The sequence below is a fragment of the Gymnodraco acuticeps genome, unplaced genomic scaffold (genome assembly GCF_902827175.1).
Source record: "Gymnodraco acuticeps unplaced genomic scaffold, fGymAcu1.1, whole genome shotgun sequence".
Classification (NCBI taxonomy): domain Eukaryota; kingdom Metazoa; phylum Chordata; class Actinopteri; order Perciformes; family Bathydraconidae; genus Gymnodraco; species Gymnodraco acuticeps.
Genome location: NW_022992062.1, coordinates 307331 through 376745, shown reverse-complemented (window position 1 = coordinate 376745; position 69415 = coordinate 307331). Strand labels below are relative to the sequence as shown.

At 46.9% G+C, this 69415-nt stretch overlaps 4 protein-coding genes, 2 long non-coding RNA genes and 7 other non-coding genes across 14 annotated transcripts; 4 read left to right on the top strand and 9 right to left on the bottom strand.

Annotated features, from left to right (window-relative positions):
- Positions 1 to 7805: 7805 nt before the first annotated feature.
- On the bottom strand, positions 7806 to 7878 carry trnat-cgu. The gene has a single exon. It is a non-coding gene; the product is annotated as a tRNA-Thr (tRNA).
- Positions 7879 to 8415: 537 nt separating this feature from the next.
- On the bottom strand, positions 8416 to 8488 carry trnat-cgu. The gene has a single exon. It is a non-coding gene; the product is annotated as a tRNA-Thr (tRNA).
- Positions 8489 to 8745: 257 nt separating this feature from the next.
- trnat-cgu lies at positions 8746 to 8818 on the bottom strand. The gene has a single exon. It is a non-coding gene; the product is annotated as a tRNA-Thr (tRNA).
- Positions 8819 to 9201: 383 nt separating this feature from the next.
- Positions 9202 to 9275, top strand: trnat-ugu. The gene has a single exon. It is a non-coding gene; the product is annotated as a tRNA-Thr (tRNA).
- Positions 9276 to 9440: 165 nt separating this feature from the next.
- trnat-cgu lies at positions 9441 to 9513 on the bottom strand. The gene has a single exon. It is a non-coding gene; the product is annotated as a tRNA-Thr (tRNA).
- A 3018-nt stretch (positions 9514 to 12531) lies between these two features.
- Positions 12532 to 14163, top strand: LOC117537081. The gene is made up of 5 exons (XM_034202255.1): positions 12532 to 12879; positions 12955 to 13145; positions 13239 to 13407; positions 13518 to 13627; positions 13721 to 14163. The coding sequence occupies exons 1-4, from the start codon at positions 12532 to 12534 to the stop codon at positions 13611 to 13613; spliced, it is 804 nt and encodes a 267-aa protein (XP_034058146.1). The 3' UTR covers positions 13614 to 13627; positions 13721 to 14163.
- A 1213-nt stretch (positions 14164 to 15376) lies between these two features.
- LOC117537080 lies at positions 15377 to 16497 on the top strand. Its single transcript, XM_034202254.1, has 3 exons — positions 15377 to 15592; positions 15686 to 15931; positions 16117 to 16497. The coding sequence occupies exons 1-3, from the start codon at positions 15377 to 15379 to the stop codon at positions 16432 to 16434; spliced, it is 780 nt and encodes a 259-aa protein (XP_034058145.1). The 3' UTR covers positions 16435 to 16497.
- An 8846-nt stretch (positions 16498 to 25343) lies between these two features.
- LOC117537089 lies at positions 25344 to 28228 on the bottom strand. The gene is made up of 2 exons (XR_004567673.1): positions 27957 to 28228; positions 25344 to 26343 (listed from the first exon to the last, which is right to left on the bottom strand). It is a non-coding gene; the product is annotated as an uncharacterized LOC117537089 (long non-coding RNA).
- On the bottom strand, positions 25345 to 25450 carry LOC117537091. The gene has a single exon (XR_004567675.1). It is a non-coding gene; the product is annotated as a U6 spliceosomal RNA (small nuclear RNA).
- A 25087-nt stretch (positions 28229 to 53315) lies between the features above and the next one.
- Positions 53316 to 53421, top strand: LOC117537090. The gene has a single exon (XR_004567674.1). It is a non-coding gene; the product is annotated as a U6 spliceosomal RNA (small nuclear RNA).
- Positions 53422 to 55931: 2510 nt separating this feature from the next.
- LOC117537084 lies at positions 55932 to 57559 on the bottom strand. The gene is made up of 4 exons (XR_004567670.1): positions 56973 to 57559; positions 56522 to 56889; positions 56220 to 56343; positions 55932 to 56112 (listed from the first exon to the last, which is right to left on the bottom strand). It is a non-coding gene; the product is annotated as an uncharacterized LOC117537084 (long non-coding RNA).
- Positions 57560 to 62374: 4815 nt separating this feature from the next.
- LOC117537082 lies at positions 62375 to 65105 on the bottom strand. 2 transcript variants are annotated; one of them, XM_034202256.1, is made up of 7 exons: positions 65019 to 65105; positions 64889 to 64906; positions 64182 to 64458; positions 63634 to 64083; positions 63221 to 63545; positions 62883 to 63128; positions 62375 to 62697 (listed from the first exon to the last, which is right to left on the bottom strand). In XM_034202256.1, exons 4-7 carry the CDS (start codon positions 63876 to 63878, stop codon positions 62380 to 62382), a joined length of 1134 nt encoding a protein of 377 aa, XP_034058147.1. In that variant the 5' UTR covers positions 63879 to 64083; positions 64182 to 64458; positions 64889 to 64906; positions 65019 to 65105; the 3' UTR covers positions 62375 to 62379. The 2 variants fall into 2 exon arrangements, with proteins under 2 accessions (XP_034058147.1, XP_034058148.1); XM_034202257.1 differs by lacking the exon at positions 65019 to 65105 and having other exon boundaries at positions 64182 to 64444.
- Positions 64178 to 67518, bottom strand: LOC117537079. Its single transcript, XM_034202253.1, has 7 exons — positions 67343 to 67518; positions 65947 to 66294; positions 65682 to 65871; positions 65415 to 65588; positions 65199 to 65327; positions 65019 to 65105; positions 64178 to 64458 (listed from the first exon to the last, which is right to left on the bottom strand). The coding sequence occupies exons 2-7, from the start codon at positions 66292 to 66294 to the stop codon at positions 64178 to 64180; spliced, it is 1209 nt and encodes a 402-aa protein (XP_034058144.1). The 5' UTR covers positions 67343 to 67518.
- Between the last annotated feature and the right edge of the window lie 1897 nt (positions 67519 to 69415).

Sequence of the window (69415 nt, the reverse complement as noted above, 5' to 3'; positions counted from 1 at the left end):
TTTGTACAGATCCTGGAGATAGAAGGACTTCAGACCAACCAGGGAGTTATCTGATCAGCTTGGTGTTCAATGTAACTCTTTACCATGGCTCAGACTTTGTTACTTGCAGTTACAGTTTCTCATTTTAGATTGTGCACATTTTGCATTTGTTTTTACATGTTCTTTGTTCATGCTCTTTATCATTTTTCTGAGTTGGAAAGTTAGATTGCATCATAGTTTACTTTATACATATTTGTATTCTTCAGTGGTGAAGTATATTGCAAAGCAGCTCAGCCATGTGAGAAGACTTTTGGCACTTTTTCGTTTTTCGTTTTCTGAGTTGGAAAGTTAGATTGCATTCAAAATGTACAGAAATACTTAATTTTGTTAAAGCTTTTTATAAAAAATGCTTCTGACCAGAGCTTTGTTTCCTTGTCATTAATGTTGAACACCACCAGAGGGGCTCTCACCTGAAAGGTCTCTGCTTCATGTGTCTTCAGCAGAAGATCTAGACTTTGATTGCTATATTTTCAGTTAATATTGACCTTACTGAGCTTTAGCCATATCCGCTGCCTATCATAAAAAATGTTAAGTACAGTGAACCTTTCTAAAATATACAGTAGTAAAGAGACAAACCCACCAGCATTATAGTAGCCAAATTCTTGTTTGTGGGCTGTATATATAAAATTGACTTGAAAAAGTTGCTGATTTTAGAGTACTGGCACCTTTTTCATTCCAATTCAAGCACTGCTTATTACTATACGCTAACGTTTATGAAGTTATCATTTATATGCACCATTCGTGATGAGGTTTGAGGTAGACATGAAGATTGCCTCCGCGTCTTTGGAAGCGTTGTTGTGTGCAATCTGGCTTTTAATGTGATTGTTTTTGTATTGCTTGATTTTAATTTGACTTTAACTATATTTATTTGTTGTTCTTTTCTCTTCACTCTCTATGTAAAGCGACTTTGAGCACCTAAAAGCGCTAACAAAATTAATCTATTATTATTATGTATAAATGAGACTGCTTGAGAATTTGTTTTTGTTTTGTTTCTTTGTACCTTGAACGTTTTTTTCTCTTTCTCTTTGTTATAATAATAATAATAATAATAATTATTATTATTATTATTGTTGTTTGTTTTGTTTCTGACATGTTCAATACATTGATTTATAATAATCCCCAGGGACCTTCTGCTTCTCACTGAGTCTCGGTTATAAGTCCCTCCTCCTCGTTTAACTCTGACCCACCCATTGGTTGTCTCAGTTAGATTGTGTCTCCTCTGATTGGATGACGTCTCATTCAGCGGGGAGTGTCTTCACTGTAAATTCATCACAGGCATCATAACTGACCGGCTTTTGAAAAGGTAAGGAGATACCCTCTGCTATCACTCTTATCAAGACAGTCCGTTATAATGTAATATAACCAGGGGTGCACATAACTGTTTTGCCCTGGTACTCAAAGGAGCACTTGGAGATGTTGCTTGGTGCGCATCCTTAAAATGAAATAAACCGGACCTTTTGAGGGATACTTGACTTTATGAACGGGGGGGAGGTGCGCTAGTGAGCACGCTCATGAACTGTTCGCCCGTGCCTCGCAGCAGGGTTACTGTGCGGAGCGCACAAAGCAGACTCTTCACGCGATAGAGAGGGGTAAAGCGAGGGATCGCAGATGCCGTCGTGCTCGCGGACGGATTAAAAAAATCAAACCTAAACGGCTCGCGAATTATACTTTGGCGGCCGTTAATATACCTGGGCGGCCCGCCCAAGTAAGGACTAATGATCCGGTGCTCCTTTTTTGGCGGGAGGTGCACATGCGCACCAGTTATGTGCAGCCCTGAATATAACAGATGAATGCCAATGTGTTGTCTTGTAACGTTCGCGCATATTAGCATTGGTAACAAGTTGCAGCTAAGCCAGAAGCACATCGGAGTTTTCCGGCCGTTTAAATCCGTAAATACTTGTCATTTGATGCTTATTACTATGTGCTAACGTTTACGAAGTTAACATTTATATTCGTGATTAAAAGTTGCCACTCCGCCATTTACAGTCTTGCAGTCAGGCACGTGCGCAGACATCTGGAGGCTATTGCTCTGAACTAGAAAAATACCTTTCAAAAGTTGTTTTTAATGTAAAAGGTTCATGAAATAAAATTACAACACGTCATTGCAAGTGACACTCAGGTGACTTTTAGTTTAGCGGTCGATATCTCATTAAAATATCTAATGTTAATAACTATTAAAGAAAACATGGGGACAATTGTGTTTGAATGTAGTTTGCCCATTGTACCTGCTGTGCAGGCATACTGATAACATAGGGCTTTAACTACTTACCTTCAATAAACTCACTAATGAATGAAACCAGTTCAATACGCATTATTATATTATAATGCAATAAGTATCATTCATTTAAAGTCAGACCTCTGAGGTTAATGTTGAGCTGATGGAAAAGTGTTGGCTAGCATTATCTTTCAAATCAGAACCAGCTTTTACTCGTGTTATTTTTCTTATTTCTATTCTGTTATTTACTTGTTATTCTTATCATCCCTGTTTATTTCATCCTGTGTACTATCTGTGTTTCTCTCTCGTGCTTTAACACCTGAATTCAAAGGTCCATCTTCTCCAAAGAGAGGCTTTGTGCTGACTAACTGCTGAACTTCACATGTACTTGTGAAGTACTTGACTGCTAGCTTCTGACGTGTTTTTGATGTGATTTCAGGAAGATGGATTACAGACTGGCCTTCCGTTTTCAGGCTGGTTCGTCAGAGCTCACCTCCTCATCATCATCAGCCACCACCCCCCCCCTCCACTACATCTCCCCCCAAACAGTGGAGGAAGAGAAAGCCAGCGGTCCTGTGTATGTATCATGTCAGTGGAGTGTTACTGTCAGTCAGGTGATGTGTGATGAGTGAACATTTTCTAATTGTGTCTGCAGCTTCCTCAGAGGACGAGGACGACCATCTGATGGTGGAGGCTGATTTAGGTCAGTCTGCGCTTCGTGTCATTATTAAGCTTTGTATAATAAAATCTATTTGGTATGTCAAGTGTGTTTTTCTGCTGTGCACAGCATCTGCTCCTCCTGCCCAGCAGCAGAGAGCTCTGCCACCTCCTCCTCCTCCTCCTCCTCCTCCTCCTCCTCCTCCTCCTCCTCCTCCTCCTCCTCCTGCTCCTCCTGCCCAGCAGCAGAGAGCTCTGCCACCTCCTCCTCCTCTACAACTAGTCGCTGCTCCCCCTCAGGTCTGTAATAATGTTGTAAACATCTAGTACCAGTGTGTAGTGTGAAGCTGCAGCTCAGTGACCTGTGTGTTTTGCAGCTGCTCCTGCCGGCAGCCTGGAGGAGCAGCCTCCCTGCAGAGCAGCACGAGTGGGTCAGCAGGGCTCTGTTTGTGGCTGACAGGGCAGGGAGGCCCGTCCTGTCCCCGGAGCTCCAGCTGTGGCACCACCCCCCCGGCCCCCGGCTGGTGTACTCCCAGCGGCCCTCCTCCCCGGATGCTTTCTTCCAGCGGCCCTTCTTCCTCTGGGCTCCTTACAAAATGTGGACGTACCACCTGAAGTGTCCAAACTGCGCACACAAGCTGACAGGTGGCGGTCTGTACAAGACCGTGCGCAGAGTTCTGGACATGGACGGGTGGTACTACATGGGGACGGAGTACCTGGAGTGCAGGTACTGACACATTTACAAGAACACTCTGTGTGTGCTTGATGCTTTGGTTAAATAGACATTATTTATGATGATAACTATCAGTTGTAGCAGATACACCAATAAACCTTTCTGTCCCAGCTCCTGCACAAAGAAGTGTGCCAGCTGGTCGGAGAGCATCAGGAGCCAGCTGGACCTGGACCACCAGCTGCTCTTCCCTGCTGTGCTGACCTACAGGTAAACATCACGCTGCAGGACACAGTGGTGTTTGAAGGGCATTGAGATGGTTTGGTGTTCACCTCTGCATGGTCTGTGTTGGTGCTGCAGGCTCTCTTGTGACCGGAAGGTGCTGGCTCAAATGAAGGGGCGCACGCTCGGCAACAGCGCCAGCCGGCTGCACTCCTTCCTGGTGGAGCAGCACACGGCAGAGTGGATGAGGAGGAGCATCCACTACCTAAACACCTGCAGGAGGTTTGAGGTTGTAGGTGTGCAGATGCCTCCTCCTCAGCCTCCACCACAGATGGTGCCTGTCCCCAGCAGCAGCTGGCTTCTGTCCACCTTCGTCCTGGAGTCTTTTACGAGGATAGAGGAGCTGAAGGCGAAGGTGACCTCAACCTTTGGCTCCATTCTTAAAATGGGCTCCACCAAGAAGGTGAGGATTGTAATGTTACTTAGTAATATGTACACTGTAGGTTTCATGGCTGCACCCTGACTGATGGAGGAGACCCTCTTCTCCCTGCAGGTGACCAAGAAGCTGGCGGGAGCAGGCGCTGGTACCGCTCTGTGTATGAGCAGCGTGGGGAACGAGCTGGGGCAGGTCCTGATGTCCGTGCTGACGGCCGTTGAGGGCTACGGCCTGAGAGACATGGCGCGGGGCCTGCAGGAGCGGTACCAGCTGGCAGGGATGGAGCCTCCACAGGTCCTGTATGTGGACAGGGACTGCTGCCGGAGGGACGGAGGCACCTGCGCGAAAGCTGCTCTCTTCCCCGCCTGGCCACACCTGGCTGTCAGGCTGGACACCTGGCACTTTATGCGCCGACTGGCAGCAGGTGTGACCTCGGAGAGCCACCCCCTCTACCCCGAGTTCATGCGGCGTCTCTCCAGCTGCATCTTTGAGTGGGACGCGGAGGACCTGTCCCTCTTGGAGACGGCCCTGCAGGCGGACGGGTCCAGAAGGACGCCGTCCAGCAAGGAGATGGGTCGGCACTGCCGCCGCCGCACGCGTGGGGCGCAGGAGACCGAGCTTCTCCTTGGAGAGGCGGTGGAGGCGTTCAAGCGGGCCACAGACACCATGAACGTCCCCTTGCTGGACCAGCGCCGCATGGAGAAGATCCTGGAGACCCAGAGGCAACACATCCCCTGCATTCAGGTACAGCTCTTACATGAAACCGTTAACATGTTTTATGTCCAGACAGTGAATAATCAGAGCCTCTCCCCTTCAGGATCCTGCTGGTGTCCTCCTGTACACCAGGACGGGACAGCTGACCCGGGGGGGGGTGTCTCTACCCGTCTACCGCTGTGCCCGCGGCTCCACGTCCCTGCACTCCTTCCACCTGCACCTCCACGGGTTCATCCCGGGTGAGGCACCGTGCTGTAAGAGTTCTACACTTTCTCTCCCTGGGTGTAAAACCCTGACGTTTGTGTGTCATGTTGCAGGCTCCTCTGCGAGGGGGACCTTCTTCCAGATGTTCCTGTTGGAGGGGCTCACGAGGTGGAACGAGGACCGGGGAAAGGCGGCAGCGGGGGCCGAGGGGGCCGGCACCAGCTGCTACAGCGGCCAGGAGCAGCAGACTCTCCACCAGCTCACGCAGCACTTCTTCCAGAGCACGCTGGTGGAGAGCTACGTGAAGCCGCTGCAGTACACAGGTGATGCTTCAGACTCAGATGCTTCCGGAAGGTTTCTGTGTGGGGCTTCTCCTCTGCAGAGAACACCATCACAAGCTGAAGAGCAGCTGGGATATTAACAATGTATCTACTCTTCTCTTCCTCAGGTGAGCTCATCGGGATCAGCTACCTCTACAATCAGACGGGAAAGGTTCTGCAGCCCCTCCCTGAGGACCCTGATGAGCTCGATGACAGCGAGGAGGAGGAGGTGACTGTTGAGGAGGAGGAGGAGGAGGAGGAGGAGGAGGAGGTGACTGTTGAGGAGGAGGAGGAGGAGGAGGAGGAGGAGGATTTATTTAATCCCCCTTCTCCTGAGCTTGACGAGGGATCTGCTCCTCCTCCTCCTCCTCCTCCTCCTCCTCCTCCTCCTCCTCCTCCTCCTCCTCCTCCTCCTCCTCCTCCTCCTCCTCCTCCAATGAAGGAAGTGGAGCCCCAAGTAGAGGAGGCCATTGCTGGACCATCCTGGGCTTTTCCTGCCACCTCCTCATCTTCCTCTGCCCCCTCCTCCTCATACACTCCCAAGTCCACGACCTACAACCGTCTCAGACTGCAGAAGGAGCAGGCGGAGGCAGCTCGGAGGGGGGAGACTCTGAGACTCAGAGCCCCGTCTCAGAACAAGTGCTCCTCCTGTGGTCTGAGAAAGATAAAGGAGACGGGGCACAGACTCCTGGTGAAGGCCAGCGGGGAGAGAGTGAGCTACTGCCCTGCTCCTGCTGGAGGGAGGAGCCCCGAGGAGTGGCTGGACTCCCTCCAATAAGAAACACTGGACACAATAACATGTATATAAATATATTTTTCAAATAAAGAGTTCAAACTTAAATATCTGTGTTGATTGACTTCCTGTGGTTTCCAACTCTCGTCCTCTGCTGTTGTTGCGCTTCAATTGAAGTTCAGCAGGTTTCAAACAGGAATGTCCTTTTGCCTTTTTAGAAAACTTTATTTTAAATAGTTTGAACAATACTTATAAAAACACTATATTGAAAATACACATAGTACATAAATGAGTGATTAGTAACATGAATAAGAAAGAACCCAGTATGTGAGAGTCCAGAGACTGAAGCTTTCCCACAGGGTGAGAGTCAGGGCATCCTGGCAGGAGGAGATGTCCTGGATACTTCCTCAAAGCAGGTGTCAGAGTCGTTCGTTACAGCATCCTGTGGAGCCATGATGTCCTTTATAAACCTGATGGCTCATCTCGGGGTCAGGAGGGCGGGGTAATCCACAGGTCTTTGATCTGATTGGATGAAAGCTTTTACACCTTTGAGCAAGAGGTGGAGAAACTCCTTTTTCTCACAGTCTGGCTAAAGCTATGGGTGAGTACATCTGTCCTCCTCTGATCCTCTCCTGTGTCTCTGTGGTGTTGATTTGTGCAGCTCCAATAACTTCACTGTTTTACTGTTGTCCTCTTGCAGAGATGACAAAAACAATGAACCAAACGGACTTGGAGAGGGCCATCGCTAAATGGAAGGCCTCCCTGTCTCCTACAGGACTCCCAGGGGGGGGGGGTCTGGGTGGTACACTGGCTTTATTGATCTAAAGGGCTCTGATCTGATTGACACTACAAAGGGACCCAGAGAGGGGGGGGGACTAATGCCACTTTCTCTTTAATTGTCTTTTATCTTTATTTATTTAAATCTATTTTAAAATAAAACTCTGAACTGAACTTTGTGTGGAAACTTTATTTAGAATTCATTACACAACGTCTGATATTTGACTGCAGCACGTGTCAATAAAACACAACATGGTGCATCAATAAGCACAGTAGAGATGATGAGATGATACATATATATATATATATAAAATATAACATGCATCATAATACAGCTCTGTAAACCTTTCTTTAATCAAATCAGTTTTGACAAGTTCCTAACATCTCTTTACCTTCATATCAAGTATGCAGCCGGTGGGTGTCAAAGAGTATTTGGGGGGGGGGTCTGGGAGGTACACTGGCTTTATTGATCTAAAGGGCTCTGATCTGATTGGATGACAGCTTTTATTATTAATAATAATAATATGTATTCATCTCACGCCTAGACTACTGCAACTCCCTCCTGGCTGGTCTACCTGCATGTGCCATCCGACCTCTGCAGCTCATCCAGAATGCAGCGGCTCGTCTGGTCTTCAACCTTCCTAAATGTTCCCACGCCGCTATGTATGTTAAGTTTATTGTACAAAGAAGTGATGCAAAAAAATGTTTAGCATTCTACATATCATAGAAACAACTGTGGAAATCTTAAAAAAATTCCTGAGGTTAAGTTTTTCTTGAATAAGAGCAATCTCTATCAACAAAATCAGACAAACAACATGAGGCACTGCTGGGATTTGAACCCAGGATCTCCTGTTTACGAGACAGGCGCTTTAACCACTAGGCGACAGTGCCCTTGAACTCCTGTCAGTTTTCTCTCATATCAAAGCTGCATTAATTCTGTGATGTGAAAAAGAAGATAACACAACATCATGGGTTCAAATCCCAGCAGTGCCTCAATGGATTTGCAGGATTTCAACTGTTCAAGTGATCCTAGGATTTCAGGATGAATTCTTCATGAGATATGTTTTCCAGAATGAAATGTGGCATTTTTTTCTCATCTTAAAACAAAGCTGTCTTCATATCAAAGCTATTAGTTTCGTGCCTCAAGTGGTCATTGGAATAACTTTGTTTTTCTAATGACTGTGTGGTTAAAAGTTTACTTTTGAATTGAGAAATAAGAAAGCGCCTGTCTTGTAAACAGGAGATCCTGGGTTCGAATCCCAGCAGTGCCTCATACTGGGCACCAGGCTGTGCATTATAAAGAACCAGTGTGTTGGGTTTGAGGATTTCCTGGCATATAGAAAACAATTTCTGAAAACATTTACAAAATATTTCTTTAGTGATTATGTTTCAGCAGAAAATACACTTTGAGGGTTAGACACTGTTATGAGGCACTGCTGGGATTTGAACCCAGGATCTCCTGTTTACGAGACAGGCGCTTTGACCACTAGGCGACAGTGCCCTTTCTGTCCTCACCCTTATTAAACCAAATCTGCATTTATTGCCATCAACTCAAAAGGAGGATAATACTAAATCATGGGTTCAAGTCCCAGTACTGCTTCAGCGGATTTGCAGGATGTCAAGCATTTCCAATGAATTCAGGATGAATGTGGCATTTCCCCAAAAAGACATTTAGCCTGTTCCACGTATTTCCCAAACAAAAACACATCTTGATCTTTAACGAGAAGAATGGAGATCCACATCATCCCTGATCAATGAAGGCATTGCTGGGATTTGAACCCAGGATCTCCTGTTTACGAGACAGGCGCTTTAACCACTAGGCGACAGTGCCCTTGAACTCCTGTCAGTTTTCTCTCATATCAAAGCTGCATTAATTCTGTGATGTGAAAAAGAAGATAACACAACATCATGGGTTCAAATCCCAGCAGTGCCTCAATGGATTTGCAGGATTTCAACTGTTCAGGTGATCCTAGGATTTCAGGATGAATTCTTTATGTGACATTTCTCCAGAAAGAAGATACAGCATTGTTTTCTCATCTAAAAACAGAGCTACTTTCATATCCAGCCATTGAGGTTCATGCCTCGACTGGTTATTGGAGGATTCTTTTTTTGTAACTTCAAAATTGGCTTTATTTTTCAGACCTGAAGGTTGCTGCGTGGTTAATAGTTTCCTTTTGAATTGAGAAATAACACATCTCCAGACTGGCAGAAAGAGGCGCTGTGGCTTAGTTGGTCAAAGCGCCTGTCTTGTAAACAGGAGATCCTGGGTTCGAATCCCAGCAGCGCCTCATACTGGGAACAATCTGTACACTTTAATGAACCGGTGTGTTGGGTTTGATGATTTCCTAGCATACAGAAAACAACTTCTGAAGCCTTAGAAAACATTTAAAATATATTCCTTTAGTATTTATGTTTCCGCAGAAAATACAGCTTGAGGGTTAGACACTGTTATGAGGCACTGCTGGGATTTGAACCCAGGATCTCCTGTTTACGAGACAGGCGCTTTAACCACTAGGCGACAGTGCCCTTAGTCCCCTTTTTCATTCACCTGTTAATAGTAAGATAAGATCATCTCACGCCTAGACTACTGCAACTCCCTCCTGGCTGGTCTACCTGCATGTGCCATCCGACCTCTGCAGCTCATCCAGAATGCAGCGGCTCGTCTGGTCTTCAACCTTCCTAAATGTTCCCACACCACTCCGCTCCTCCGCTCCCTTCACTGGCTTCCGGTAACTGCTAGAATCCACTTCAAGACACTGGTACTTGCGTACCATGCTGCGAATGGATCTGGCCCTTCCTACATCCAGGACATGGATAAACCGCACACCCCAGCACGTGCACTCCGCTCTGCATCAGCCAAACAGCTCGCTGCACCCGCACAGCGAGGGGGACCCAAGTTCCCATCACCAAAAACACGTGGGTTTGCTATCCTGGCTCCAGGATGGTGGAATGAGCTCCCCATTGACATCAGGACAGCAGAAAGCTTACACACCTTCTGGCGCAGACTGAAAACTCATCTCTTTCGACTCCAATTCGAGCGTTAGAACTATTAACAAAGCACTTATATACTAATAAAGGACTGGCTTACCTAAAGCCAGTTGAGTAGCACTTGAAATTGTTTGGCTCTATGAAACCTGATGTACTTATATGATTCTGTTTTCTTCTAGTTTGTATCTTGTTGGTCGAATGCACTTATTGTAAGTCGCTTTGGATAAAAGCGTCAGCTAAATGCAATGTATGTAAAGACTCCACAGCAGCACTTCTCTCCTCCTCCCTCCTTCCTTTTCTCCTCAGGAGGAGATGCAGGGTCCTGATGGCCAGCCAGGATACCAGCATGTCCTGAAGCTGGCCAAGGCCCTGCTGGAAGCCAGGAGCCTTCAGGGGCTTTCTGACAAGAGGGTGGACGAACTCATGGCCCTCTGGCAACGCCTGCCCGAGCCGGACAGGCGACGAGTCGTCTACCTTCCCAGACACCGGGAGAGGCAGCTGAAGGGGCGGTTCAAGACAGCGAGGGGGAAGAACACCTCCTGTCCTGGGAAGGAGAGTCTCCAACGGTAAGACTCGCTTCAAATATTCCTGTCCTTCGTACAGCTGGGACAAGGACAGCCCTTCCATTACAACATCCCGGAGGTGCCGGGACCTTCATGGGTGGGTCTGCCTGCATCATCTGGCCACACCCCCCCCCCCCTCCTCCTCCCCCCCCCCTCCTCCTCCTCTTCGGACACTGCTCCCGGCTGTCCCTCTCATGGCTGCTGCCCCTCCTCCTCCTCTTCGATTACTGCTCCCGGCTGGCCCTCTCATGGCTGCCCCTGCTGCTCAGCCTCCTCCTCTCCGTGTGCCGAAGACAACGGCCTACAGGAAGAGGAAGGCGGCGGAGGCTGATGCTGCAAGGGGTGGGCCGTCGCCCTGGAGCAAAAGCCCGTCAGCAGACGGGTCAGTACACCTGCAGCAAGTGTGGCCAGGCCAAGAGGATCGACACTGGCCACACTCGCATTGCAGGTGTGTCTCACTGCGCGGCTGCCGGCGGGAAAACTGTGGAGGAATGGAGGGAGGAGATGAAAAGACTCAAAAGGGACCCAGAGGGGGGGGAATGATGGCTCTTTTTTTCTTTAATTGTCTTTTATCTTTATTTATTTAAATCTATTTTAAAATAAAACTCTGAACTGAACTTTGTGTGGGAAACTTTATTTAGAATTCATTACACAACGTCTGATATTTGACTGCAACACGGGTCAATAAAACACAACATGGTGTATAAATAAGCACAGCAGAGATGATATGTCTCCTATATGTATATATGTATGTGTATATATATGTATATATGTTGCCACTCAATTATGATGCATGTTATATTTGATATATATATCAAATATAACATGCATCATAATACAGCTCTGTAGAACAAACCTTTCTTTAATCAGATCAGTTTTATTTATTCAGATGTTATCTCACTGCACTTTACAGATACTCTTTGTAGTTTATCATCATCATTGACCAAAACCCCCTGTTTTAGAGTCATCAGTGTCAGGCAGTGCTGGCTGAGAGGGGAGCTCTTCCTCATCTCTGCCACAGCTGGGGATCGAACGGCCGACCTTCTGCTCCGCGGAGCAGGGCCCACTTTCCTCTCCTTGCCCCCCTCCTTTCACAGAGAAGAATGGGCAGTATCCTCCACCGGGTGGATTCAATCGTTCGCCAATGGGAGGCGGATAAAGGTCCAAATCAGAGAATCAGACTTTATGCGTCCTATCAGTGAGGCGGATTTTTTTCCAAATTCTCTCCTCCGTCCGCCATTGTTTCGACCTGGCATTCTACTGAGTGACTTCAATCAAGTGACACTGTGAGTAAAATGTGCATTAATTATTAGCAAATACGCGTGTAAACACTGTTACAAAGACACTTCTATGTCCGACATTAGTCATACTGAGTTAGCCGTGGTGTTTGTACGGTACTTTGTGAACCGCTGATGAACTGCTGTGTGTGTTCACCTTGAGCTAGCGGGACGCTACGGAGCCCAGCTATCCGCCCTCTGAAGCTTTTAGAGCCGACAGGGGGAGGACAATGTCCCGCTAACGCTGTGTGTGTGTGTGTGTTTCACATTAGCGGGACGCTACGGAGCTCATGTATCCGCCCTCTGAAGCCTTTAGGGCCGACAGGGGGAGGAGAATGTCCCGCTAACGCTGTGTGTGTGTGTTTCACATTAGCGGGACGCTACGGAGCTCAGGTATCCGCCCTCTGAAGCTCTTAAGGCCGACAGGTTGAGGAGTATGTACCGCTCCTGTGTGTGTGTGTACTAACGGAGCTCCGATGAGAGGGCTCTGATTATAGTTTTAATCCTCTGTCAAACTGCATGTTTTCTGCTATATTTGACGAGAGATAAAATGATTTTCTGCCACAGGAGTTTGACAGAGAATAACTGAAAAAGTACACAGTAAAATAACTTCATAGTAGCCTACTTGTGGTAGAAGTCCAACTAGTACTGACTCCAACAGTAAAGTACTTCATTGTATTTGTGGTAGTGGTCTAACTGAGTCCAACTCTGTGTAGATGGAACATCCAGTATTTCGGAGGGCCCCTAACGGGACTCTCCTCTTAAAGGCCACGGACGAAGCCAGCACCCTCGCCCCCCGGCGAGCAGCCGGCCAAGCCCTGTACAGGGCAAAGAAGCCCGAGGAGGTGGACGCGGAGGCCTGGGCCCACGTCTCCTCCGAGGGTGGCTCCACCGCCAACGCCACCCTCGTCCTGAGCCGGTGGAAGGTCCAGTTCGGCCAGTACCAGGGAAAGATCTTCCACTGGCTCCTGGAGAACGACGTGGGCTACGCCATTAATCTGGTCGCCTCCCACCAGAAGGAGCGAGAGAGGACAGGGTCTCAGTCCCCGCTGATGGCCAACAAGGTGGAGTACTTCAGTCTGATTCACAATACCATTAAAAGAGTGACAACAGTTTTAACCTTATTTGTGAATTTACAGGACGCCTTCACCCACTACTCCTCAGCGTACCCTGACTTTCTGGAGGCAGTCAGGTTCCACCGGGCGTTTGAGGAGGCGCGGGCGAAGTCCCTCCTGCCTGGTCAGGAGGGACAGGCCCTTGTTGGCTTCGGGGACTTTAAATTTGAGACCCTGGACAGCCTGTACGAGTCTGTGGACCCCAAACAAATCCGGTATGTCGTAATATCTATATATATATATATATATACATGTGGATTCTTATTCGGTTGATAATAATCATGTGACAAATTGTCTGATTTTTGTAGATTTGTCAACTACCTCCGGAGGAAGATTCCCACACCCGGCTCGCAGATGGAGAACGCCATCTGCTACCAAGAGCCGAGACAGACAGAGACCTGCTGCTGTTGCTGCTGCTGCATCCACCACCACCAGCACAGTCTCTGTCTCTGGCCAGAGAGCGAGGACTGCATCAAAGTACGTGTGTTATTTTAAAGCTGTCTGAGTTTGACGTACCTGGATGACCTTTCTGAAGACACGTTGGTGTTTTTCATGCTGTGCATTCTAGATGTTGTTCTGTCTCATAGGCCTCTTGGTTCAGCGCTTGCGGCCTTCGTGTCCGGGCGGCGTTCTCTGTCTGCCGTGGAACTGCAGGCAAAGATCAAGAAGCTGGTGGTCCCTAAGCCTGCATTTCCAGGCAAGTCCAGCCTGAATGAAATGCACAGTTTAACCCTATTCGTATTTCTCATGTTCACTGTATATTTTCTTCTCACTCACGTTGCGATTACAGCCTCCCTCAGATCAGCTCTTCCCTCCAAGCCATCGGAGGAGTCTTCCGATGACGAGCTGATCAGGGCGGTAGTTGACATGGAGGAGTGTAAGTAAAAACTCAAGTAGCATTCATGCAACATGTTGTTGATAACTGAAAGTTTGACTTCCTTTTTGACCCTTCTCCCTTTATTTTGCTCTATAAATATGCCCGTACTCAGAAGGATATGACCTGGCAGGTAAGTTTGCTTTAATGAAAAACTATCCGCCTGTTTCAAGTCTCAAATCACCAAGCTTCACGCCGACCAATCGCCTGTCAGATCATCACTAACGAGTGCTTGTAGAGTAAGCTCATCATCCTCTCCCTCGTAAACCTGCGTAACCCCTCCAACCGCTCGCTGCCTGCATCGCTCCCTCAACAAGTCTAATCTGGTGCCGTTGTTTTGTCTCGTCGTCACTTTCTCTCTTTAAACAACCTTCTGTGCTCCACTAGGTTTTAGTTTTCTGTGGCTCAATATTAACGCAACGAACATCTAATTCTTTCATGTTAATGAAACATTTGTGTGTCTTTTTTATACCTCTGGGCTGTGGGAAACAGTATTTCAATCTTTCTGTGTGTACAAACATATTTGAGATTAAGTTGACTTTGATTTCTCTTTAAGCCTCGGATGTACAGGCCCCTCTCCCGCTCCATCCGCCTCCCGCCACCCCCTCCTCCGCACCACAGAAGGGGGCTGGTGTCTCTGCTGTGCTGGGCGAGCCCACGGACGAGGAGCTGCTGGAGGCCACTTAGGAACAGGACCACGCCCTGCGACCTCCAGCAGTAGTCCAGCCTGCACCAGCTCCCTCCTCGCTACCGCAGCCACGGCTTCCCCCGGAGCTGCTCCCGGACAGGAGGAGTTGCCGGGGCCAGCCTTCCTCCCTCCTCTGCCACGTGAGGTAAGACTGTCTGTCAAAGCAAACGCTGCTCATCTGCTGCCCTGGAGCGATGTCCTCAGATATAAGTGCCCTTTACGTTGCTCTGGTTCTCTCTCCAGCTGCTGCCCGTGTCCTGGCGGGCAGCTCTCACTGTGGAGCAGCAGCAGTGGATCGGTCGGGTGCTGTTCACCAGGGACCAGTGGGGGAGGCCGAGCCTCATCCCAGACTTGAATCTGTGGTGGAACCCCCCCCAATCCCGGCCGATCTACCACCAGCCCTCCCGCGTCCCCCGACCCCTTCTTTGCATGTCGGCTGTTTCTCTGGATGCCACACCGGATCTGGCGTCTGCAGCTGACATGCCCCCAGCCTTCATGCACCGGGTCCATGGTGAAGGCTGGGCTGTACAGGACCATCCGGAGGGTCCTGGACATCGACGGCTGGTATCTCATGGCCACCGAGTACCTGGAGTGCCTTCGATGCAAGAAGAAGGTCGGCGGGTGGTCACAGGGCATCATCAGGCAGCTGGCCCCCACCTACAGCCGCCAGTTCCCAGCAGTACTTACGTACAAGTGAGAGGAATTGACAACATACCGTATATATATATATAAATGTGATGAAGGGAGCTGTATATAATGCTTGTTTTGTGTTTCTGCAGGCTGTCCTGTGACCATAGGGTGGTTACCTAGCTGAAGTCCCGCACTCTGGGCAACAGTGCCACTCAGTTGTGTAACACCCTGCGGGAGCAGCATCAGACGCCTGGATGCGGAGAGCGATCCAGTACCTCGGCGTGTGCGAGCAGTTCCTGGCCTTGTGCAGCGTGAGGGGGCAGTTTCCACCACCGCCCACAATGCCCACTCTGCCCTCACCCATCTGGCTGCTGACGGTCTACGGCTACGACATAATGACGCGGCTGGAGTACAAGGCCAGGATCACGTCCACCTTCGGATCCATCCTGAAGATGGATTCCACCAAGAAGGTCAGTATAGTTTGGCACAATTTCATTTTTTTCTTACAGCCGCCGTGTGTTTATGCGGTCACCTTTGAAATATCTCTCTCTCTCTCTGTCCAGGTGACGAAGAAGCTCGCCGGTATCGCTTCCGACACGGCCGCCTGGGTTACCAACGTTGGTAACGAGTACGGGCAGGTCCTCATCAGCGTCCTCACCTGCTCCGAGGGCGCAGAGGGCCTGTCCAGTATGGCGGCCGGACTGATGAGGCGGTACCGACTCGCCGGGGTACCACCCCCCCAGCTGATCTACGTGGATCGGGACTGCTGCAACAGAGACGGCGTGTCAAAGACAGCTGCCTTGTTTCAGGTCTGGCCTGTCAATACTAGTACTGATAATCATAGTAGAATTATAGCAATATTATTTATCTTACACAAAATGACTATTGACCAAAGCCACGCTAGATGTTGTTCAAGATAATTACAACATCATAAAAACAGAAAAAGAAAAATTGTACTTCAATAATCAGACAGACTTTTGTTTCCTTTTCACAGGGGTGGGGACAGCTTGTGGTGAGACTGGACATCTGGCACCTGATGCGACGTTTCGCAGCAGGTGTCACCACAGAGAGCCACGAGCTGTACCCCGCCTTCATGAGGCAGCTGTCTCTGTGCATCTTCGAGGTGGACTCCGGAGATGCCCGCCGTCTCACTGAAGCCAAGCGGTCCCAGCTGGAGGGGAAGCACGGGATGGTCGGCCTGACCGACGCCGAGGTGATCCAGAAGATCACCAGGGAGGAGTGGAGGCTCCACTGCCGTCGTCGGACGCGTGGGGCGGAAGAGACGGCGCTCCTGATCCAGGACCTCCTCTAAACCTTCGGCGGTACGGCAGGACGCGACAACCTGGACATCCCGTTGCTCGACCCTCTCCGCATCCAGGACATATGGAGTACGCAGAGGCCCCACCTCAGCTGCATCCAGGACCCACCTGGCGTGCAGCTGTACACGCAGACCGGCAGGCTGACAAAGGGCGGAGTAATCCTGCCGGTGTATCGCTGCGCGAGGGGCTCCACGTCTTTGGAGTCCTTCCACCGGTTCATCCCAGGTACAGCTTGTGATAAAGTCTATCATGAATTCACATTTCACGCAAATGTCAATTAATTTCTGATCTGATACCGGCTTCCTCAGGAACGCAGGCGAGTGCCAAGCACTTCCAGGCGTTCCTGGTCCATGGACTGGTGAGGTGGAATGAGGACCGCGCAGCGGCAGCTTCGGGAGAGGTGGAGCCTCTGCACTCCTACAGTGGCCACCTCAAGCACGCCCTTAACCAGAAGAGCCAAAGGGTGCTTGGCCGTCAGCTGGTTAAGGACTTCACCAAGCCTGCCGAGTACACAGGTGGGTGATGTGAAAACCTTATTCACTTTATTCAGACATCATAACTGTGAGGAAAAGGAGCATTTTGCAAATCCTTTGCTTCCTGTCTTTTTTCCGCGTGACAGGGGAGCTCATCGGGGTGGAGTTCCTGTACAGGCAGACGGGCAAAGTGCTTGAGGACGTCAGCTTTGACCCCGACATTCCGGACGAGGCTGCTGCCATCCAGTCGCTGGAGGAGGTGGACGAGGGTATCGAGGAAGACGTGGAGGACCCGACCGTCTTCCAGCCAGATATCCCCTCCACCGGCACAGCAGCCCGGTCGGGTGATCCGGCTGACGCACCCAGGTCTGAGCCATCCGGCCCGGCCGCCCCTCACCAACCTGACCCTCCCGAGGCCCCTGAGGCTCCTGCTCAGCAGTCCTCCTCAGACTCTGAGGTAAGTTCACTAACACACTGCTACTACTGATAATGATAACAATAATAATTATATGTATTCAAGACTCCACAGCAGCACTTCTCTCCTCCTCCCTCCTTCCTTTTCTCCTCAGGAGGAGATGCAGGGTCCTGATGGCCAGCCAGGATACCAGCATGTCCTGAAGCTGGCCAAGGCCCTGCTGGAAGCCAGGAGCCTTCAGGGGCTTTCTGACAAGAGGGTGGATGAACTCATGGCCCTCTGGCAACGCCTGCCCGAGCCGGACAGGCGACGGGTCGTCTACCCTGCCAGACACCGGGAGAGGCAGCCGAAGGGGCGGTTCAAGACAGCGAAGGGGAAGAACACCTCCTGACCTGGGAAGGAGAGTCTCCAACGGTAAGACTCGCTTAAAATATTCCTGTTTCCTGCCCTCACTGTCCTCTCCGTGACTCAGCTGTCTTCTCGGGTTTGTCTTACAGGTTCTCTCGGCGCCAGAGAGAGAGCGGGGTGTCTGTGCTGCTGCAGGGAACTGGCGTCGTCCCTGCAGTAGCTGTGGCTGTCCAGCCTCTCCCGCCAGCGAAAGGGCTGTCCTTTGTACAGGTGGGACAAGGACAGCCCTTCCATTACAACATCCCGGAGGTGCCGGGACCTTCAGGGGGGGGTCTGCCTGCCTCATCTGGCCACACCCCCCCTCCTCCTCCTCCCCCCTCCTCCTCCTCCCCCTCCTCCTCCTCCCCCTCCTCCTCCTCTTCGGACACTGCTCCCGGCTGTCCCTCTCATGGCTGCTGCCCCTCCTCCTCCTCTTCGATTACTGCTCCCGGCTGGCCCTCTCATGGCTGCTGCCCCTCCTCCTCCTCTTCGATTACTGCTCCCGGCTGGCCCCTCTCATGGCTTGCCCCTGCTGCTCAGCCTCCTCCTCTCCGTGTGCCGAAGACAACGGCCTACAGGAAGAGGAATGCGGCAGAGGCTGATGCTGCAAGGGGTGGGCCGTCGCCCTGGAGCAAAGCCCGTCAGCAGACGGGTCAGTACACCTGCAGCAAGTGTGGCCAGGCCAAGAGGATCGACACTGGCCACACTCGCATTGCAGGTGTGTCTTACTGCGCGGCTGCCGGCGGCAAAACTGTGGAGGAATGGAGGGAGGAGATGAAAAGACTCAAAAGGGACCCAGAGGGGGGGGAATGATGGCTCTTTTTTCTTTAATTGTCTTTTTTCTTTATTTATTGAAATCTATTTTAAAATAAAACTGAACTGAACTGAACTTTGTGTGGAAACTTTATTTAGAATTCATTACACAACGTCTGATATTTGACTGCAACACGGGTCAATAAAACACAACATGGTGCATAAGCACAGTAGAGATGATGAGATGATACACACACATATATATATATGTATATTAGGGGTGTAACGGTATCCGTATTCGTACCGTACCGTCACGGTTCGGACGTCACGGTTCGGCACACGCAGTCACACGACGAATACGCCTTTTTTTTATGAGTGGGAAAAAAGTCTGTCATTCAGGGCAGTATCCACTACACTATATATAATCCAGGGGGCGGTATTGCGCCTAAAAGCTGTTTGCCAGCCGCCCTTAAACAACAAATGAAGAACAAGAAGAAACAAGAACAAAATACAAGAAGAAGAAAAGTTAGTATGGCGATTTCAGATAACACAGGAGCTAGAACCCACCTGCTTCTTCTAAATCAGCTGTGTGGGAACATTTCGGGTTCCCTGTGGACTACAATAACGAGTGGATCGGACGAGGACGGTGTGTCGGCCGTTGTTCTACAGCGGTGCGGTATGCTAATGGTAACACATGCCAAACATGCTAAATCATATCAGAAGGCATCACCCAGATTTGCCAATCACCGGAGCCCGGCAAAAGACAGCAGCAGTTCAACAGCTGATCCCCGCTGTTTTTATAAACCAATAGAAATGAAAGCCGTGAGACCAAAATAAATAACGGAAGCTTTTGGCATATGTTTTTCAACGACTTTGCGCTCTTGAAACACTTTCTTATTATTTATGATGTCATATTTTCAAGACATTCTTTTAGTTTTACAGCTTGATGAAACCTTTTTGTTTGACATCAGCCATTATAGATAATATGGCCATCTGAGTGTGTGTGGTACTGTGTATGGTTTGTTTTTAACTGTTTAATACAGTTCATTATTAAAAAAAGAGTTCTTTATTTTTAAACTGAAACTTGCACTACTGTTCAATCATAAATAACAACAAACCTGGAATTATGCATTTGGGACTTTTTTTTGCTTTTTCTTGTTGTACCGAACCGTGACCTCCAAACCGAGGTACGAACCGAACCGTGACTTCTGTGAACCGTTACACCCCTAATGTATATACACTGAACAAAAATATAAACGCAACACTTTTGTTTTTGCTCCCATTTTTCATGAGATGAACTCAAAGATCTGAAACATTTTCTATATACACAAAATAACCATTTCTCTCAAATATTGTTAAAAAATCTGCAAAAATCTGTGCTAGTGAGCACTTCTCCTTTGCCGAGATAATCCATCCCACAGGTGTGGCATATCAAGATGCTGATTAGACAGCATGATTATTGCACAGGTGTGCCTTAGGCTGGCCACAATAAAAGGCCACTCTGAAACGTGCAGTTTTGCTTTATTTGGGGGGTCTGGGGGGGTCCGAAAACCAGTCAGTATCTGGTGTGAGGGGTAGGATTAGGGTTAGGGTTAGGGTTAGGGTAATGTTGTGAATTGAGTGGCCCATGGTGGAGGTGGGGTTATGGTATGGGCAGGCGTATGTTATGGATGACGAACACAGATCACTCAATTCACAACATTACCCTAACCCTACCCCTAATCCTACCCCTCACACCAGATACTGACTGGTTTTCGGACCCCCCCAGACCCCCCAAATAAAGGAAAACTGCACGTTTCAGAGTGGCCTTTTATTGTGGCCAGCCTAAGGCACACCTGTGCAATAATCATGCTGTCTAATCAGCATCTTGATATGCCACACCTGTGGGATGGATTATCTCGGCAAAGGAGAAGTGCTCACTATCACAGATTTTTTCAGATTTGTGAACAATATTTGAGAGAAATGGTTATTTTGTGTATATAGAAAATGTTTTAGATCTTTGAGTTCATCTCATGAAAAATGGGAGCAAAAACAAAAGTGTTGCGCTTATATTTTTGTTCAGTGTATATATGTATGTGTATCATCTCATCATCTCCTATATGTATATATATATATATATATATATATATATATATATATATATATATATGTTGCCACTCAATTATGATGCATGTTATATTTGATATATATATCAAATATAACATGCATCATAATACAGCTCTGTAGAACAAACCTTTCTTTAATCAGATCAGTTTTATTTATTCAGATGTTATCTCACAGCACTTTACAGATACTCTTTGTAGTTTATCATCATCATTGACCAAAACCCCCTGTTTTAGAGTCATCAGTGTCAGGCAGTGCTGTCTGAGAGGGGAGCTCTTCCTCATCTCTGCCACAGCTGGGGATCGAACGGCCGACCTTCTGCTCCGCGGAGCAGGGCCCACTTTCCTCTCCTTGCCCCCCTCCTTTCACAGAGAAGAATGGGCAGTATCCTCCACCGGGTGGATTCAATCGTTCGCCAATGGGAGGCGGATAAAGGTCCAAATCAGAGAATCAAACTTTTGGCGTCCAATCAGTGAGGCGGATTTCTTTCCAAATTCTCTCCTCCGTCCGCCATTATTTCGACCTGGCATTCTACTGAGTGACTTCAATCAAGCGACACTGTGAGTAAAATGTGCATTAATTATTAGCAAATACACGTGTAAACACTGTTACAAAGACACTTCTCTGTCCGACATTAGTCATACTGAGTTAGCCGTGGTGTTTGTACGGTACTTTGTGAACCGCTGATGAACTGCTGTGTGTGTTCACCTTTAGCTAGCGGGACGCTACGGAGCCCAGCTATCCGCCCTCTGAAGCTTTTAGAGCCGACAGGGGGAGGACAATGTCCCGCTAAGGCTGTGTGTGTGTGTTTCACATTAGCGGGACGCTACGGAGTTCCGGTATCCGCCCTCTGAAGCTTTTAGGGCCGACAGGGGGAGGAGAATACAACGCTGTGTGTATTTATCGCTAAGCTAACGGCTAAGCTAGCTGGACGCTACGTTTCAGGTATCCGTCCTCTGAGGCATTTATTGCGGACAGGTTGAGGAGGATGTCCCGCTCCTGTGTGTGTGTAACGGAGCTCAGATGAGAGGGCTCTGATTACAGTTTTAATCCTCCGTCAAACTGCATGTTTTCTGCTATATTTGATGAGATAAAATGATTTTCTGCCACAGGAGTTTGACAGAGAATAACTGAAAAAGTACACAGTAAAATAACCCATGGCCACTGTCGATGCAAGAAGAAGGTCGGCCGGTGGTCACAGGGGCATCATCAGGCAGCTGGCCCCCACCTACAGCTGCCAGTTCCCAGCTGTACTTATGTACAAGTGAGAGGAATTGACAACATACCGTATATATGAATGAATGTGATGAGGGAGCTGAATATAATGCTTGTTGTGTGTTTCTGCAGGCTGTCCTGTGACGGGAGCAGCACTCAGACGCCTGGATGCGGAGAGCGATCCAGTACCTCGGTGTGTGCGAGCAGTTCCTGGCCTTGTGCAGCGTGATGATGGGGCAGATTCGGTGTCACAATTTCATTTTTTTTCTTACAGCCGCCGTGTGTTTATGCACTCACATTTTCAATCTCTCTCTCTCCAGCCGTCAGCTGGATAAGGTCCTCATCAGCGTCCTCACCTGCTCAGAGGGCCTGTCCAGTATGGCGGCCGGACTGATGAGGCGGTACCGACTAGCCGAGGTACCACCCCCCAGCTGATCTACATGGATCGGGACTGCTGCAACAGAGACGGCGTGTCAAAGACAGCTGCCTTGTTTCAGGTCTGGCCTGTCAATACTAGTACTGATAATCATAGTAGAATTATAGCAATATTATTTATCTTACACAAAATGACTATTGACCAAAGACACACTAGGTGATAATTACAACATCATATAAACAGTATTTGAGAAAAATTGTACTCCAATAATCAGACAGACTTTTGTTTCCTTATCACAGGAGTGGGTGGACCCCGGAGATGCCCGCCGTCTCATTGAAGCCAAGCGGTCCCAGTCGTTCCTTCGCGGTCCAAGACAGTGAAGGGGATGAACACCTTCTGTCCTGGGAAGGAGAGTCTCCAACGGTAAGACTCGCTTCAAATATTCCTGTACCAAATATTTGCTGCGGCATTACCCTCACTGTCCTCTCCGTGACTCAGCTTATCTTCTCGGGTTGTGCTTACAGGTTCTCTCGTGCCAGAAAGAGAGGCGGGGTGTCCTGTGCTGCTGCAGGGAACTGGCGTCGTCCCTGCAGTAGCTGTGGCTGTCCCAGCCTCTCCCGCCAGCGAAAGGCTGTCCTTTGTACAGGTGGGACAAGGACAGCCCTTCCATTACAACATCCCGAGGTGCCGGGACCTTCAGGGGGGGGTCTGCCTGCCTCATCTGGCCACACTCCTCCTCCTCCCTCCTCACTCCTCCTCCTCTCCCTCCTCCTCCTCCTCTCCTCCTCCGCCTCCTCCTCCTCCTCCTCCTCCTCCTCTCTCCTCCTCCTCCCTCCTCCTCCTCCGCCTCCTCCCTCTCCTCCTCCTCCTCCTCCTCCTCCTCCTCCTCCTCCTCCTCCTCCGACACTGCTCCCGGCTGGCCCTCTCATGGCTGCCCCTGCTGCTCAGCCTCCTCCTCTCCGTGTGCCGAAGATAACGGCCTACAGGAAGAGGAATGCGGCGGAGGCTGATGCTGCAAGGGGTGGGCCGTCGCCCTGGAGCAAAGCCCGTCAGCAGACGGGTCAGTACACCTGCAGCAAGTGTGGCCAGGCCAAGAGGATCGACACTGGCCACACTCGCATTGCAGGTGTGTCTCACTGCGCGGCTGCCGGCGGGAAAACTGTGGAGGAATGGAGGGAGGAGATGAAAAGACTCAAAAGGGACCCAGAGGGGGGGGGAATGATGGCTCTTTTTCTTTAATTGTCTTTTGTCTTTATTTATTTAAATCTATTTTAAAATAAAACTGAACTGAACTTTGTGTGGAAACTTTATTTAGAATTCATTACACAACGTCTGATATTTGACTGCAACACGGGTCAATAAAACACAACATGGTGCATAAGCACAGTAGAGATGATGAGATGATACACACACACATGTATGTGTGTATCATCTCATCATCTCCTCTATATATATATATATATAGATATGTTGCCACTCAATTATGATGCATGTTATATTTGATATATATATCAAATATAACATGCATCATAATACAGCTCTGTAGAACAAACCTTTCTTTAATCAGATCAGTTTTATTTATTCAGATGTTATCTCACAGCACTTTACAGATACTCTTTGTAGTTTATCATCATTGACCAAAACCCCCTGTTTTAGAGTCATCAGTGTCAGGCAGTGCTGTCTGAGAGGGGAGCTCTTCCTCATCTCTGCCACAGCTGGGGATCGAACGGCCGACCTTCTGCTCCGCGGAGCAGGGCCCACTTTCCTCTCCTTGCCCCCCTCCTTTCACAGAGAAGAATGGGCAGTATCCTCTGAGGCGGCGAGGATAATCGGGCCTGCTCAGTCTCACTTAGTCTCACTTAGAGTCCCGCCCCTCACGTTCATTTCTATGGCATTCTCGTTTACATCTTCTGTCCACCCATTGGTCGTCTCACTTAGTTCTAGTACTCTGATTGGATGACGTCTCATTCAGCGGGGATTGTCTTCACTGTAAATGAACAGCCATCATAACTGACCGGCTTTTGAAAAGGTAACATAAACTCTGCTATTACTCTTATCAAGACAGTCCGTTATAATGTAATATAACAGATGAATGCCAATGTGTTGTCTTGTAACGTTCGCGCATATTAGCATTGGTAACAAGTTGCCGCTAAGCCAGAAACACACCGGAGCTTTCCGGCCGTTTAAATCCGTAAATACTTGTCATTTAATGCTTATTACTATGCGCTAACGTTTACGAAGTTAACATGTATATGCACCATTCGTGATTAAAAGCTGCCGCTCCGCCATTTACAGTGTTAACAGTAGAACTACGGCAACAACATGCATTTCTCCTGCTCTTTGCTAGGTGCAAAACACGTTATGCTTTTTTACTTTGCACTAACGTAAATGTTCATGAAGTTAATGCTCACAGATGTGGACGGAGGGTTAACGGTCATAGACACTTGGCTATTTAATGAAGTACTGTAATAACTTGAAATGTAATTCGTATTTACTATGCGGTAGTGTACTAAAGTCAACATGTATATTAAGGCTAACATGGTTCTGCAATAAGTATCATTCATTTAACGTCAGAGCTCTGAGGTTAATGTTGAGCTGATGGAAAAGTGTTGGCATTATCTTTCAAATCAGAACCAGCTCCCGCTCCGCTGTGTGTTTCCCTGGATGCTGCACAGCGGAGCGGGACACCCTCCTCACCCTGTCAGCCCTAAATGCATCAGAGGGCGGGGGACCCCTGAGCTCCGTAACGTCCCGCTAAATAGCACTTTAGACCCTGTGCAGCATCCAGATTTCTAAACCTCTCAGGTCTGTATTCACTGTGATCAGATGCTGCTCTGTTTACATGCAGATGACTCCTGTTGGATGAAGTCCTGCTAATAACAGAAATGTGAGATGCAAACAGAAGAAGTCATGAAGGCACAGAGCTCAGAGGAGGTGTCTCTCCTCCACCAGTTCAAAGCATAACCCACTACTCGAAGTGAAACTAGTGAACTAAATGTTGAAGTGTTATAATGAAAGGCAGAGGAGTGAAGAGGAGCAGAGTGCAGAGGAGTGAAGAGCAGTCTCTGCAGCCGCAGTACCACTGGGGGCCATGGGGGCGCTGTTTCACCCAAAATCATCCCAAATCATATCAAATCTTTAAAAAATCATATTAAATCACAGAAAAGAGCTACGGGAAGGAAACAATAAGGAACGCTTCACGAATTTGCGTGTCATCCTTGCGCAGGGGCCATGCTAATCTTCTCTGTATCGTTCCAATTTTAGTATATGTGCTACCGAAGTAACACAATATAACTAAGAATCTGGGGAGTATATATACCTCTCTGACCTGGGAGCAGCCTCTGCTCTGGTGCCAGGACATGTAGAGGCTCAGAGGAGGAAAACCCTGCTTTCAAAGGCTCTATATGTGCAGAATTACATGTGTTAATGTGTGATTGTGACCCCTCAGGAACTCAAGTGACCCCCTAGGACTTAAAGTGACCCCCCAGGACCGGCAGACCCACTTCAGGTTCTGATGAGGAACCGCTAGGGCATGTGGGTAAAGCATGCAAAGAGCCGAGCCGATACGTCACACGGGCCAGGATTGGTCGACTGGAGACGAGAGGACAAAAGATCTGGCCGCTCCTCCCCCTCTGGCATTCCTCCCAGACGCCCTTTGACCCCCCCTCAGGACCCAGAGAGGGAGAGGGAAGAGGGGGAGACAAAGAGAGGGACACCGGGTAGGGGGGGGGGAAACCCAACTCCAAAAACCCTCCCCCTACCACGTCATACGCCTTTGTGTGTTTGCGTAAAGGTTTCCCTTCCCTTTGTGACTCGAAGTGCCGCTCTGCACCAAATACTGGGGACAGGAAGTTATAATAACCCTCCCCGACTAAAAGCTGTACTAATGGACCATGTGCAACACTGTCTGTCCAGGAACCGCAGATTTCAAGAGGTTTACTGAAAAGGAAACGCCTCTAAATACAGTTCCTGTTTCTTCCGGAGAGGAGGGGGCTTTGTTTGTCCCTCAGCGGAAAGAAGGAGCTTCATTCAGCTGAGAGACTGCAGGCGGAGGTCATGGAGGAGGAGGGTCAGGTCAGGCACACTTGCTGCACTCGTCTTCTGGTCCTCATCAGATCCTCAGAGTCTCAGCTCCAGGAGAGACAGTGCAGTCAGACAGACGCTGTGAGAAGGAATCAGCCTGCAGACAGAAGAGGAAACGACACATGCTGCAGGACAGGCTTTACAAGACAAAGAAAATACCTCATCGTTTACTTTCCACGTGCAAAAGGGAGTAGTGGGGATGTTTTAAGAAAGCGACATTTGTCTTTGAAATAATTTGTCAATTCTAATCTCTGTTTTGTTGTTTTGAAATTGAAGGCTGAATGTTATCTATCACACGCTGAGACTGTTCTGCTCGTTATAAGTGAACCAACACTGGGAAGCATCCCAACATGCGTTTGAACTACAACGCAGTGCACGGCCTCAAAAGTTAACTTATAAGTTAGCAAAATCAATCAAAAGTAAGTCAATTATTCTTGATAGTTGAATATACTTTAAGAAACAAACCGCCTTCATCTCAGCTCTCCAGAGGCTTTACTTTATTTAGTGTGTTCAGCTCATTCCTTCAAACAGAAGCCTCAGATTATAATAAGGGGAAATGTTCAGGGAACATTTCCCCTTATTATGCAGATAAGTTATTGGGCTTTTTTTAATAAAATAAGATTTGTTAGAACATGTTTTAATTGACTGAATTTATTTGAAAAGTGGTCTTATCAACACGTGAATACTACTGTGTAATATCTGTTTACATTTATATCTAAGAAGTACAATATAAGACAAGCACAGGTTTCATGTCCCTATCACTGATTATACTTTTAGAATCTGCTCCCCTCTGATTTAGATATACGGATGTATTTCGTTTCTATTGTAAATACATGCTGCTAATAATCATGTGTATTATATTTGTATCTTTTCAAACATTTCTAACTCGTACTTGCTGAAATAAAGTCTCAACACAAGCAGAGCAGTGCCGTTCCACAGTCTGACCAGCAGGTGGCAGGCTGTGCCCACGAGAGGGAATAATGGAAAACACCGTAGAAACACTTTAGAAACGTCACAAGTCAGTAATATTTATATCGATATGCATTATTGTAAAGTTGATCAGTAATAAAACGTGCAGCTAAAGCCGAATTCAATTAAAATATGTCACATTGAAATGTGTTTTATTTTTCTGTTAAGTGTTCTTAACTCCGCGCGAATTGGGATTGTGTGTGTCAAGATCTGAGTACTTCTACTTTTACTCAAGTACAAGACCTGAGTACTTCTACTTTTACTCAAGTACAAGACCTGAGTACTTCTACTTTTACTCCAGTACAAGACCTGAGTACTTCTACTTTTACTCCAGTACAATATCTGAGTACTTCTACTTTTACTCCAGTACAAGACCTGAGTACTTCTACTTTTACTCCAGTACAAGACCTGAGTACTTCTACTTTTACTCCAGTACAATATCTGAGTACTCTACTCCAGTACAAGACCTGAGTACTTCTACTTGTACACAAGTACAAGATCTGAGTACTTCTACTTTTACTCAAGTAGCCTACAAGACCTGAGTACTTCTAGTTTTACTCGAGTACAAGACCTGAGTACTTCTCCTATATGAGAACACTTCATCAGGTCCTGTTCAATGGATCTCTTCTCCATTAAAGTGAACCTGCTCTACCTGGTGCACGCGCACTGCATCAGGTGGTTATCGATCCTAAACGACATGTCATTATTCAGTCAGTTATTGATTTATCGCGTTTCACTCACCCAGTTGTTGGAGAAGATCTCCTGTCTCACATAAAGCGGTCATTAATGTCGGAGCATCTCTCAGCCTTCAGCTCCTCGCGACATTACAGTAGATCTCTGCACGCGCTGCGGAAGTTTTGCACTTTGCATTAAATGGTCGAATCCTCCCCCTCTCTCCTCTCTGAAGTCTTTGAGCTGGTTTATCCCATCTTTTAATTTAGAGTTGCTGTTTCAGCGGTAATTTAGTGAAACTCAAAACTCAAAATCTCCATGACTGCACGTCGCTAGCGTTGATGATGTCATATGGTGTGATTTCATTGATCAGAAGGTTCCCGTGACATGACCCTGACCTATCACAGGGGGGCAGGTCCCGGATAAAGGCCTCATCTGATTGGTCAATTCCTCTAAATTGTTTTAACAAGTGAGACATTTGAGACAAGTCAGAATGTTTAGCCTTTGCAGACCATTTACATACACAAAAAACGATATAAGAATAATATATTAAACTATATAAATACTCTATACGTATACTAAAGAAAAGACAAGCCCAGAACCCGCAGAACCCTTTGATCAGGTCCAGCTTCAGGTAGATCCTGCAGAACGAGAACAGAACCCCGAGCCCGCAGAACCAGATCAGCAGCCAGAGAACCCTCGCGCTGGAGTACAGGGGGTCCAGCCTGCACAATAGGTTCAAGGTTCTTTATTTTGTCATACGAACATACAGTGGCGTTTTTATATGTACAAAAGTGTTGGGGCACAAAAAACGTAGATGTCTATATATAAGCTTGTGCAGTGACGTGCAGTGAGGTTCATGGCTGGCGAGGCACTGGCACTGACTCTTCAGGTTTACAACTATTATATTTTGACCTCAATCAAAAAATAATATTATTTTCAAAAGCTTTTTTTGTCTGATGCTTCGATTAATTGTAAACACACAGTTCAACAAAAGGATCCCCAAAAAATTTAATTTTATCATTTAAATATTGAATTGTTCTCTCTTAGTAAGATCCCTTTTTTTTTCTCCCAAGCACTGAAATCTATTCAACAAAAAATCGTGCTGTAATATACACTTTTCAGCATACTATATTAATAAAAGTGAAGTACAGTGCATATATCCCTTATATCCCTTCACAGAACTAAAGTATGGTTTTAAAAAAGGTTTAATGAGATGATGGAATCAAAGCTGAACTATATAAAAAGGCACACATGCTGAAAACCCAACCCCAGCAGGGGGGTCTGGGGGGATTCTTCCCCAGGAGATTTTTAGAAATACTAACATAAACTATGCCTTCTGGTACTCAGAGACGAAAATAAATAAATCTATTACTACCCGACATATTAAGAATATTTTATGCCATTGTTTGTTTTTCACTTTGTTCTGACAGCTTGCTGAGGAGATAGTCTGTGTGACTTACTTTAAATTGTGGGCAAGGGTAGATGGCTCCCATTGTTCTGTGACCTGTCAATCATCAAACCGGGGGTCATATTTCATTATGTGTTCATTGTTATCTGAAGTTGTACCCACGGATGTATAAAGAATAGTTGTACCGCTAAGTTATTCTCCGTGGGGACTTCCGGCACAATCTTGATTCTGATTGGCCAGAAGACTCGAAAAAACATCAGCAAAGATATTTTATTGAGAAGATGATCACTACGTGACAGAAGTTTTCAAAACCGTTTATGGTCCCCGGTACTTCCAGTCCAACGCCGACTGCATGCACAGCGTTAGAAAATCGGCTCTTCAAAATAAAAGTTTGAATCGAATCTCGAATCTCAGTGCTGCATTTGATACTATCGACCATGATATCTTATTGCAAAGACTAGAGCACTTAGTTGGCATACAGGGAACTGCTTTAGGCTGGTTTAGGTCCTATCTATCTGAACGCTCTCAGTTTGTACATGTTAACGATGAATCTTCCACGCAAACCAAAGTTAGCCATGGAGTGTGGACTTAATCCATGACAAACTGGAGTTTTGACCAGTCGCAGTCTTACACGCTTCTCTGCGCTCTCTCCTAGGTGTAAAGGAAACTTCTGTGTAGCAATGCAGTGGGAGTCACCGACTCAGGAAGGAGACACGGTAGGAGCAGGAGCTTTTGATGTCAAACACTGGAGGTTTATTTGGAGTTACGGCCGGAGGATTCACATCACAAGTCACAGCAGTCCCGGTGAGACTGCACGGGTGGGTTGCCACGTCAATTCTGGAGCGCCTCTCTCTTGTTAGCCCATTTAACTGGTTTCACAGAGAGTAATCAACATATTTTGATAAGATAGCTTTAGACAGTTGGGCACACTGATGCCCCGGCCACACGAGGACGAAAACGGTCGTTTGCGTTACTGTTTAGTGTCATATAGACCGTTCGGCCACACGAGGACGACCGAAAACGGCACTAAACGACTGCGTAAACGATAACGGGTCCCAAGGTGGATAGAACGGCATACGCAACGCTCTGGGGGGTCCAAGGGCTCTGTGTGTACGCCCTATACGATAATTTTCTGATAATGATGAGGCAATAGCCCCGCCTCTCCCCACCTCTGCTGCTCACCCCCGCGTCAAAGTAAACTGCACACTGAATTCAGATTATTTATATTTCTCTCGATATGGACCTAAACGCGAGTGAAGTCTAATCTGACAGGACGGAGACACGCAGCTCTGCTCACCTGCAGCTCCTCCCGCTGTGATGCGGCGGTGAACGGAGTAAAACACACACTTCAAGTCCGATCATCGATTCATCACCCTTAGCTATTTTAATTACCTCTCAAACTACCTAAACTAGATATAAATATGTTTATTTTTACTGTCGGCCGGGTCACTCATTACTGGATCAGCTGCTGCATGAAACAGACACTGACGCTGTCCGAAGAGAGGGAGGAAAAAGAGAGGCTCCGTGTATTTTATTATTATAATATATAGAGTCATTATTCATTTGTTTCAAAGCTCAATAAATAACAAAGAAGACCTTTGACCGGCACTTTTATAATTTTGTCGGAAGATTTAAACTTTAATACACGTTGACTGGCGAAAAACTCTGCCCGGTTCCCTCGGCTCCCACCGCGGAGAATAAACAGAAGGGCAACCATGACAACCATGCTTCTTCGCTGCTTTTGTGGAGGAAGTTACAGCACCACGTACAGGCTCCTGCATATGTACTGCAGCTTCTCCAGCGGTTGGAGCTAAACGGAGCGGTCTCGTGTGGACAGACACTATCCGGATGACTATTGCGTGTGGACGGAAGCTTTTTTGCGATTGCGTTTGCATTAATCCTATGTGTTTAGCCGTTTTCGTCCTCGTGTGGCCGGGGCATGAGTTACCTGCGTCCGCCACTTATGGCCTTGAATATGTCATACCCTGGAGTCCACAAACAACAAAGAAGGAAGTGTCCCAGTGCACCCACAACAAAGACCATCTGTGACCTAGTGTTGACCGGTCACAGAATGGGAACAATAACATTATGGCTGAAGCAGCCTATCTCCTTAAAGGAGATAAACAGACGTCAGGGTTGGTCCTGTACGTCATATCTAGGAGTCTAGGACAATTATTTCCCTAACACTAGGCAGTCATCCATAGGAATCCCGAACCCAATAAAATACCCAATATTAACGGTGTGTGTGTCTGCCCAAGGACAATTTAAGGTAAAACCTAATAGAGGTGTCATACATAATAACCTAATAAAAGTAAATGTAACAACTACTACAGTGCAACAAAATAGGAAGATTAAATGTGGTCTCTTAAACATAAGACCTCTAGCATCTAAAGCAATATTGGTAAATTATTTAATATCAGATTATAATATTGATATATGCTGTTGAATTTTTTTTTTGTCAGAGTGTAAATAAACCAACCCACTGCTATAATCACACTCTCCACCTTGTTCTGACTTATGGTATTGAAATTGAGCAACTATTAGTCGAACCGTATAATCCTGCTTTATCCGACCATTTCTTAGTAACTTTTGAAGTACTGTTACTAGACTACAAAGCATTAGTCAAAAGCTCCTGCTGATCTGTTAGTGCTATAGCCAAATTTACGGAAGAGATTCCACCAATACTTAACTCGATAGCATGTCTGCATGTAAGGGAGGAAACTTATACAAAATGTACACCACCCCAAATTGATCTTGTTGTTGATGGTGCTACAGATGCGCTGCGAATAAAATTAGACTCTGTTGCTCCTTTGAAAAAGAAGAAAATATAACAACATAGATTAGCTCCATGGCATAATGCCGAAACCCGCAAAATAAAGCAAAAGTCGAGACAACTTGAAAGGATATGGCGTTCCACTAAACTTGAAGAATCTCGTTTAATTTGGCATATTACTCTCAATGAATATAAGAAAGCACTGCGTAAAGCGAGAGCAGCCTACTACTCTTCATTAATAGATGAGAATAAGAATAATGCAAGATTTATTTTCAGCACTGTAGCCAGGCTGACAGAGAGCCATAGCTCGATTGAGCCTTCTATTCCCATAGCACTCAGTAGTAATGACCTCTTGCCTTTGACCAGTATAGTGTTATCAACAGCTCCCGGAAATATAAGCTCTAATATTACACTAGATAGTAAACTAGAATGCTTTTCAGCCATAAACCTTGAACAATTAAATTCAATGATTCTCTCTTCTAAACCATCAAAGTGTATGTTAGACCCAATTCCAACTAAGCTGTTGAAGGAAGTTTTTCCATTAATTAGCACTTCTTTATTAGATATTATGAATATGTCTTTATTATCAGGCCATGTTCCACAATCATTCAAAGTAGCAGTGATAAAACCGCTTCTTAAAAAGCACAACCTCGATCCAGAGGTTTTAGCCAACTATAGACCTATTTCTAATCTTCCGTTCCTCTCAAAAATTCTTGAGAAAGCAGTCGCAAAACAGCTGTGTGATTACTTAAAAAACAATGATTTATTTGAAGATTTTCAGTCTGGCTTTAGAACACATCATAGCACAGAGACAGCTCTGGTTAAAGTCACAAATGACCTTCTAATAGCCTCAGACAAAGGACTTGTCTCTATTCTTGTTTTGCTCGATCTCAGTGCTGCATTTGATACTATCGACCATGATATCTTATTGCAAAGACTAGAGCACTTAGTTGGCAGACAGGGAACTGTTTTAGGCTGGTTTAGGTCCTATCTATCTGAACGCTCTCAGTTTGTACGTGTCAACGATAAATCTAACACGCAAACCAAAGTTAGCCATGTAGTGCCACAGGGCTCAGTGCTCGGACCTATTTTGTTCACATTATATATGCTTCCGTTAGACAATATTATAAGGAATCATTCTGTAAATGTTCATTGTTATGCGGATGATACTCAACTATATTTATCAATCAAGTCTGATGAAATTAATCATCTAAATAAAATTCAAGACTGCCTCAAGGATTTAAAAACGTGGATGACCTAAAACTTTTTGATGTTAAACACGACCAAAACTGAAGTTATTATACTTGGCCCGAAGAATCTACGAAACAAATTATCTAAAGATATACTAACTATGGATGGCATTAATTTGGCCTCCAGTGAGACTGTAAGGAATCTTGGTGTTATATTTGATCAGGATTTATCCTTTAATGCCCACATAAAATCAATCTCAAGGACCGCCTACTTCCATCTACGTAACATTGCAAAAATCAGGCATATCTTGCCTCAAAACGATGCAGAGAAACTAGTCCATGCATTTGTTACTTCAAGGCTGGATTATTGTAACTCTTTATTATCAGGGTGTACCAAGAAGTCAGTCAAGTCGCTTCAGCTGATTCAAAATGCTGCAGCTCGTGTACTAACCAGAGTTAGGAAAAGGGACCACATTACTCCTGTTCTGGCTGCCTTACACTGGCTCCCTATAGAACACTGGATAGAATTTAAAATTCTTCTTCTCGCCTACAAAGCCCTTAATGGGCAGGCGCCATCTTACCTTAAAGAACTCATTATACCCTACTCTCCTACTAGGGCATTGCGTTCCAAGAATGCAGGGTTGTTGGTTGTTCCTAGAGTCTCAAAGTACAATGGGAGCCAGAGCCTTTTCTTATCAAGCTCCACATTTGCTCCAAATTATTTTTAAATTACTTAGCCTGCAGGGGGGATATTTATATTTATAATGCGCCGGTGAAAGATGGCTGCATTGTCTTTTGGCTCTCCTCCAACTTTGCCCTTTTTCGTATTTTATTTGTGTTTATTTAAATATAGTGAAGCCGTTTGCTTCACTATATTTTTCTGTTTATCTGTTATTGTGTTGCACTGTCGGAGAAGCCTGTGACCTAAGATTTTCATCGGCATAACTACACTGTAGATATTATAGATGTTCGCCTAGGGCGCCAGATCTGGGGAGGCGCTGCGCTGGTAGCTCTGGGAGGGAAAAAAACATTTTTGACCGTTGGTGCTCATCCTAATTTTCGGCCTTGATGTAACAATATTCATAATTAAGTAAATGTAACACCTTTTTCACCCCGGTTACACTTTTCATTTTCCTTGTACGATGGGCGCTGTAAGTGATGAAAATGGGGGATGTTGGCTTATCAGGCGCCCGCAGCTCACAGCCAAAGTGCGAGTGAGCGTGGGAGCAAGGTACCGGCGCTGTTGTTATTAGAATCTGGTGCTAGCTGCTCTAACACTTCTAGAGACTTCTTCTCTAATAATAAGAAGATGTTTCTACAATAATGTGGAGGGAGAGCTCTCCTGTCAGAGGCTCAGTGAGGTAAAGGACTCTCTGAGTGTTTAGTTCACTTTAGTCCAAGTTATCTCAGTGGGGCTCAAACGGTTTGATCACAATTTATGTAAACACATATTTCCGAGGCACTCTTTTATAATTATTGGGATAAACAGGTTTGAAATCATTCCAATGTATACTATAGGACAGTAAACCAAAAATATCCTTTTAAACTAGAGATAAAAAAATATGCATGAATAAATAAATGTTAACTAAGTAAAATAAGATATGAATGAACAACAAAAACAAAATAAGTTAAATGTATTTGTTATTGGCGATAGGTGATTGTTTATGTTCACATACTTGTTTGATTAATAAAATGTAAACCGATCTTTTTCATATGGGTGTTGTACCCCCTAGATCTAGTCTCTAGTAATGTGTGCTCAAAGTGCACCAGATTGAAGCATTTTACTTAAAAATGTTCAAACATTTCTTCCCGGGGCGGCATATACCCCCGGACCCCCCTAGAGGATGTGACGTCCACCCCCCATTCTATTGTGTATTCCTTGGATACTCTATTGATCTTTATCTTTTCTATTGTACGATTCTCTGGCTGGGGGGGGCGCCAGCTAAAATCTCGCCTAGGGCTGCAAATTGTCTAGAGCCGCCCCTGGTAGCAATGTTCGCAGTGAACATGTGTCATAGAGAACCGCAGTGACGCATCCTAAAACCCGGAAGTAAACTCCTTCCGGTTCCTTCGTCAAAAACGCAATGCAATTTCTCCATAGGATTTTGGAAAATAGCTCGAAATAAGGTCTGTGGTTGACACACATTTAAGAGACGGATCACGTTTTGTTCAGCCGGATAATATCCACATTTTTATAATTTTCGAAGCATAAATCTAGTCGCAAGAAGCAAAATGCTAACGTTATGCTTTAAAGGAACTACACGCCAACTTAAGATCCATATTCAAACATACAGATTGTAAATGGTACAAGTTGAAGTAATAATAATAATAATAATATATTAATTTTATATAGCGCTTTTCTGGACCCAAAGACGCTTTACATTTGGGAGGGGGGGTATACAAACAAAAAAAAAACAAAAAAAAACCAAAAAAAAAACACAACAGAAAAGCAGTCAGGAGGAAGTTGATTAAGAGGGGGGGGGCTTTATAGATAAAGAGTTGAAAAGGTGGGTTTTGAGGCGGGACTGGAACAGGGTGAGGGACTCAGACTCACGGAGGTCTTGGGGGAGTGAGTTCCAGAGCTTCGGGGCTGCCACAGAGAAGGCTCTGTCCCCGAAGCTCCGGAGTTTGGCCTTGGGGATTGAAAGCAAACCGGCTGAGGTGGATCTGAGGGACCGGGGTGGTTGGTAGAGGGTGAGGAGGTCAGTGAGGTAGGGGGGGGCCAGATGGTGGAGGGCTTTATAAGTGAGGACCAGGAGTTTGTAATTGATGCGGTGTGTAACGGGGAGCCAGTGGAGTTCTTTGAGGACAGGGGTGATATGATGCCATGATTTGGTGTGGGTGAGGAGTCTGGCGGCTGCGTTCTGGACACGCTGGAGTCTACTGAGGGAGGTGGAGCTGATGCCGTAGAGGAGGGAGTTGCAATAGTAAAGGCGGGAGGAGATGAAGGCGTGAATGAGTCGCTCAGCTGCAGGGCGGGTGAGAGAGGGACGGAGTTTGGCAATATTGCGGAGGTGGAAAAATGAGATTTTGACAACATGACGGATGTGGGGCTCGAGGGAGAGGGTGGGGTCAAATATCACGCCAAGGTTGCGTGCCTGGGTGGAGGGGGAAACAGGGGTGCCATCAATGGTGATTGTCAGGTTGGGGGTTTTGCTGAGGGTGGATTTTGATCCGATGAGGAGGAGTTCAGTTTTATTGCTGTTGAGTTTGAGGAAGTTGTGTTGCATCCAGGATTTTAGTGCAGTCAGACAGGATTCGATGTGGGTGAGGGGGGGGTTGTTGGGGGATTTGGTGCTGAGGTAAATCTGGGTGTCGTCGGCATAGCAGTGAAAGTCCAGGTTGTATTTGCGGAGAATCTGACCAAGGGGGAGGATGTAGATGATGAAGAGGAGGGGGCCGAGTACTGAACCTTGGGGAACACCTTGGGTGACTGAAGCTGTGGAAGAGGAGTGGTTGTTGAGGGAGATGAAGTGGGATCTGTCGGAGAGGTAGGACTGGAGCCACCTGAGTGCAGTACCATCGATACCGATGTCCTGGAGTCGGGTGAGCAGGATGGTGTGGCTCACGGTATCGAAGGCTGCACTCAGGTCGAGGAGGATGAGAATGTTGAGGGAACCGGTGTCAGCAGAGGTGAGGAGGTCATTGAGGACTTTGATGAGGGCCGTTTCTGTGCTGTGGTGGGGACGAAAACCAGACTGAAGGGGTTTAAAAAGCTGGTTGGTTTGGAGATGGCGGTGGAGTTGTTTGGAGATAATGCGTTCTATTGTTTTTGAGAGAAAGGGGAGGTTGGAGATGGGACGGTAGTTACTGAGGGAGGAGGGATCCAGACCGGGTTTCTTGAGGATGGGAGTGACAGCAGCAGTTTTGAAGGCAGAGGGAACGGTACCTTGGGACAGGGAGGAGTTGAAAAGGTTGACAAGGTAGGGGCAGAGGACGGGGAGACAGGACTTCAGTAGAGGGGTGGGTAGAGGGTCAAGGGAGCAGGTTGTGGGTTTGGAGGAGCTGATCAGTTTGAGTATTTCAGGGTGGGTAACCAGAGTGAACTGGGAGAGGCGGCCGTGGGGAGGAAGGCTCGGGAGGTCCAGGGAGATGGGGGGAGAAATTGTGGCGCTGGATGCTGGGGGAGATGTATGTGTGTCATATGCAGTGGAAAGGGAGAGATTAATGGCAGTGATTTTGTCAGAGAAGAACTGGAGGAATGAACTGCATAAAGTGGAAGTAGAGGAAGGGAGGGTGTCGGCACGGGGTTTGAGGAGCTTGTTGACGGTGGAGAAGAGGGTCCTGGGGTTATTGGAGGGGTCGGTAAAGATGGTGGAGAGGTAGGCAGTTTTTGCGGCAGTGAGGGCGTCTCTGTAGGTAGTGAGATGGAGTTTGTAGGATTCATGGTGAACTGTCAGGGATGATTTATTTGTTAGGCGTTCAAGCTGGCGGCCGGTTTGCTTTAGCTTACGGAGTGCAGGGGTGAACCAGGGTGAGGAGGTTGTAAAAGTGACATTTTTCCTTTTGAGGGGAGCCAGGCTGTTGAGGGAGGAGAGTAGGGTGGAATTAAGGTGGTTGAGTAGTTCATCGGGTGAGCTGAGGTTCGAGTCCAGAGGGAGAGTAGAGGACAGCAGGTCGGAGAGGTGCTGGGGATCAACAGAGCATATATTACGGAAGGTGATGGTCCTGGATGGGGGGGGTGGCGGACGGGGGAGGCGATGGTGAACTGTATGAGTTTGTGGTCAGAGAGGGGAAAGGGGCAGGGGTGGAGGTCGAGTACTGGGAGGTTGGTGGAGCAGACAAGGTCAAGGATGTGTCCTTTATCATGAGTGGGGAAGGTGACATGTTGGGTAATTGAGAAATTGTCCAGAAGGGAGGAGAACTCAGAAGCGAGTTTGCAGGTGGGGGAGTCCATGTGGATGTTGAGGTCGCCGAGCAGTAACAGACGTGAGGAGAGGGATGAAGCAATGGTGAGGAGTTCAGTGAGATCAGAGAGGAAGGAGGGGTGTGGTTTGGGGGGGCGGTAAATGAGGATAACTGTCAGTGAGGGAGGGGCTTTGAAGGCGAGGAATTCGAAGGATGGTACTGAGGGGAGGGTGAGTTCTGTAGTCCGGATGTTGTGGTTGTAGATGACAGCGAGCCCACCACCACGGCGTGAGGGGCGGGGTTTAGTGATGTAATTAAAACCAGGGGGGGATGTTTGGTTGAGGGAGAAGAAGTCATTGGGTTGTTGCCAGGTTTCAGTGAGCAGAAAGAAGTCAATGGATTTGTCCAGAATTATTTCGTGAAGGATGTGGGCTTTATTGTTAAGTGACCGGATATTGAGGAGGGCAAAATTGGTCAAGTGGGGGGTTGGAGGGGTAGTGGCAGACTGGAGAGGTATGAGATTGGCCAGGTTAGCAGCGCGGGGGTGGGCACGACGAGAGGGGGGGGCAGTGGAGCAGAGGAGGGGGGTTTGATGGTGGGGAGAAATGGCTTGTTATATGTGTTGGGAGGCGGAGGGGAGTGGGATCCGCTCCAGGTATTACATGCAGCTGGGAGTGAAGGTGAGCAGGGGAGAAAGGAGCAGTAGAAGTTGCGTTCTGATGACGCATCAGGTGTGCGACAGTGCGTTGGGTAGAGCAGATTGATGTTATGGATTGACCGTGCTGAAGTGTTTGTTTGAACAGTTTGCAGGAGGCAGGTACTTGCTTTCAAGCAGAACAGGGCAAACAAACCTAGCGGGAGTGTTTTACGTGTTCGGTGTAATGACGTAAAACGGCCTGGACAACTTCTGTAGTCCTATTCAGCCACTTGGCAACAACCATCGTTTTTCAGACACGTAAACTCTTCAAAAATCACCAGCGGGGTCACTGCTGATGTATTTAATGTCGTAGAACAAAACGTGATCTGTCTCTTCAATTTGTGTCAAACACAGACCTTATTTGGAGCTATTTTCCAAAATCCTATGGAGAAATTGCATTGCTTTTTATCGAAAGAACCGGACTTGGTAAAAATGCTAACTTACTTCCGGGTTTTAGGATGCGTCACTGCGGTTCTCTATTAGGGGCAGGTGGCACAACCCCACCTAGTGTCAGCAGAAAGTATTAAAAATAATGATTACAACTAAATGCAAAAAACCCGTTTCGAGTGGGTCGCGGATGTGTGAGTGAAGAAAAAAAAATTGAAAAAAAAAAATTGGAATATTTTTTTTTTTGGGAAAAAGTCAAACTTTTATTTTGAAGAGCCGATTTTCTAACGCTGTGCATGCAGTCGGCGTTGGACTGGAAGTACCGGGGACCATAAACGGTTTTGAAAACTTCTGTCACGTAGTGATCATCTTCTCAATAAAATATCTTTGCTGATGTTTTTTCGAGTTTTCTGGTCAATCAAAATCAAGATTGTGGCCGGAAGTCCCCACAGAGAATAACTTAGCGGTAGAACTATTCTTTATACATCCATGGGTACAACTTCAGATAAAAATGAACACATAATTAAATATGACCCCCGGTTTGATGATTGACAGGTCACAGAACAATGGGGGCTATCTACCCTTGCCCACAATTTAAAGTAAGTCACACAGACTATCTCCTCAGCAAGCTGTCAGAACAAAGTGAAAAACAAACAATGGCATAAAATATTATTAATATGTCGGGTAGTAATAGATTTATTTATTTTCTTCTCTGAGTATACCAGAAGGCATAGTTTATGTAAGGAACATGTCTGTCGTATGGACATAGTTAACATGGGACTTTTCCTTAAAATGTACTGAAGTCCGCACAATGTAAATGTGATGTCAACTACCAATGCAAATTCCCTGCCAAGGGCAAGACAAATGTTACCAACTATGCCTACACACATGCAACCCTTGGGGGTTCTATTTTTTTGTTATTCAGTGTTACCAGGGGCACGAACTTCTGACCGGCGTTCCCTCTTGGTTTAGTCCGTGGGGGAGTGCTTAAGTGTGGGTACACAGGTTCACCTGGTGCACAAGGTTATGGAGGTGGGGGTCTTGCTGGTGCTCAAGTGCCCATATACATCACCCCAAATTCCCATGACTGTTACCCGCCTTAAGAGACACTATTTCGGGCTAAACTGTATCCATGTTGACCCCTGGTTCTTCCTCTAGGTACCCTGGTTGTATGTTGGTGGCCGTGGAAGAATGCAATGTGGAGTTCCAATGCAAATCGGCTTAAGTCCAGTCGCTGGCAGGACATCTTCCCATGACTGTTACCCGCCTTAAGAGACACTATTTCGGGCTAAACTGTATCCATGTTGACCCCTGGTTCTTCCTCTAGGTACCCTGGTTGCATGTTGGTGGCCGTGGAAGAATGCAATGCGGAGTTCCAATGCAAATGGGCTAATGTCCAGTCGCTGGCAGGACATCTTCCCATGACTGTTACCCGCCTTAAGAGACACTATTTCGGGCTAAACTGTATCCATGTTGACCCCTGGTTCTTCCTCCAGGTACCCTGGTTGTATGTTGGTGGCCGTGGAAGAATGCAATGCGGAGTTCCAATGCAAATGGGCTAATGTCCAGTCGCTGGCAGGACATCTTCCCATGACTGTTACCCGCCTTAAGAGACACTATTTCGGGCTAAACTGTATCCATGTTGACCCCTGGTTCTTCCTCTAGGTACCCTGGTTGTATGTTGGTGGCCGTAGAAGAATGCAATGTGGAGTTCTAATGCAAATCGGCTTAAGTCCAGTCGCTGGCAGGACATCTTCCCATGACTGTTACCCGCCTTAAGAGACACTATTTCGGGCTAAACTGTATCCATGTTGACCCCTGGTTCTTCCTCTAGGTACCCTGGTTGTATGTTGGTGGCCGTGGAAGAATGCAATGTGGAGTTCCAATGCAAATCGGCTTAAGTCCAGTCGCTGGCAGGACATCTTCCCATGACTGTTACCCGCCTTAAGAGACACTATTTCGGGCTAAACTGTATCCATGTTGACCCCTGGTTCTTCCTCTAGGTACCCTGGTTGCATGTTGGTGGCCGTGGAAGAATGCAATGCGGAGTTCCAATGCAAATGGGCTAATGTCCAGTCGCTGGCAGGACATCTTCCCATGACTGTTACCCGCCTTAAGAGACACTATTTCGGGCTAAACTGTATCCATGTTGACCCCTGGTTCTTCCTCCAGGTACCCTGGTTGTATGTTGGTGGCCGTGGAAGAATGCAATGCGGAGTTCCAATGCAAATGGGCTAATGTCCAGTCGCTGGCAGGACATCTTCCCATGACTGTTACCCGCCTTAAGAGACACAATTTCGGGCTAAACTGTATCCATGTTGACCCCTGGTTCTTCCTCTAGGTACCCTGGTTGTATGTTGGTGGCCGTGGAAGAATGCAATGTGGAGTTCCAATGCAAATCGGCTTAAGTCCAGTCGCTGGCAGGACATCTTCCCATGACTGTTACCCGCCTTAAGAGACACTATTTCGGGCTAAACTGTATCCATGTTGACCCCTGGTTCTTCCTCTAGGTACCCTGGTTGTATGTTGGTGGCCGTGGAAGAATGCAATGTGGAGTTCCAATGCAAATGGGCTAATGTCCAGTCGCTGGCAGGACATCTTCCCATGACTGTTACCCGCCTTAAGAGACACTATTTCGGGCTACACTTTATCCATGTTATGTGGATGAAATGGACCCAATTCCCGGAGGTTCCAGGCCGAATTTGGGAGCTCATCGGCGGCCTGTCATGCACCCCAGCCGTGGAAAGCAAAAAAAAGTAAATAAAACGGTCAATTACATGTTAAAATAATCAAAAATGAAGTTCCTGTCCATTTAATGTACATTTCCTCGTGTCCATTTCATATACATTTCCTCGTGTCCATTTCATGTACATTTCCTCGTGTCCATTTCATGTACATTTCCTCGTGTCCATTTCATGTACATTTGATGGGGGAGTCACATGTGGATGAAATGGACCCAATTCCCGGAGGTTCCGGGCCGAATTTGGGAGCTCATATGCGGCCTGCCGTGCACCCCCACCCGTGGAAAGCAAAAAAAAGTAAATAAAACGGTCAATTATATCTTAAATTCATCAAAAACGTAGTTTTTAAAAATTCTCGAAAAACGGCTAAATGCCAACGGGTGAGGGGCTCAAGTCTTCGGCGCTTCCGGCGGAAGCCCCGGAGACATTTCCACTGACCCGTTGCACTTTTCAACGTAGAGGGGAATACTGACCTCCCCTCCTCCGTTAACAATTTTCATTCATCTTTTCCAAGCTACCTTCTGCACGAAATCGGAAACCCGGTTTTTGAGAGCACTTAGAAAAAAACGGCCTATTTCTCATGATGGGGAAATCATGGAGGAATGCGTCCGATGAGTGAGCACTTTGGATCGGATACAATTGTTGCCCGGAGGACCCCCAATCACGGTTCTTACAAAACTCTAAGTTTTCGAACTGGCCTCTGGAGGAATTCAAGGGGAGTTGCCACGGAATAACGAGACACTATTTTCGGACACATTTGATCCATTTTCACCCCTTTTCTACGGTTCTTCCAAAAGTTAAAGTTAACTTTTTCTGACTCTGGAGGAATGTAGGGTGAGTTGTCAGGGGACTCTACCCGCCTTAGGAGGCACTATTTTCGGACACATTTGATCCATTTTCACCCCTTTTCTATGGTTCTTCCAAAAGTTAAAGTTAACTTTTTCTGACTCTGGAGGAATGTAGGGTGAGTTGTCAGGGGACTCTACCCGCCTTAGGAGGCACTATTTTCGGACACATTTGATACATTTTCACCCCTTTTCTATGGTTCTTCCAAAAGTTAAAGTTAACTTTTTCTGACTCTGGAGGAATGTAGGGTGAGTTGTCAGGGGACTCTACCCGCCTTAGGAGGCACTATTTTCGGACACATTTGATCCATTTTCACCCCTTTTCTATGGTTCTTCCAAAAGTTAAAGTTAACTTTTTCTGACTCTGGAGGAATGTAGGGTGAGTTGTCAGGGGACTCTACCCGCCTTAGGAGGCACTATTTTGGGACACATTTGATCCATTTTCACCCCTTTTCGATGGTTCTTCCAAAAGTTAAAGTTAACTTTTTCTGACTCTGGAGGAATGTAGGGTGAGTTGTCAGGGGACTCTACCCGCCTTAGGAGGCACTATTTTCGGACACATTTGATCCATTTTAACCCCTTTCTCTGGCTCTTCCAAAAGTTAACTTTAATTTATTTTGCCTCTGGAGGAATGCAAGGGGAGTTGCCAGGGGACTCTACCTGTATTATGAGACACTATTTTCGGACACATTTGATCCATTTTAACCCCTTTCTCTGGTTCTTCCAAAAGTTAACTTTAACTTATTTTGCCTCTGGAGTAATGCAAGGGGAGTTGCCAGGGGACTCTACCCGCCTTAGGAGGCACTATTTTCGGACACATTTGATCCATTTTAACCCCTTTCTCTGGTTCTTCCAAAAGTTAACTTTAACTTATTTTGCCTCTGGAGGAATGCAAGGGGAGTTGCCAGGGGACTCTACCTGTATTATGAGACACTATTTTCGGACACATTTGATCCATTTTAACCCCTTTCTCTGGTTCTTCCAAAAGTTAACTTTAACTTATTTTGCCTCTGGAGGAATGCAAGGGGAGTTATCAGGGGACTCTACCCGCCTTAGGAGGCACTATTTTGGGATACATTTTAACCCCTTTCTCTGGTTCTTCCAACACTTATACTTATTTAGCCTGTGGAGGAATGCAAGGGTAGTTATCAGGGGACTCTACCCGCCTTAGGAGGCACTATTTTGGGATACATTTTATCCATTTTAACCCCTTTCTCTGGTTCTTCCAACACTTATACTTATTTAGCCTGTGGAGGAATGCAAGGGTAGTTATCAGGGGACTCTACCCGCCTTAGGAGGCACTATTTTGGGATACATTTTATCCATTTTAACCCCTTTCTCTGGTTCTTCCAACACTTATACTTATTTAGCCTGTGGAGGAATGCAAGGGTAGTTATCAGGGGACTCTACCCGCCTTAGGAGGCACTATTTTGGGATACATTTTATCCATTTTAACCCCTTTCTCTGGTTCTTCCAACACTTATACTTATTTAGCCTGTGGAGGAATGCAAGGGTAGTTATCAGGGGACTCTACCCGCCTTAGGAGGCACTATTTTGGGATACATTTTATCCATTCTGTACATTTGTCTGACCGCGACTGGTAGTTAATGTCGCTACGGGGGACGCGTATATCCCTAAGGTATGTTAGTATTTCTAAAAATCTCCTGGGAGAGAATCCCCCCCAGACCCCCAGTTGGGGTTGGGTTTTCAGCATGCGTGCCTTTTTATATAGTTCAGCTTTGATTCCATCATCTCATTAAACCTTTTTTAAAAGCATACTTTAGTTCTGTGAAGGGATATAAGGGATATATGCACTGTACTTCACTTTTATTAATATAGTATGCTGAAAAGTGTATATTACAGCCAGTGTTGGGACTAACGCGTTACTGTAACGCGTTACTGTAACGCCGTTATTTTTGGCGGTAACTAGTACTCTAACGCATTACTTTTTAAATTCAGTAACTCAGTTACCATTACTACATGGTGCGTTACTCCGTTAGTTTTTTTTGTATAGTCAACAGCCAGGCGAACAGAGATGAGAACTGTACTTAAGTACAGTACTTGAGTAAATGTACTTAAATACTTCCTGTGTCACATGCGGAGACGGGCTGTGGGCGTGTTTATGTTGTGTACTAACAAGACTATCATGGCGGCGGCGGAGCTCAAGTCTAGTTTCTCCACCTGGAGATATTCTCACTATTTCACTTTTGTCGAGCACAAAGAAAAGAACGTTTTAGTTAAATGTAAGTTGTGTCTTGGCGGGTCAAAGATCCTATCTACTGCCCAAACCAGTAATTCAAATCTCTTAAAACATCTGCAAAAACAACATGCTGGGACAAAGCTAGTAACTGCGGCCGGTGTTCCGGATTAACTGGTTCCCCGATCAACTGGTTGACAGATGTGGAGGCGTGGCCTTTGACTGAAATACACATTTCGATCGCTTCTTCTGTCGTTTACATAAATCTTTTGGTATATTTGGCTGGATAGGAACACTTTGATGCACATTCAGTACCAGTGTGTGAGGTTGTGGTTACGATGGCGATATTCGGACGCGAACAGCGAGGACTACAAAAAGAAAAACGAGTTGACATGGGGATGTCTGTTCAAAACATTGCGAGCTCCAATAAATCATTTAAACCAGCTATTGTTGCCAGATTTATTACTGAATATCGGTCTTAATGTGATACCAAGTCCATCTGAGACCTGTGTACACCTTCAGACAGCCTCCAAGTGAAGCACATGTTCTTTACTTACAGTTTGAAAGCAGCGTGGAGAAGTCTTCAGCTGTGATCCGCTCGAATAAATCCTTAAAACCAGCTATTGTTGCCCGACTTATCACTGAATATCGTTCCTAATGTGATACCAAGTCCATCTGAGACATGTGTACACCTTCAGACAGCCTCCAAGTGAAGCGTACGTTGTTTACTCAGAGTTTGAAAGCAGCGTTCCCTGTCTGCCAACTAAGTGCTCTAGTCTTTGCAATAAGATATCATGATCGATAGTATCAAATGCAGCACTGAGATCGAGCAAGACAAGAATAGAGACAAGTCCTTTGTCTGAGGCTATTAGAAGGTCATTTGTGACTTTAACCAGAGCTGTCTCTGTGCTATGATGTGTTCTAAAGCCAGACTGAAAATCTTCAAATAAATCATTGTTTTTTAAGTAATCACACAAATGTTTTGCGACTGCTTTCTCAAGAATTTTTGAGAGGAACGGAAGATTGGAAATAGGTCTATAGTTGGCTAAAACCTCTGGATCGAGGTTGTGCTTTTTAAGAAGCGGTTTTATCACTGCTACTTTGAATGATTGTGGAACATGGCCTGATAATAAAGACATATTCATAATATCTAATAAAGAAGTGCTAATTAATGGAAAAACTTCCTTCAACAGCTTAGTTGGAATTGGGTCTAACATGCACGTTGATGGTTTAGAAGAGAGAATCATTGAATTTAATTGTTCAAGGTTTATGGCTGAAAAGCATTCTAGTTTACTATCTAGTGTAATATTAGAACTTACGTTTCCGGGAGCTGTTGATAACACTATACTGGTCAAAGGCAAGAGGTCATTACTACTGAGTGCTATGGGAATAGAAGGCTCAATCGAGCTGTGGCTCTCTGTCAGCCTGGCTACAGTGCTGAAAATAAATCTTGCATTATTCTTATTCTCATCTATTAATGAAGAGTAGTAGGCTGCTCTCGCTTTACGCAGTGCTTTCTTATATTCATTGAGAGTAATATGCCAAATTAAACGAGATTCTTCAAGTTTAGTGGAACGCCATATCCTTTCAAGTTGTCTCGACTTTTGCTTTATTTTGCGGGTTTCGGCATTATGCCATGGAGCTAGTCTATGTTGTTATATTTTCTTCTTTTTCAAAGGAGCAACAGAGTCTAATTGTATTCGCAGCGCATCTGTAGCACCATCAACAACAAGATCAATTTGGGGTGGTGTACATTTTGTATAAGTTTCCTCCCTTACATGCAGACATGCTATCGAGTTAAGTATTGGTGGAATCTCTTCCGTAAATTTGGCTATAGCACTAACAGATCAGCAGGAGCTTTTGACTAATGCTTTGTAGTCTAGTAACAGTACTTCAAAAGTTACTAAGAAATGGTCGGATAAAGCAGGATTATACGGTTCGACTAATAGTTGCTCAATTTCAATACCATAAGTCAGAACAAGGTGGAGAGTGTGATTATAGCAGTGGGTTGGTTTATTTACACTCTGACAAAAAAAAAATTCAACAGCATATATCAATATTATAATCTGATATTAAATAATTTACCAATATTGCTTTAGATGCTAGAGGTCTTATGTTTAAGAGACCACATTTAATCTTCCTATTTTGTTGCACTGTAGTAGTTGTTACATTTACTTTTATTAGGTTATTATGTATGACACCTCTATTAGGTTTTACCTTAAATTGTCCTTGGGCAGACACACACACCGTTAATATTGGGTATTTTATTGGGTTCGGGATTCTTATGGATGACTGCCTAGTGTTAGGGAAATAATTGTCCTAGACTCCTAGATATGACGTACAGGACCAACCCTGACGTCTGTTTATCTCCTTTAAGGACATAGGCTGCTTCAGCCATAATGTTATTGTTCCCATTCTGTGACCGGTCAACACTAGGTCACAGATGGTCTTTGTTGTGGGTGCACTGGGACACTTCCTTCTTTGTTGTTTGTGGACTCCAGGGTATGACATATTCAAGGCCATAAGTGGCGGACGCAGGTAACTCATGCCCCGGCCACACGAGGACGAAAACGGCTAAACACATAGGATTAATGCAAACGCAATCGCAAAAAAGCTTCCGTCCACACGCAATAGTCATCCGGATAGTGTCTGTCCACACGAGACCGCTCCGTTTAGCTCCAACCGCTGGAGAAGCTGCAGTACATATGCAGGAGCCTGTACGTGGTGCTGTAACTTCCTCCACAAAAGCAGCGAAGAAGCATGGTTGTCATGGTTGCCCTTCTGTTTATTCTCCGCGGTGGGAGCCGAGGGAACCGGGCAGAGTTTTTCGCCAGTCAACGTGTATTTATTAAAGTTTAAATCTTCCGACAAAATTATAAAAGTGCCGGTCAAAGGTCTTCTTTGTTATTTATTGAGCTTTAAAACAAATGAATAACGAATCTATATATTATAATAATAAAATACACGGAGCCTCTCTTTTTCCTCCCTCTCTTCGGACAGCGCCAGTGTCTGTTTCATGCAGCAGCTGATCCAGTAATGAGTGACCCGGCCGACAGTAAAAATAAACATATTTATATCTAGTTTAGGTAGTTTGAGAGGTAATTAAAATAGCTAAGGGTGATGAATCGATGATCGGACTTGAAGTGTGTGTTTTACTCCGTTCACCGCCGCATCACAGCGGGAGGAGCTGCAGGTGAGCAGAGCTGCGTGTCTCCGTCCTGTCAGATTAGACTTCACTCGCGTTTAGGTCCATATCGAGAGAAATATAAATAATCTGAATTCAGTGTGCAGTTTACTTTGACGCGGGGGTGAGCAGCAGAGGTGGGGAGAGGCGGGGCTATTGCCTCATCATTATCAGAAAATTATCGTATAGGGCGTACACACAGAGCCGTTGGACCCCCCAGAGCGTTGCGTATGCCGTTCTATCCACCTTGGGACCCGTTATCGTTTACGCAGTCGTTTAGTGCCGTTTTCGGTCGTCCTCGTGTGGCCGAACGGTCTATATGACACTAAACAGTAACGCAAACGACCGTTTTCGTCCTCGTGTGGCCGGGGCATCAGTGTGCCCAACTGTCTAAAGCTATCTTATCAAAATATGTTGATTACTCTGTGAAACCAGTTAAATGGGCTAACAAGAGAGAGGCGCTCCAGAATTGACGTGGCAACCCACCCGTGCAGTCTCACCGGGACTGCTGTGACTTGTGATGTGAATCCTCCGGCCGTAACTCCAAATAAACCTCCAGTGTTTGACATCAAAAGCTCCTGCTCCACCGTGTCTCCTTCCTGAGTCGGTGACTCCCACTGCATTGCTACACAGAAGTTTCCTTTACACCTAGGAGAGAGCGCAGAGAAGCGTGTAAGACTGCGACTGGTCAAAACTCCAGTTTGTCATGGATTAAGTCCACACTCCATGGCTAACTTTGGTTTGCGTGGAAGATTCATCGTTAACATGTACAAACTGAGAGCGTTCAGATAGATAGGACCTAAACCAGCCTAAAGCAGTTCCCTGTATGCCAACTAAGTGCTCTAGTCTTTGCAATAAGATATCATGGTCGATAGTATCAAATGCAGCACTGAGATTCGAGATTCGATTCAAACTTTTATTTTGAAGAGCCGATTTTCTAACGCTGTGCATGCAGTCGGCGTTGGACTGGAAGTACCGGGGACCATAAACGGTTTTGAAAACTTCTGTCACGTAGTGATCATCTTCTCAATAAAATATCTTTGCTGATGTTTTTTCGAGTCTTCTGGCCAATCAGAATCAAGATTGTTGCCGGAAGTCCCCACGGAGAATAACTTAGCGGTACAACTATTCTTTATACATCCATGGGTACAACTTCAGATAACAATGAACACATAATGAAATATGACCCCCGGTTTGATGATTGACAGGTCACAGAACAATGGGAGCCATCTACCCTTGCCCACAATTTAAAGTAAGTCACACAGACTATCTCCTCAGCAAGCTGTCAGAACAAAGTGAAAAACAAACAATGGCATAAAATATTATTAATATGTCGGGTAGTAATAGATTTATTTATTTTCGTCTCTGAGTACCAGAAGGCATAGTTTATGTTAGTATTTCTAAAAATCTCCTGGGGAAGAATCCCCCCAGACCCCCCTGCTGGGGTTGGGTTTTCAGCATGTGTGCCTTTTTATATAGTTCAGCTTTGATTCCATCATCTCATTAAACCTTTTTTAAAACCATACTTTAGTTCTGTGAAGGGATATAAGGGATATATGCACTGTACTTCACTTTTATTAATATAGTATGCTGAAAAGTGTATATTACAGCACGATTTTTTGTTGAATAGATTTCAGTGCTTGGGAGAAAAAAAAGGGATCTTACTAAGAGAGAACAATTCAATATTTAAATGATAAAATTACATTTTTTGGGGATCCTTTTGTTGAACTGTGTGTTTACAATTAATCGAAGCATCAGACAAAAAAAGCTTTTGAAAATAATATAATTTTTTGATTGAGGTCAAAATATAATAGTTGTAAACCTGAAGAGTCAGTGCCAGTGCCTCGCCAGCCATGAACCTCACTGCACGTCACTGCACAAGCTTATATATAGACATCTACGTTTTTTGTGCCCCAACACTTTTGTACATATAAAAACGCCACTGTATGTTCGTATGACAAAATAAAGAACCTTGAACCTATTGTGCAGGCTGGACCCCCTGTACTCCCAGCGCGAGGGTTCTCTGGCTGCTGATCTGGTTCTGCGGGCTCGGGGTTCTGTTCTCGTTCTGCAGGATCTACCTGAAGCTGGACCTGATCAAAGGGTTCTGCGGGTTCTGGGCTTGTCTTTTCTTTAGTATACGTATAGAGTATTTATATAGTTTAATATATTATTCTTATATCGTTTTTTGTGTATGTAAATGGTCTGCAAAGGCTAAACATTCTGACTTGTCTCAAATGTCTCACTTGTTAAAACAATTTAGAGGAATTGACCAATCAGATGAGGCCTTTATCCGGGACCTGCCCCCCTGTGATAGGTCAGGGTCATGTCACGGGAACCTTCTGACCAATGAAATCACACCATATGACATCATCAACGCTAGCGACGTGCAGTCATGGAGATTTTGAGTTTTGAGTTTCACTAAATTACCGCTGAAACAGCAACTCTAAATTAAAAGATGGGATAAACCAGCTCAAAGACTTCAGAGAGGAGAGAGGGGGAGGATTCTACCGTTTAATGCAAAGTGCAAAACTTCCGCAGCGCGTGCAGAGATCTACTGTAATGTCGCGAGGAGCTGAAGGCTGAGAGATGCTCCGACATTAATGACCGCTTTATGTGAGACAGGAGATCTTCTCCAACAACTGGGTGAGTGAAACGCGATAAATCAATAACTGACTGAATAATGACATGTGGTTTAGGATCGATAACCACCTGATGCAGTGCGCGTGCACCAGGTAGAGCAGGTTCACTTTAATGGAGAAGAGATCCATTGAACAGGACCTGATGAAGTGTTCTCATATAGGAGAAGTACTCAGGTCTTGTACTCGAGTAAAACTAGAAGTACTCAGGTCTTGTAGGCTACTTGAGTAAAAGTAGAAGTACTCAGATCTTGTACTTGTGTACAAGTAGAAGTACTCAGGTCTTGTACTGGAGTAGAGTACTCAGATATTGTACTGGAGTAAAAGTAGAAGTACTCAGGTCTTGTACTGGAGTAAAAGTAGAAGTACTCAGGTCTTGTACTGGAGTAAAAGTAGAAGTACTCAGATATTGTACTGGAGTAAAAGTAGAAGTACTCAGGTCTTGTACTGGAGTAAAAGTAGAAGTACTCAGGTCTTGTACTTGAGTAAAAGTAGAAGTACTCAGGTCTTGTACTTGAGTAAAAGTAGAAGTACTCAGATCTTGACACACACAATCCCAATTCGCGCGGAGTTAAGAACACTTAACAGAAAAATAAAACACATTTCAATGTGACATATTTTAATTGAATTCGGCTTTAGCTGCACGTTTTATTACTGATCAACTTTACAATAATGCATATCGATATAAAGTATTACTGACTTGTGACGTTTCTAAAGTGTTTCTACGGTGTTTTCCATTATTCCCTCTCGTGGGCACAGCCTGCCACCTGCTGGTCAGACTGTGGAACGGCACTGCTCTGCTTGTGTTGAGACTTTATTTCAGCAAGTACGAGTTAGAAATGTTTGAAAAGATACAAATATAATACACATGATTATTAGCAGCATGTATTTACAATAGAAACGAAATACATCCGTATATCTAAATCAGAGGGGAGCAGATTCTAAAAGTATAATCAGTGATAGTGACATGAAACCTGTGCTTGTCTTATATTGTACTTCTTAGATATAAATGTAAACAGATATTACACAGTAGTATTCACGTGTTGATAAGACCACTTTTCAAATAAATTCAGTCAATTAAAACATGTTCTAACAAATCTTATTTTATTAAAAAAAAGCCCAATAACTTATCTGCATAATAAGGGGAAATGTTCCCTGAACATTTCCCCTTATTATAATCTGAGGCTTCTGTTTGAAGGAATGAGCTGAACACACTAAATAAAGTAAAGCCTCTGGAGAGCTGAGATGAAGGCGGTTTGTTTCTTAAAGTATATTCAACTATCAAGAATAATTGACTTACTTTTGATTGATTTTGCTAACTTATAAGTTAACTTTTGAGGCCGTGCACTGCGTTGTAGTTCAAACGCATGTTGGGATGCTTCCCAGTGTTGGTTCACTTATAACGAGCAGAACAGTCTCAGCGTGTGATAGATAACATTCAGCCTCCAATTTCAAAACAACAAAACAGAGATTAGAATTGACAAATTATTTCAAAGACAAATGTCGCTTTCTTAAAACATCCCCACTACTCCCTTTTGCACGTGGAAAGTAAACGATGAGGTATTTTCTTTGTCTTGTAAAGCCTGTCCTGCAGCATGTGTCGTTTCCTCTTCTGTCTGCAGGCTGATTCCTTCTCACAGCGTCTGTCTGACTGCACTGTCTCTCCTGGAGCTGAGACTCTGAGGATCTGATGAGGACCAGAAGACGAGTGCAGCAAGTGTGCCTGACCTGACCCTCCTCCTCCATGACCTCCGCCTGCAGTCTCTCAGCTGAATGAAGCTCCTTCTTTCCGCTGAGGGACAAACAAAGCCCCCTCCTCTCCGGAAGAAACAGGAACTGTATTTAGAGGCGTTTCCTTTTCAGTAAACCTCTTGAAATCTGCGGTTCCTGGACAGACAGTGTTGCACATGGTCCATTAGTACAGCTTTTAGTCGGGGAGGGTTATTATAACTTCCTGTCCCCAGTATTTGGTGCAGAGCGGCACTTCGAGTCACAAAGGGAAGGGAAACCTTTACGCAAACACACAAAGGCGTATGACGTGGTAGGGGGAGGGTTTTTGGAGTTGGGTTTCCCCCCCCCCTACCCGGTGTCCCTCTCTTTGTCTCCCCCTCTTCCCTCTCCCTCTCTGGGTCCTGAGGGGGGGTCAAAGGGCGTCTGGGAGGAATGCCAGAGGGGGAGGAGCGGCCAGATCTTTTGTCCTCTCGTCTCCAGTCGACCAATCCTGGCCCGTGTGACGTATCGGCTCGGCTCTTTGCATGCTTTACCCACATGCCCTAGCGGTTCCTCATCAGAACCTGAAGTGGGTCTGCCGGTCCTGGGGGGTCACTTTAAGTCCTAGGGGGTCACTTGAGTTCCTGAGGGGTCACAATCACACATTAACACATGTAATTCTGCACATATAGAGCCTTTGAAAGCAGGGTTTTCCTCCTCTTGAGCCTCTACATGTCCTGGCACCAGAGCAGAGGCTGCTCCCAGGTCAGAGAGGTATATATACTCCCCAGATTCTTAGTTATATTGTGTTACTTCGGTAGCACATATACTAAAATTGGAACGATACAGAGAAGATTAGCATGGCCCCTGCGCAAGGATGACACGCAAATTCGTGAAGCGTTCCTTATTGTTTCCTTCCCGTAGCTCTTTTCTGTGATTTAATATGATTTTTTAAAGATTTGATATGATTTGGGATGATTTTGGGTGAAACAGCGCCCCCATGGCCCCCAGTGGTACTGCGGCTGCAGAGCCTGCTCTTCACTCCTCTGCACTCTGCTCCTCTTCACTCCTCTGCCTTTCATTATAACACTTCAACATTTAGTTCACTAGTTTCACTTCGAGTAGTGGGTTATGCTTTGAACTGGTGGAGGAGAGACACCTCCTCTGAGCTCTGTGCCTTCATGACTTCTTCTGTTTGCATCTCACATTTCTGTTATTAGCAGGACTTCATCCAACAGGAGTCATCTGCATGTAAACAGAGCAGCATCTGATCACAGTGAATACAGACCTGAGAGGTTTAGAAATCTGGATGCTGCACAGGGTCTAAAGTGCTATTTAGCGGGACGTTACGGAGCTCAGGGGTCCCCCGCCCTCTGATGCATTTAGGGCTGACAGGGTGAGGAGGGTGTCCCGCTCCGCTGTGCAGCATCCAGGGAAACACACAGCGGAGCGGGAGCTGGTTCTGATTTGAAAGATAATGCCAACACTTTTCCATCAGCTCAACATTAACCTCAGAGCTCTGACGTTAAATGAATGATACTTATTGCAGAACCATGGTAGCCTTAATATACATGTTGACTTTAGTACACTACCGCATAGTAAATACGAATTACATTTCAAGTTATTACAGTACTTCATTAAATAGCCAAGTGTCTATGACCGTTAACCCTCCGTCCACATCTGTGAGCATTAACTTCATGAACATTTACGTTAGTGCAAAGTAAAAAAGCATAACGTGTTTTGCACCTAGCAAAGTGCAGGAGAAATGCATGTTGTTGCCGTAGTTCTACTGTTAACACTGTAAATGGCGGAGCGGCAGCTTTTAATCACGAATGGTGCATATACATGTTAACTTCGTAAACGTTAGCGCATAGTAATAAGCATTAAATGACAAGTATTTACGGATTTAAACGGCCGGAAAGCTCCGGTGTGTTTCTGGCTTAGCGGCAACTTGTTACCAATGCTAATATGCGCGAACGTTACAAGACAACACATTGGCATTCATCTGTTATACTACATTATAACGGACTGTCTTGATAAGAGTAATAGCAGAGTTTATGTTACCTTTTCAAAAGCCGGTCAGTTTTGATGGCTGTTCATTTACAGTGAAGACAATCCCCGCTGAATGAGACGTCATCCAATCAGAGTACTAGAACTAAGTGAGACGACCAATGGGTGGACAGAAGATGTAAACGAGAATGCCATAGAAATGAACGTGAGGGGCGGGACTCTAAGTGAGACTAAGTGAGACTGAGCAGGCCCGATTATCCTCGCCGCCTCAGAGGATACTGCCCATTCTTCTCTGTGAAAGGAGGGGGGCAAGGAGAGGAAAGTGGGCCCTGCTCCGCGGAGCAGAAGGTCGGCCGTTCGATCCCTAGCTGTGGCAGAGATGAGGAAGAGCTCCCCTCTCAGCCAGCACTGCCTGACACTGATGACTCTAAAACAGGGGGTTTTGGTCAATGATGATGATAAACTACAAAGAGTATCTGTAAAGTGCTGTGAGATAACATCTGAATAAATAAAACTGATCTGATTAAAGAAAGGTTTGTTCTACAGAGCTGTATTATGATGCATGTTATATTTGATATATATATCAAATATAACATGCATCATAATTGAGTGGCAACATATCTATATATATATATATATATATAGAGGAGATGATGAGATGATACACACATACATGTGTGTGTGTCATCTCATCATCTCTACTGTGCTTATTTATGCACCATGTTGTGTTTTATTGACCCGTGTTGCAGTCAAATATCAGAGGTTGTGTAATGAATTCTAAATAAAGTTTCCACACAAAGTTCAGTTCAGTTTTATTTTAAAATAGATTTAAATAAATAAAGACAAAAGACAATTAAAGAAAAAAGAGCCATCATTCCCCCCCCTCTGGGTCCCTTTTGAGTCTTTTCATCTCCTCCCTCCATTCCTCCACAGTTTTCCCGCCGGCAGCCGCGCAGTAAGACACACCTGCAATGCGAGTGTGGCCAGTGTCGATCCTCTTGGCCTGGCCACACTTGCTGCAGGTGTACTGACCCGTCTGCTGACGGGCTTTGCTCCAGGGCGACGGCCCACCCCTTGCAGCATCAGCCTCCGCCGCATTCCTCTTCCTGTAGGCCGTTGTCTTCGGCACACGGAGAGGAGGAGGCTGAGCAGCAGGGGCAGCCATGAGAGGGCCAGCCGGGAGCAGTAATCGAAGAGGAGGAGGAGGAGGAGGAGGAGGAGGAGGAGGAGGAGGAGGAGGAGGAGGAGGAGGAGGAGGAGGAGGAGGAGGAGGGAGGAGGAGGAGGAGGAGGAGGAGGAGGAGGAGGAGGAGGAGCAGCAGCAGCAGCCATGAGAGGGACAGCCGGGAGCAGTGTCCGAAGAGGAGGAGGAGGAGGGGGAGGGGGGGTGTGGCCAGATGAGGCAGGCAGACCCCCCCCTGAAGGTCCCGGCACCTCCGGGATGTTGTAATGGAAGGGCTGTCCTTGTCCCACCTGTACAAAGGACAGCCCTTTCGCTGGCGGGAGAGGCTGGACAGCCACAGCTACTGCAGGGACGACGCCAGTTCCCTGCAGCAGCACAGACACCCCCCTCTCTTTCTGGCGCCGAGAGAACCTGTAAGACAAACCCGAGAAGATAGCTGAGTCACGGAGAGGACAGTGAGGGTTAATGCGCAGCAAATATTTGGTACAGGAAACAGGAATATTTGAAGCGAGTCTTACCGTTGGAGACTCTCCTTCCCAGGACAGAAGGTGTTCATCCCCTTCGCTGTCTTGGACCGCGAAGGAACGACTGGGACCGCTTGGCTTCAATGAGACGGCGGGCATCTCCGGGGTCCACCCACTCCTGTGATAAGGAAACAAAAGTCTGTCTGATTATTGGAGTACAATTTTTCTCAAATACTGTTTATATGATGTTGTAATTATCACCTAGTGTGTCTTTGGTCAATAGTCATTTTGTGTAAGATAAATAATATTGCTATAATTCTACTATGATTATCAGTACTAGTATTGACAGGCCAGACCTGAAACAAGGCAGCTGTCTTTGACACGCCGTCTCTGTTGCAGCAGTCCCGATCCATGTAGATCAGCTGGGGGGTGGTACCTCGGCGAGTCGGTACTGCCTCATCAGTCCGGCCGCCATACTGGACAGGCCCTCTGAGAAGGTGAGGACGCTGATGAGGACCTTAACCAGCTGACGGCTGGAGAGAGAGAGAGAGAGATTGAAAATGTGAGTGCATAAACACACGGCGGCTGTAAGAAAAAAAATGAAATTTTGACACCGAATCTGCCCCATCATCACGCTGCACAAGGCCAGGAACTGCTCGCACACACCGAGGTACTAGATCGCTCTCCATCCAGGCTCTGAGTGCTGCTCCCGTCACAGGACAGCCTGCAGAAACACACAACAAGCATTATATTCAGCTCCCTCATCACATTCATTCATATATACGGTATGTTGTCAATTCCTCTCACTTGTACATAAGTACAGCTGGGAACTGGCAGCTGTAGGTGGGGGCCAGCTGCCTGATGATGCCCCTGTGACCACCGGCCGACCTTCTTCTTGCATCGACAGTGGCCATGGGTTATTTTACTGTGTACTTTTTCAGTTATTCTCTGTCAAACTCCTGTGGCAGAAAATCATTTTATCTCTCATCAAATATAGCAGAAAACATGCAGTTTGACGGAGGATTAAAACTGTAATCAGAGCCCTCTCATCTGAGCTCCGTTACACACACACAGGAGCGGGACATCCTCCTCAACCTGTCCGCAATAAATGCCTCAGAGGACGGATACCTGAAACGTAGCGTCCAGCTAGCTTAGCCGTTAGCTTAGCGATAAATACACACAGCGTTGTATTCTCCTCCCCCTGTCGGCCCTAAAAGCTTCAGAGGGCGGATACCGGAACTCCGTAGCGTCCCGCTAATGTGAAACACACACACACAGCGTTAGCGGGACATTGTCCTCCCCCTGTCGGCTCTAAAAGCTTCAGAGGGCGGATAGCTGGGCTCCGTAGCGTCCCGCTAGCTAAAGGTAAACACACACAGCAGTTCATCAGCGGTTCACAAAGTATGGATACCGTACAAACACCACGGCTAACTCAGTATGACTAATGTCGGACATAGAAGTGTCTTTGTAACAGTGTTTACACGTGTATTTGCTAATAATTAATGCACATTTTACTCACAGTGTCGCTTGATTGAAGTCACTCAGTAGAATGCCAGGTCGAAACAATGGCGGACGGAGGAGAGAATTTGGAAAGAAATCCGCCTCACTGATTGGACGCCAAAAGTTTGATTCTCTGATTTGGACCTTTATCCGCCTCCCATTGGCGAACGATTGAATCCACCCGGTGGAGGATACTGCCCATTCTTCTCTGTGAAAGGAGGGGGGCAAGGAGAGGAAAGTGGGCCCTGCTCCGCGGAGCAGAAGGTCGGCCGTTCGATCCCCAGCTGTGGCAGAGATGAGGAAGAGCTCCCCTCTCAGACAGGGGGTTTTGGTCAATGATGATGATAAACTACAAAGAGTATCTGTAAAGTGCAGTGAGATAACATCTGAATAAATAAAACTGATCTGATTAAAGAAAGGTTTGTTCTACAGAGCTGTATTATGATGCATGTTATATTTGATATATATATCAAATATAACATGCATCATAATTGAGTGGCAACATATATATATATACTACATACATACATATATATATACATATAGGAGATGATGAGATGATACACATACATATATACACTGAACAAAAATATAAACGCAACACTTTTGTTTTTGCTCCCATTTTTCATGAGATGAACTCAAAGATCTAAAACATTTTCTATATACACAAAATAACCATTTCTCTCAAATATTGTTCACAAATCTGAAAAAATCTGTGATAGTGAGCACTTCTCCTTTGCCGAGATAATCCATCCCACCTCACAGGTGTGGCATATCAAGATGCTGATTAGACAGCATGATTATTGCACAGGTGTGCCTTAGGCTGGCCACAATAAAAGGCCACTCTGAAACGTGCAGTTTTCCTTTATTTGGGGGGGTCTGGGGGGGTCCGAAATCCAGTCAGTATCTGGTGTGAGGGGTAGGATTAGGGTTAGGATTAGGGTTAGGGTTAGGATTAGGGTTAGGGGTAGGGTTAGGGTAATGTTGTGAATTGAGTGATCTGTGTTCGTCATCCATAACATACGCCTGCCCATACCATAACCCCACCACCACCATGGGCCACTCAATTCACAACATTACCCTAACCCTAACCCTACCCCTAATCCTACCCCTCACACCAGATACTGACTGGATTTCGGACCCCCCCAGACCCCCCAAATAAAGGAAAACTGCACGTTTCAGAGTGGCCTTTTATTGTGGCCAGCCTAAGGCACACCTGTGCAATAATCATGCTGTCTAATCAGCATCTTGATATGCCACACCTGTGAGGTGGGATGGATTATCTCGGCAAAGGAGAAGTGCTCACTATCACAGATTTTTGCAGATTTTTGAACAATATTTGAGAGAAATGGTTATTTTGTGTATATAGAAAATGTTTCAGATCTTTGAGTTCATCTCATGAAAAATGGGAGCAAAAACAAAAGTGTTGCGTTTATATTTTTGTTCAGTGTATATACATTAGGGGTGTAACGGTTCACAGAAGTCACGGTTTGGTTCGTACCTCGGTTTGGAGGTCACGGTTCGGTACAACAAGAAAAAGCAAAAAAAAGTCCCAAATGCATAATTCCAGGTTTGTTGTTATTTATGATTGAACAGTAGTGCAAGTTTCAGTTTAAAAATAAAGAACTCTTTTTTTAATAATGAACTGTATTAAACAGTTAAAAACAAACCATACACAGTACCACACACACTCAGATGGCCATATTATCTATAATGGCTGATGTCAAACAAAAAGGTTTCATCAAGCTGTAAAGCTAAAAAGAATGTCTTGAAAATATGACATCATAATAATAAGAAAGTGTTTCAAAAGCGCAAAGTCGTTGAAAAACATATGCCAAAAGCTTCCGTTATTTATTTTGGTCTCACGGCTTTCATTTCTATTGGTTTATAAAAACAGCGGGGATCAGCTGTTGAACTGCTGCTGTCTTTTCGCCGGGCTCCGGTGATTGGCAAATCTGGGTGATGCCTTCTGATATGATTTAGCATGTTTGGCATGTGTTACCATTAGCATACCGCACCACTGTAGAACAACGGCGACACACCGTCCTCGTCCGATCCACCACTCGTACACTCCATCGTTATTGTAGTCCACAGGGAACCCGAAATGTTCCCACACAGCTGATTTAAAAGAAGCAGGTGGGTTCTAGCTCCTGTGTGTTATCTGAAATCGCCATACTAACTTTTCTTCTTCTTGTATTTTGTTCGTTTTGTTGTTGTTTCTTCTTGTTCTTCATTTGTTGTTTAAGGGCGGCTGGCAAACAGCTTTTAGGCGCAATACCGCCCCCTGGATTATATATAGTGTAGTGGATACTGCCCTGAATGACAGACTTTTTTCCCACTCATAAAAAAAAGGCGTATTCGTCGTGTGACTGCGTGTGCCGAACCGTGACGTCCGAACCGTGACGGTACGGGACGAATACGGATACCGTTACACCCCTATTATACATATATATATATGTGTGTGTATCATCTCATCATCTCTGCTGTGCTTATGCACCATGTTGTGTTTTATTGACCCGTGTTGCAGTCAAATATCAGACGTTGTGTAATGAATTCTAAATAAAGTTTCCACACAAAGTTCAGTTCAATTTTATTTTAAAATAGATTTAAATAAATAAAGACAAAAGACAATTAAAGAAAAAAGAGCCATCATTCCCCCCCCTCTGGGTCCCTTTTGAGTCTTTTCATCTCCTCCCTCCATTCCTCCACAGTTTTCCCGCCGGCAGCCGCGCAGTAAGACACACCTGCAATGCGAGTGTGGCCAGTGTCGATCCTCTTGGCCTGGCCACACTTGCTGCAGGTGTACTGACCCGTCTGCTGACGGGCTTTGCTCCAGGGCGACGGCCCACCCCTTGCAGCATCAGCCTCTGCCGCATTCCTCTTCCTGTAGGCCATTGTCTTCGGCACACGGAGAGGAGGAGGCTGAGCAGCAGGGGCAGCCATGAGAGGGCCAGCCGGGAGCAGTAATCGAAGAGGAGGAGGAGGGGCAGCAGCCATGAGAGGGACAGCCGGGAGCAGTGTCCGAAGAGGAGGAGGAGGAGGAGGAGGAGGAGGAGGGGCGGCAGCCATGAGAGGGCCAGCCGGGAGCAGTGTCCGAGGAGGAGGAGGAGGGGGGGTGTGGCCAGATGAGGCAGAAAGACCCACCCCTGAAGGACCCGGCACCTCCGGGATGTTGTAATGGAAGGGCTGTCCTTGTCCCACCTGTACAAAGGACAGCCCTTTCGCTGGCGGGAGAGGCTGGACAGCCACAGCTGCTAGAGGGACGACGCCAGTTCCCTGCAGCAGCACAGACACCCCCCTCTCTTTCTGGCGCCGAGAGAACCTGTAAGACAAACCCGAGAAGACAGCTGAGTCACGGGGAGGACAGTGAGGGCAGAAAACAGGAATATTTTAAGCGAGTCTTACCGTTGGAGACTCTCCTTCCCAGGTCAGGAGGTGTTCTTCCCCCTCGCTGTCTTGAACCGCCCCTTCAGCTGCCTCTCCCGGTGTCTGGGAGGGTAGACGACCCGTCGCCTGTCCGGCTCGGGCAGGCGTTGCCAGAGGGCCATGAGTTCGTCCACCCTCTTGTCAGAAAGCCCCTGAAGGCTCCTGGCTTCCAGCAGGGCCTTGGCCAGCTTCAGGACATGCTGGTATCCTGGCTGGCCATCAGGACCCTGCATCTCCTCCTGAGGAGAAAAGGAAGGAGGGAGGAGGAGAGAAGTGCTGCTGTGGAGTCTTGAATACATATAATTATTATTGTTATCATTATCAGTAGTAGCAGTGTGTTAGTGAACTTACCTCAGAGTCTGAGGAGGACTGCTGAGCAGGAGCCTCAGGGGCCTCGGGAGGGTCAGGTTGGTGAGGGGCGGCCGGGCCGGATGGCTCAGACCTGGGTGCGTCAGCCGGATCACCCGACCGGGCTGCTGTGCTGGTGGAGGGGATATCTGGCTGGAAGACGGTCGGGTCCTCCACGTCTTCCTCGATACCCTCGTCCACCTCCTCCAGCGACTGGATGGAAACAGCCTCGTCCGGAATGTCGGGGTCCAAGCTGACGTCCTCAAGCACTTTGCCTGTCTGCCTGTACAGGAACTCCACCCCGATGAGCTCCCCTGTCACGCGGAAAAAAGACAGGAAGCAAAGGATTTGCAAAATGCTCCTTTTCCTCACAGTTATGATGTCTGAATAAAGTGAATAGGGTTTTCACATCACTCACCTGTGTACTCGGCAGGCTTGGTGAAGTCCTTAACCAGCTGACGGCCAAGCACCCTTTGGCTCTTCTGGTTAAGGGCGTGCTTGAGGTGGCCACTGTAGGAGTGCAGAGGCTCCACCTCTCCCGAAGCTGCCGCTGCGCGGTCCTCATTCCACCTCACCAGTCCATGGACCAGGAACGCCTGGAAGTGCTTGGCACTCGCCTGCGTTCCTGAGGAAGCAGGTATCAGATCAGAAATGAATTGACATTTGCGTGAAATGTGAATTCATGATAGACTTTATCACAAGCTGTACCTGGGATGAACCGGTGGAAGGACTCCAAAGACGTGGAGCCCCTCGCGTAGCGATACACCGGCAGGATGACTCCGCCCTTTGTCAGCCTGCCGGTCTGCCTGTACAGCTGCACGCCAGGTGGGTCCTGGATGCAGCTGAGGTGGGGCCTCTGCGTACTCCATATGTCCTGGATGCGGAGAGGGTCGAGCAACGGGATGTCCAGGTTGTCGCGTCCTGCCGTACCGCCGAAGGTTTAGAGGAGCTCCTGGATCAGGAGCGCCGTCTCTTCCGCCCCACGCGTCCGACGACGGCAGTGGAGCCTCCACTCCTCCCTGGTGATCTTCTGGATCACCTCGGCGTCGGTCAGGCCGACCATCCCGTGCTTCCCCTCCAGCTGGGACCGCTTGGCTTCAGTGAGACGGCGGGCATCTCCGGAGTCCACCTCGAAGATGCACAGAGACAGCTGCCTCATGAAGGCGGGGTACAGCTCGTGGCTCTCTGTGGTGACACCTGCTGCGAAACGTCGCATCAGGTGCCAGATGTCCAGTCTCACCACAAGCTGTCCCCACTCCTGTGATAAGGAAACAAAAGTCTGTCTGATTATTGAAGTACAATTTTTCTTTTTCTGTTTTTATGATGTTGTAATTATCTTGAACAACATCTAGTGTGTCTTTGGTCAATAGTCATTTTGTGTAAGATAAATAATATTGCTATAATTCTACTATGATTATCAGTACTAGTATTGACAGGCCAGACCTGAAACAAGGCAGCTGTCTTTGACACGCCGTCTCTGTTGCAGCAGTCCCGATCCACGTAGATCAGCTGGCGGGGTGGTACCTCGGCGAGTCGGTACCGCCTCATCAGTCCGGCCGCCATACTGGACAGGCCCTCTGCGCCCTCGGAGCAGGTGGGGACGCTGATGAGGACCTGCCCGTACTCGTTACCAACGTTGGTAACCCAGGCGGCCGTGTCGGAAGCGATACCGGCGAGCTTCTTCGTCACCTGGACAGAGAGAGAGAGATATTTCAAAGGTGACCGCATAAACACACGGCGGCTGTAAGAAAAAAAATGAAATTGTGCCAAACTATACTGACCTTCTTGGTGGAATCCATCTTCAGGATGGATCCGAAGGTGGACGTGATCCTGGCCTTGTACTCATCCAGCCGCGTCATTATGTCGTAGCCGTAGACCGTCAGCAGCCAGATGGGTGAGGGCAGAGTGGGCATTGTGGGCGGTGGTGGAAACTGCCCCCTCACGCTGCACAAGGCCAGGAACTGCTCGCACACGCCGAGGTACTGGATCGCTCTCCGCATCCAGGCGTCTGAGTGCTGCTCCCGCAGGGTGTTACACAACTGAGTGGCACTGTTGCCCAGAGTGCGGGACTTCAGCTGGGTAACCACCCTATGGTCACAGGACAGCCTGCAGAAACACAAAACAAGCATTATATACAGCTCCCTTCATCACATTTATATATATATATATACGGTATGTTGTCAATTCCTCTGACTTGTACGTAAGTACTGCTGGGAACTGGCGGCTGTAGGTGGGGGCCAGCTGCCTGATGATGCCCTGTGACCACCCGCCGACCTTCTTCTTGCATCGAAGGCACTCCAGGTACTCGGTGGCCATGAGATACCAGCCGTCGATGTCCAGGACCCTCCGGATGGTCCTGTACAGCCCAGCCTTCACCATGGACCCGGTGCATGAAGGCTGGGGGCATGTCAGCTGCAGACGCCAGATCCGGTGTGGCATCCAGAGAAACAGCCGACATGCAAAGAAGGGGTCGGGGGACGCGGGAGGCTGGTGGTAGATCGGCCGGGATTCGGGGGGGGTTCCACCACAGATTCAAGTCTGGGATGAGGCTCGGCCTCCCCCACTGGTCCCTGGTGAACAGCACCCGACCGATCCACTGCTGCTGCTCCACAGTGAGAGCTGCCCGCCAGGACACGGGCAGCAGCTGGAGAGAGAACCAGAGCAACGTAAAGGGCACTTATATCTGAGGACATCGCTCCAGGGCAGCAGATAAGCAGCGTTTGCTTTGACAGACAGTCTTACCTCACGTGGCAGAGGAGGGAGGAAGGCTGGCCCCGGCAACTCCTCCTGTCCGGGAGCAGCTCCGGGGGAAGCCGTGGCTGCGGTAGCGAGGAGGGAGCTAGTGCAGGCTGGACTACTGCTGGAGGTCGCAGGGCGTGGTCCTGTTCCTGCGTGGCCTCCAGCAGCTCCTCGTCCGTGGGCTCGCCCAGCACAGCAGAGACACCAGCCCCCTTCTGTGGTGCGGAGGAGGGGGTGGCGGGAGGTGGATGGAGCGGGAGAGGGGCCTGTACATCTGAGGCTTAAAGAGAAATCAAAGTCAACTTTATGTCAATCTCAAAATATGTTTGTACACACAGAAAGATTGAAATACTGTTTCCCACAGCCCAGAGGTATAAAAAAGACACACAAATGTTTCATTAACATGAAAGAATTAGATGTGTGTTGCGTTAATATTGAGCCACAGAAAACTAAAACCTAGTGGAGCACAGAAGGTTGTTTAAAGAGAGAAAGTGACGACGAGACAAAACAACGGCACCAGATTAGACTTGTTGAGGGAGCGATGCAGGCAGCGAGCGGTTGGAGGGGTTACGCAGGTTTACGAGGGAGAGGATGATGAGCTTACTCTACAAGCACTCGTTAGTGAGGATCTGACAGGCGATTGGTCGGCGTGAAGCTTGGTGATTTGAGACTTGCAACAGGCGGATAGTTTTTCATTAAAGCAAACAGACCTGCCAGGTCATATCCTTCTGAGTACGGGCATATTTATAGAGCAAAATAAAGGGAGAAGGGTCAAAAAGGAAGTCAAACTTTCAGTTATCAACAACATGTTGCATGAATGCTACTTGAGTTTTTACTTACACTCCTCCATGTCAACTACCGCCCTGATCAGCTCGTCATCCGAAGGCTCCTCCGATGGCTTGGAGGGAAGAGCTGATCTGAGGGAGGCTGTAATCGCAACGTGAGTGAGAAGAAAATATACAGTGAACATGAGAAATACGAATAGGGTTAAACTGTGCATTTCATTCAGGCTGGACTTGCCTGGAAATGCAGGCTTAGGGACCACCAGCTTCTTGATCTTTGCCTGCAGTTCCACGGCAGACAGAGAACGCCGCCCGGACACGAAGGCCGCAAGCGCTGAACCAAGAGGCCTATGAGACAGAACAACATCTAGAATGCACAGCATGAAAAACACCAACGTGTCTTCAGAAAGGTCATCCAGGTACGTCAAACTCAGACAGCTTTAAAATAACACACGTACTTTGATGCAGTCCTCGCTCTCTGTTCCAGAGACAGAGACTGTGCTGGTGGTGGTGGATGCAGCAGCAGCAACAGCAGCAGGTCTCTGTCTGTCTCGGCTCTTGGTAGCAGATGGCGTTCTCCATCTGCGAGCCGGGTGTGGGAATCTTCCTCCGGAGGTAGTTGACAAATCTACAAAAATCAGACAATTTGTCACGTGATTCTTATCAACCGAATAAGAATCCACATGTATATATATATATATATATAGATATTACGACATACCGGATTTTTTTGGGGTCCACAGACTCGTACAGGCTGTCCAGGGTCTCAAATTTAAAGTCCCCGAAGCCAACAAGGGCCTGTCCCTCCTGACCAGGCAGGAGGGACAGGCCCGCGCCTCCTCAAACGCCCGGTGGAACCTGACTGCCTCCAGAAAGTCAGGGTACGCTGAGGAGTAGCGGGTGAAGGCGTCCTGTAAATTCACAAATAAGGTTAAAACTGTTGTCACTCTTTTAATGGTATTGTGAATCAGACTGAAGTACTCCACCTTGTTGGCCATCAGCGGGGACTGAGACCCTGTCCTCTCTCGCTCCTTCTGGTGGGAGGCAACCAGATTAATGGCGTAGCCCACGTCGTTCTCCAGGAGCCAGTGGAAGATCTTTCCCTGGTACTGGCCGAACTGGACCTTCCACCGGCTCAGGACGAGGGTGGCGTTGGCGGTGGAGCCACCCTCGGAGGAGACGTGGGCCCAGGCCTCCGCGTCCACCTCCTCGGGCTTCTTTGCCCTGTACAGGGCTTGGCCGGCTGCTCGCCGGGGGGCGAGGGTGCTGGCTTCGGCCGTGGCCTTTAAGAGGAGAGTCCCGTTAGGGGCCCTCCGAAATACTGGATGTTCCATCTACACAGAGTTGGACTCAGTTAGACCACTACCACAAATACAATGAAGTACTTTACTGTTGGAGTCAGTACTAGTTGGACTTCTACCACAAGTAGGCTACTATGAAGTTATTTTACTGTGTACTTTTTCAGTTATTCTCTGTCAAACTCCTGTGGCAGAAAATCATTTTATCTCTCGTCAAATATAGCAGAAAACATGCAGTTTGACAGAGGATTAAAACTATAATCAGAGCCCTCTCATCGGAGCTCCGTTAGTACACACACACAGGAGCGGTACATCCTCCTCAACCTGTCCACCATAAATGCCTCAGAGCAAGGATACCTGAACCGTAGCGTCCAGCTAGCTTAGCGATAAATACACACAGCGTTGTATTGTCCTCCCCCTGTCGGCCCTAAGAGCTTCAGAGGGCGGATACCTGAGCTCCGTAGCGTCCCGCTAATGTCACACACACACACACACACACACACACACACACACACACACACACACACACACACACACACACACACACACACACACACACACACACACACACACACACACACACACACACACCCACACACACACACACACACACACACACACACACACACACACACACACACACACACACACACACACACACCACACACACACACACACACACACACACACACACACACACACCACACACACACACACACACACACACACACACACACACACACACACACACACACACACACACACACCACACACACACACACACACACACACACACACACACACACACACACACACACACACACACACACACACAGCGTTAGCGGGACATTCTCCTCCCCCTGTTGGCTCTAAAAGCTTCAGAGGGCGGATAGCTGGGCTCCGTAGCGTCCCACTAGCCGCTAGCTAAAGGTGAACACACACAGCAGTTCATCAGCGGTTCACAAAGTATGGATACCGTACAAACACCACGGCTAACTCAGTATGACTAATGTCGGACATAGAAGTGTCTTTGTAACAGTGTTTACACGTGTATTTGCTAATAATTAATGCACATTTTACTCACAGTGTCGCTTGATTGAAGTCACTCAGTAGAATGCCAGGTCGAAACAATGGCGGACGGAGGAGAGAATTTGGAAAGAAATCCGCCTCACTGATTGGACGCCAAAAGTTTGATTCTCTGATTTGGACCTTTATCCGCCTCCCATTGGCGAACGATTGAATCCACCCGGTGGAGGATACTGCCCATTCTTCTCTGTGAAAGGAGGGGGGCAAGGAGAGGAAAGTGGGCCCTCTCCGCGGAGCAGAAGGTCGGCCGTTCGATCCCCAGCTGTGGCAGAGATGAGGAAGAGCTCCCCTCTCAGACAGGGGGTTTTGGTAAATGATGATAAACTACAAAGAGTATCTGTAAAGTGCAGTGAGATAACATCTGAATAAATAAAACTGATTTGATTAAAGAAAGGTTTGTTCTACAGAGCTGTATTATGATGCATGTTATATTTGATATATATATCAAATCTAACATGCATCATAATTGAGTGGCAACATATATATATATACTACATACATACATATATATATATACATATATGTGTGTGTATCATCTCATCATCTCTACTGTGCTTATTTATGCACCATGTTGTGTTTTATTGACCCGTGTTGCAGTCAAATATCAGACGTTGTGTAATGAATTCTAAATAAAGTTTCCACACAAAGTTCAGTTCAGAGTTTTATTTTAAAAATAGATTTAAATAAATAAAGACAAAAGACAATTAAAGAAAAAAGAGCCATCATTCCCCCCCCTCTGGGTCCCTTTTGAGTCTTTTCATCTCCTCCCTCCATTCCTCCACAGTTTTCCCGCCGGCAGCCGCGCAGTAAGACACACCTGCAATGCGAGTGTGGCCAGTGTCGATCCTCTTGGCCTGGCCACACTTGCTGCAGGTGTACTGACCCGTCTGCTGACGGGCTTTGCTCCAGGGCGACGGCCCACCCCTTGCAGCATCAGCCTCTGCCGCCTTCCTCTTCCTGTAGGCCGTTGTCTTCGGCACACGGAGAGGAGGAGGCTGAGCAGCAGGGGCAGCCATGAGAGGGCCAGCCGGGAGCAGTAATCGAAGAGGAGGAGGAGGGGCAGCAGCCATGAGAGGGACAGCCGGGAGCAGTGTCCGAAGAGGAGGAGGAGGGGGAGGAGAAGGAGGGGGAGGAGGAGGAGGGGGGGTGTGGCCAGATGAGGCAGGCAGACCCACCCCTGAAGGTCCCGGCACCTCTGGGATGTTGTAATGGAAGGGCTGTCCTTGTCCCACCTGTACAAAGGACAGCCCTTTCGCTGGCGGGAGAGGCTGGAAAGCCACAGCTACTGCAGGGACGACGCCAGCTCCCTGCAGCAGCACAGACACCCCCCCTCTCTTTCTGGCGCCGAGAGAACCTGTAAGACAAACCCAGGCAGATGTTTTTACGGAAAGAGAAACCCCAGTACGGATTACAAAACCACCAACAAAGCTGCTGGTTAAACTCACCACTGGGACAGGGTCCTCTGGTTGAGCTCAAAGAGCTGAATGTCGGTCTGAGCCATCAACCTCGGGCTGGCCAGCACTGCCTCTCTAATGGCCACGTAGTCCGTGAGGATGAGGGACCACCGAGTCCTCATGATCCCTCCGAACCGCGTGGCCGCGGGGTGGAGACGGCAGAGCTGGCTGCAAATGGCCTCTACCAGGCGGCTGGCGCTGGGCCATGTTGCAGGGCCCGAGTTCAGCCCGAGAAGACAGCTGAGTCACGGAGAGGACAGTGAGGGTTAATAGGCAGCAAATATTTAGTATAGGAAACAGGAATATTTGGAGACTCTCCTTCCCAGGACAGGAGGTGTTCTTCCCCTTCGCTGTCTTGAACCGCCCCTTCAGCTGCCTCTCCCGGTGTCTGGGAGGGTAGACGACTCGAGGGTAGACGACCCTTCGTCCACCCTCTTGTCAGAAAGCCCCTGAACGCTCCTGACTTCCAGCAGGCAGGGTTCTTACACCTTTTCCAAAGTCAAATTCAAGCACTTTTCAAGCATTTTCAAGGTGCATTTTCCAGCTTTTCAAGCAGCTTACAGCTGTTGTAAATTACATATTTATATACACATACTCAAATGATTATTTCCCTACCT

Excerpts from the sequence above, each read along its gene's own strand:
- LOC117537081 (XM_034202255.1), top strand. The coding sequence starts at position 12,532 with ATGGAACATCCAGTATTTCGGAGGGCCCCTAACGGGACTCTCCTCTTA. Across the intron at positions 12,880-12,954 it reads CCCCGCTGATGGCCAACAAG|GACGCCTTCACCCACTACTC; the intron begins GTGGAGTACTTC and ends GTGAATTTACAG. Across the intron at positions 13,146-13,238 it reads GTGGACCCCAAACAAATCCG|ATTTGTCAACTACCTCCGGA; the intron begins GTATGTCGTAAT and ends TGATTTTTGTAG.
- LOC117537080 (XM_034202254.1), top strand. The coding sequence starts at position 15,377 with ATGCGGAGAGCGATCCAGTACCTCGGCGTGTGCGAGCAGTTCCTGGCC. Across the intron at positions 15,593-15,685 it reads AGATGGATTCCACCAAGAAG|GTGACGAAGAAGCTCGCCGG; the intron begins GTCAGTATAGTT and ends CTCTCTGTCCAG. Across the intron at positions 15,932-16,116 it reads AGACAGCTGCCTTGTTTCAG|GGGTGGGGACAGCTTGTGGT; the intron begins GTCTGGCCTGTC and ends TCCTTTTCACAG.
- LOC117537082 (XM_034202256.1), bottom strand. The coding sequence starts at position 63,878 with ATGCCACACCGGATCTGGCGTCTGCAGCTGACATGCCCCCAGCCTTCA. Across the intron at positions 63,546-63,633 it reads CCAGCAGTACTTACGTACAA|GCTGTCCTGTGACCATAGGG; the intron begins GTCAGAGGAATT and ends GTGTTTCTGCAG. Across the intron at positions 63,129-63,220 it reads AGATGGATTCCACCAAGAAG|GTGACGAAGAAGCTCGCCGG; the intron begins GTCAGTATAGTT and ends CTCTCTGTCCAG.
- LOC117537079 (XM_034202253.1), bottom strand. The coding sequence starts at position 66,294 with ATGGAACATCCAGTATTTCGGAGGGCCCCTAACGGGACTCTCCTCTTA. Across the intron at positions 65,872-65,946 it reads CCCCGCTGATGGCCAACAAG|GACGCCTTCACCCGCTACTC; the intron begins GTGGAGTACTTC and ends GTGAATTTACAG. Across the intron at positions 65,328-65,414 it reads CGAGGACTGCATCAAAGTAC|ATGTTGTTCTGTCTCATAGG; the intron begins GTGTGTTATTTT and ends TGTGCATTCTAG.